This window comes from Hyla sarda, chromosome 7 (genome assembly GCF_029499605.1).
Source record: "Hyla sarda isolate aHylSar1 chromosome 7, aHylSar1.hap1, whole genome shotgun sequence".
Classification (NCBI taxonomy): Eukaryota; Metazoa; Chordata; class Amphibia; order Anura; family Hylidae; genus Hyla; species Hyla sarda.
This window is the reverse complement of record NC_079195.1, coordinates 53,514,466-53,586,554: the sequence shown is the minus strand read 5'-3', so window position 1 is coordinate 53,586,554 and position 72,089 is coordinate 53,514,466. Positions and strand designations below refer to the sequence as shown.

Here is a 72,089-nt window from a genome sequence, read left to right as displayed (position 1 = left end):
TGTCCCTTGCCAGTGTTTCCAGACCTTCTGCCGTTGCCCCTGACTACGATCCTTGCTGCCTGCCCCGACCTTCTGCTACGTCCGACCTTGCTTCTGCCTACTCCCTTGTACCGCGCCTATCTTCAGCAGCCAGAGAGGTGAGCCGTTGCTAGTGGATACGACCTGGTCACTACCGCCGCAGCAAGACCATCCCGCTTTGCGGCGGGCTCTGGTGAAAACCAGTAGTGGCTTAGAACCGGTCCACTAGCACGGTCCACGCCAATCCCTCTCTGGCACAGAGGGTCCACTACCTGCCAGCCGGCATCGTGACATTGGGTCTGTCACTCTGGATGGAGTGGAGGGGTGCTCTTGCGTCCTTGTGCACATTCTTGGTGACATTACAGACAGAGCATTCACTGCACCATTTCTCAATGTCACTCCGCATTCCAATGCAGTAGAATCTTCGACAGACAGTTGCTTCGGTCTTATGTTGAGGACCATCGTCACGTCTCTTCGGGGAACTAGAATCTGATGAAATTGATCACCAAAAACTGGATTCAGAGAATTTCAGTACAACAGTCCTTTGTGCACAAACAGTCTTTTCCTCTTTTGCCAAAGACGCTTCAACTCATAGTCCCGGTGTAGACAGCTTGGTACCTTTTTCACCAGAAGGTAGTCCAACAGATCCCCCATGACTAGACTTTTGTCTTGTAGAGTCTTCCAAGCAGACAGGTCTTCTTTAACCTTCTCGGACCTGGGTTCACCGTCCACGAGGGTGGTAACAACATTCTGGTTCACAAACCTTTGGTAAAATGGGGGCATTTCCACATCTTCCCATTCGTTTTTTGACTGGTGGCTCTTCGCTGGGGGTCATCCGAGACAGTACATCGGCATTGATGTTTGACTTGCTGCTTCTGTACCTGATAGTGAAGCTGTAATTAGCTAATCTTGAAGCCTATCACTGTTCAAGGGCGCCCAATTTGGTAGTGTTCAAGTGGGCCAAAAGTTTATTATCCGTGTAGGTAGCAAATGGTGCGGCAGCCAAATAATCTATGATTTTTTCTGTCACAGCCCATCCCAGGGCGAGAAGTTCCAATTTGAACGAGCTGTAATTGGCATGGTTCTTCTCCGCCCCTTGCAGATTTCTTGAACTTGGGACAGGACCGCTCCTAGACCTTCAAAACTAGCATCAGTATATAACCAGAATGGCTGACTGTAGTCCGGATACGCCAAGATGGGTGGCTGTGTTAGCAGATGCTTGAGAGCTTGGAATGCAAAAATTACAACTCAAAGCATGCTGGGAGCTGTAGTTTTGCAACAGCTGAGCCCCCCTGATTGGGAAACACTATAGTAGGGCATAGAAGCACAAAAGTAAATAATTTAGATTAGACAATGAAGATGAGGATAACATTTTGGATTCAATGGGGGATATTTATCAAAGCTGTCTATGTCCTGCATCAATATAGACCAAACTACAGAGGGTTTTGCTGGTCTATTGTGCGCCTAATTTATCAAAAGGCGCAGGGCTCTTAATAAATTCTGTGCACAGACTTCGAGTTCAATGCTTTAGACTGTATTTAAACCAGCTCCAACATGGTCTGACATTTCGGCGTACTTTCAGCCGATGCGACTAGTCGCTGAAAAGTCGCTTTTGATAAATTCAGCACCAATGCATTTTCCAATGCATTTCTGTCTAAAATAGACTAGCATGCATCATGTTCTAAAAATCCTCTAGAGGAAAAGTCGCACATATTTAGACTGCGACTTTCTGTGCGACAAATTTAGACAGGAAAAACCAGTCTAAATCCTTTGATAAATATCCCCCAATAAATCTTTTTTTTCTGCCTCCATCCACTATTGCTGAGATTATTAAATCCCAATGCCAACTTGTTTTCCAAATGTTGTCTAGTGGAATTAAAACAGAGAGCTTTACAATACAACAGAATTATTTATGCACAAAAAGATGCATGAAATATTTTGTAGACCTACAAAGAAACTACTGGCTGTGACCACTTTTTAAATCATTTAAACTTTTATTTTCCCACATTTTATGGTTAGTTGCGCTCACTAGGTCTGTAGTGATGTGTAACGATTAGTCACACGACTAATGTTTACACACAGCAGCTGCAACAGTGCCATCTGCAGGTTTGAAAAGGGGTAGATGTTTCCGTCAAATATACTTCATTATATAGATGTTTGTAAAATTTTGTCTCACATAGGTTTGGGTGGAAATCCGGTTATTGGTGTCAGTGATATATCAGCCTACAAACGCTTACAATGCCATTTTAAGCCTCTTTAGAAGTTTAAAACCACAGTGAGAACCACATCAAGTATGCGGCATAATCTTACTCAGCAAGTCATGAAATATCTCAGCAAAACAACGACAGACCTCCCAGCTATCGGCTTAGAATGATCAGCTAGGAAAACATGGTATTTAATGGAAAATAGCCAGGTTCAAATCCATGCTATTCAAGAATAAAATGAATGCCACAAAAACAACAACAGAATGCTTGCCAAACTGTCTGGAATGTTATTTGACCACAATAGTTTGAATATCCTTTTATGTTTTGCACAAAGCAAATGTAGCTAGAGCATCCTACTAACAGTTTTGTATTTTGGTAGTGATGAAGCGATACTATGAGATTCTGGAAAATTTGAATAAGAGTACAGCTAGATCCTGCATGCCCTTAGTAAAGTTTGCACATCTAGGTCCAAGAAAAGTGAGTCCGATTTAAATGGGCACTTTCAGAATTAAAAACTTTTTATATGTTGTCCATCTTGGCAAAACATTTTCCTTTCTAATATATGTCATAAAAATGTTTTATCTCCCTCTTATGTAAAATTATGGCTTAGAAAAAAAGACCTCTAGGGGTCCTCATACCATCCAGAACATAATCCCGACCTGCTGTGGCATCATCCTTGTTCCAGCTGAAGCACAGGTTGGGACAGAGTGCAGGAAGTGAGGGCATGACTAGAACTCCTCTGTGCTCACTCCTGTCCTGTCAGACTACTGTATGAAAACAGAGAGGAGGGGGTTACAGAGCAGCCTGCAGTGATTGAATGAAGACCCCCAGCACAGCAGAGCAGACTCCAGGAGAAAGTCAGTGCTTGCCTCTGACATGCCCCAACATAAGCAGTGGATTTCAGAATGAGTGAGCAGCATAATAGAGGGATTGTTAAGCTTAATACAGAAGCTGGACACATAAAAAAGAAATCTAAAATATATGCAGGACCTAGTGAGTAACAAACAGAAGCATTTTTTTTCTGTGATATGACAGGTACGCTTTAATGTTAGCCTGTGTTCACACATAGTATGTTGGTCAGTATTTTAAGATTTTTTTTTAGCAAAAAAACAGAAGTGGGTCCTATAGAACAGAAAAGGGTGCCAATCCTTCCATTCACTTCTGATTTTGCTTGAAAATACTGACCAAGTGCGGACCATATACTGAGCCCAATATGATGTTTGGATCCACACTTAGGGTTCAATCTAATGTCAGGTCTTCTTGCTGCAGCTCTGGGCTCACACAAACTCATCCTCAGTTTAACATGCAGAGTGGTCCCTCGACCTACAATGGCCTCAGGTTACAATATTATCAACATACAGTGGTCTTTTCTGGGCCATTGTAACTTGAATCCATACTCTACATACAGTGCCAGAAACAGTCTAGGACTATGACAAGTGTCTAGCAAGATCTAAGCATAGAGTTGACATTTCACTGGGAAAAAAACCTTATCACTGCAGTGCATTGTACCTATTGGCTGTCTGATAGCGCCTCTCTACAGTACAGAAAGGTACTACATGTCCAGTACTGTTCTTGACCTTTGTCAGCACTCACTGCTCCTTTGGACACCTGGTGAGAGTGGCACTATTTTTTTGTTGTTGTGTGTGTTCTATAAGAGACCTTGAAGTTTCTGTTATCTACCTTGAGGGTAGGGTCACACATATTACATCCACAGCGTATTTGATGCTTTTTGCTCTAATGCTTTTCTGCTCATAGCAGCAATCCAATGCTACAAGCAGACACACAGTGATCTGTAAATCGGCATGTGTATATTGGCATATGAAAATGATTTTGCAATAGATACAACTTCACTATTTATCAGTTCTAAGTAGATTTAACTGATTGGTGCACTAAGTATTGTCTTTGAAGGGGAAATATTTGATTTAAAATTACTATTATAAGATCAGATTGTATTGCGATTGTATGTGTGTGGGGTCTGAGCAATCGGATATTGTCCAGTTACATAGTTACATAGTACGGTTGAAAAAAGACATACGTCCATCAAGTTCAACCAGGGAATTGAAGGGTAGGGGTGTGGCGCGATATTGGGGAAGGGATGGGATTTTATATTTCTTCATAAGCATTAATGTTATTTTCTTCCAGGAATCTATCTAACCCTGTTTTAAAGCTGTTAATTTTTCCTGCTGTGACCAGTTCCTGAGGTAGACCGTTCCATAAATTCACAGTCCTCACGGTAAAGAAGGCATGTCGCCCCTTTAGACTAAACCTTTTCTTCTCCAGACGGAGGGAGTGCCCCCTCATCCTTTGGGGGGGTTTGACCTGGAACAGTTTTTCTCCATATTTTTTGTATGGGCCATTAATATACTTATATCCCCCCTTAAACGTCTATCATATCCCCCCTTAAACGTCTCTTCTCAAGACTAAACAATTGTAACTCCTTTAATCGCTCCTCATAGCTAAGATGTTCCATGCCCCATATTAGTTTAGTCGCGCGTCTCTGCACCCTTTCCAGCTCCACAGTGTCCCTTTTATGGACTGGTGCCCAAAACTGAACAGCATATTCCAGGATAGGCCGTACCAATGCTTTATAAAGGGGGAGTATTATGTCCCTGTCCCTTGAGTCCATGCCTCTTTTGATACATGACAATATCCTGCCGGCTTTGGAAGCAGCAGCCTGACATTGCATGCTATTCCGTAGTCTGTGATCCACAAGTACACCCAGATCCTTCTCTACCAGTGACTCTGACAGTTTAATCCCCCCTAAGACATATGATGCATGCAGGTTATTAGTACCCAGATGCATAACTTTACATTTATCCACATTGAACCTCATTTGCCAAGTGGGTGCCCAGACACTTAGTCTATCCAAGTCATCTTGTAACTTATGCACATCCTCTATAGACTGTACCGTGCTACAAAGCTTGGTGTCATCTGCAAAGATAGAAACAGAGCTGTTAATGCCATCCTCTATATCATTGATAAATAAATTAAACAACAGCGGGCCCAGTACTGAACCTTGGGGTACACCACTAATAACCGGGGACCAATCAGAGAACGAATCATTGACCACCACTCTCTGGGTACGATCCATGAGCCAGTGTTCAATCCAGTTACAAACTAAAATTTCCAAACCCAAAGACCTTAACTTACCTGTCAGACGTATATGAGGGACAGTATCAAATGCTTTAGCAAAATCCAGAAACACTATATCCACAGCCATTCCTCTGTCAAGGCTTCTACTCACCTCTTCATAAAAGCAAATTAGATTGGTTTGACAACTTCTATCCTTAGTAAACCCATGCTGGCTATCACTTATAATACAATTATCCCCTATGTATTCCTGTATGTAATCCCTTATAAGTCCTTCAAACAATTTACCCACAATGCATGTTAAACTTACCGGTCTATAGTTTCCAGGGGTGGATCCAGTGTCTAGTCTCGGGAGGGGCACTATTAGAGAATTTCGTTTTGGTGGACAGAAAATAAGGTGTTTCTTAAAGAACTTACAATATTATTAAATGCATCCAGTATAATAATCAAATACACCAATTGCCACAGAATGGGAAAGCGCTAAAGAAGTTTTTACAATTTAAAACTACAGCTCCCAGTATGACCTAAGTAGTGGTAAGGTTATGCTGGGAGTTGTTGTTTCACCCATCATTACTTCAAAACTTACAAGTGACTACAGCTCTGATGGGACAGTCAGGACAATACACAATGATATCAGTGATTTCAGGTGACGTCTTCTCTATAGTCTTTCCTTATCTAATTCAGATTGTACATACCGCCTGGTCCAGCTAAATGTTCTCGCTGAAGAACTTGATGCCCAGACAGCTCTTCACTGTGTCAGCGGATTCTGAACCTCTATATGAAAACAAGTATTATTATAAAACTGCCAAACATCCTATCCTTTGAATATAATTCTGACACACTGTACCCTCCGAATATACTACAACTCACTTTACCCTTTGAATATAATACTGCCACACACTGTACCCAATGAATATAATACTGCCACACATTGTACCCACTGAAAAATACTGCCACACATTGTACCCACTGAATAATACTGCCACACAATGTAGCCACTGAATAATACTGCCACACATTGTACCCACTGAATATATTTCTGCCACACAATGTAGCCACTGAATAATACTGCCACACATTGTACCCACTGAATACAATACTGCCACACACTGTACCCACTAAATATAATACTGCCACACATTGTACCCACTGAATATATTACTGCAACACACTGTACCCACTGAATAATACTGCCACACACTGTACCCTCTGAATATAATACTGCCACACACTGTACCCCTAAATATAATACTGCCACACACTGTACCCCTGAATATACTACCACACACTTTAACTCTGAATATAATACTGCCACACACTGTACCCCTGAATATAATACTGCCACACACTGTAACCTCAGAATATACTACCACACACTGTACGCTCTAAATATCCCTCTGAATACAATACTGTGATGTATTGTGGCTTATGAAAACCGTACTACCCCAGAAATTCCTTATACTCTGTGCCCCTCATATATAGTAATAATGCCCCATCCTGTGCCTGCACATATTACTATGACCTGTCCTGTTCCCCCTCATAATAATAATGCCCTCTGTCCAGTGCCCCTACCATATAATTCCCCCCCTGTGCTGTGCCCCTCACTTTTAATGCCCTGCAATGTTCCCCTCACATATAATGCCCCCGTCCTGCTCCCTCAGGGGGCATTTTAAGTAAGGTGCACATAACAGGGTGCAATATAAGTAAGGGGTACATAACTGGGCATTATAATTCGAAGTACATTATATGTTAGCGGCTCAAGACAGGGGGGCATTATAAGTGAGGGGCCCAAGACAGGGGGGGCATTATAAGTGAGGGCCTGTAACACCCCCCCCTGTCATGTGCCCCTCACATTGAATGCCCTCTGTCATGTGCCCCTCACTTATAATGCCCCCCTGTCATGTGCCCCTCACATTTAATGCCCCCTGTCATGTGCCCCTCACATTTAATGCCCCCCTGTCATGTGCCCCTCACATTTAATGCCCCCCTGTCATGTGCCCCTCACATATAATGCCCCCTGCCCTGCACCCTCAGGGGGCATTTTAAGTAAGGGGCACATAAAAGGGGGCATAAGTGAGGGGCACATGACAGGAGGCATTAAATGTGAGGGGCACATGACAGGGGGGCATTAAATGTGAGGGGCACATGACGGGGGCATTATACGTGAGGATCCCCCCTGTCATGTGCCCCTCACTTATTATGCCCCCCTGTCTTGGGCCGCTAACATATAATGTGCTTCGACTTATAATGCCCCGTTATGCTCCCCTCACATATAATACCCCCTGTCCTGCACCCTCAGGGGGCATTTTAAGTAAGGGGTACATAAAAGGGGGCATTATAAATCAGAGCACATTATTTGTTAGCGGTACAAGACAGGGGGGCATTATAAGTGAGGGGCACATAACGGGGCCTTGTCAGTCTGCCGGAAGTGGCAATTCCAATGTCCCCCGCAGGAAGCCGCGGCCAACACATGGGATACATGGAGGGGGCATGTCGGCCGGCACTCCGTGCAGGGTTCAGCACACCCCCTTACAGCAGACTGCAGGGGCCCTGTTCAGGAGATTGTAGGGGGTCCTAGCGTTCGGATGCCCCACAATCTATAACTTATCCCCTGTCTCAGCGTCTAAATAGGCTGTAAATAAATGAAAAATAGATGCTGGCAGTAGTGGGATAGATAGAAAGATAGATATGAGATAGATAGAAAGATAGATATGAGATAGATAGATAGATATGAGATAGATAGATAGATAGATAGATAGATATGAGATAGATAGATAGATGATAGATAGATAGATAAATAGATAGATAGGAGAGAGATAGATAGATATGAGATAGATCGATATGAGATAGATAGATATGAGATAGAAGATAGATAGATAGATAGATAGATAGATAGATAGATATTAGAGATATGAGATAGATATATAGATAGATGATAGATAGATAGATGAAAGATGATAGATAGATAGAGAGATGAAAGATGATAGATAGATATGAGAGAGAGATAGATGATAGATAGGAGATAGATAGATAGGAGATAGATAGATAGATAGATAGATAGATAGATAGATAGATATGAGAGAGATAGAAGATAGATATGAGAGATAGATAGATAGATAGATATGAGAGAGATAGATGATAGATAGATATGAGATATATAGATAGATATGATATAGATAGATAGATAGATAGATAGATATGAGATAGATATATAGATAGATATGAGATAGATAGATATGATGTAGATAGATATGAGATAGATATGAGATAGATATATAGATAGATAGATATGAGAGATAGATAGGAGATAGATAGACAGATAGATCAGTGTTCCCCAACCAGGGTGCCTCCAGCTGTTGTAAAACTACAACTCCCAGTATGCCCACAAAGCCAAATACAAGCTGGGAGTTGTAGTTTTACTACAGTTAGAGGCCTCTGCTGGTAAACACTGATAAGAGTCCCCCCTTATCTCTCACTGTCTCCTGACCCCCCCCCCCCCCCCCCGTCCTCCTCACCCCAAAGTTACTTACCATGGAGGGCAGCAACAGGGTGGGCAGGGGGGTCTGGAGGCATTGGGTGGGTGTCCGGGCCTGTGGTGGAGTGAGAGGGGGAGGAGCTTATGTCTCTTCCCAGCCCCTGCACAGTGTAATGGCTGCAGGCTGAATGATGCTGAGACCGAAGCATCCTCAGCACTGACAGGCAGCCTGCTGAGGATGGTGTCCCCGCGGTTCACACGCTGCAAATGCTGCAGGTTAGGGGACAGTGGAGCCGGGGCTGACAGCTCCCGCTCATCAATACTATAGTATCGGGAGGGGCAGCAATCTGGGGGGGGGGGGGGGGCAATTGCCCCATTGCCCCCCCCCCCCCTGGATCCACCACTGGTAGTTTCCTGGGGAAGACCTAGAGCCCTTTTTGAAGATCGGCACCACATTCGCCTTGCGCCAGTCCCTTGGCACAATACCAGACACCAGAGAATCTCTAAATATCATGAACAGGGGTACAGATATTACTGAACTTACCTCTCTAAGAACTCTTGGGTGTAGTCCATCCGGCCCTGGAGATTTGCTTACATTTATATTGCTTAACTTACCTTGTACCATCTCTACATTAAGCCAGTTCAGTACATTACATGATGTGTTACCAGCACTGACCGGGCCAATGTCAGCTCCTTTTTCCATAGTATATACAGAACTAAAGAACCCATTCAGTAGCTCCGCCTTCTCTTGATCGCCTGTGACAACCTCCCCATTATCATTATTAAGGGGTCCTACATGCTCTGTCCTTGGTTTTTTTGCATTTATATATCTAAAAAAATATTTAGGATTAGTTTTGCTTTCTTTGGCCACCTGTCTCTCATTTAGCTGTTTTTATTACATTTTTACAGATTTTATTAAGCTCCTTGTACTGTTTAAATGTTATAGCTGACCCATCAGATTTGTATTTTTTTTAAGCAATTTTTTTGTTGTTTATTGCTCTTTTAACATCATTTGTCAGCCATGTAGGATTTAGTTTAAATCGTTTATATTTGTTCCCTTTTGGTATATATTTAGCTGTATAGTTATTTAGAGTTGATTTAACCCCTTAACGATGCAGGACGTATATTTACGTCCTGCGCCGACTCCCGCGATATGAAGCGGGATCGCGCCGCGATCCCGCATCATATCGCGTCGGTCCCGGCGCTCATCAACGGCCGGGACCCGCGGCTAATACCACACATCGCCGATCGCGGCGATGTGCGGTATTAACCCTTTAGAAGCGGCGGTCAAAGCTGACCGCCACTTCTAAAGTGAAAGTGAAAGTGACCCGGCTGCTCAGTCGGGCTGTTCGGGACCGCCGCGGTGAAATCGCGGCGTCCCGAACAGCTGACAGGACACCGGGAGGGCCCCTACCTGCCTCCTCGGTGTCCGATCGGCGAATGACTTCTCCGTGCCTGAGATCCAGGCAGGAGCAGTCAAGCGCCGATAACACCTGTGATCTGTGTAGAAGATCAGTGTGTGCAGTGTTATAGGTCCCTATGGGACCTATAACACTGCAAAAAAAATGTAAAATAAAAGTGTTAATAAAGGTCATTAAACCCCTTCCCTAATAAAAGTTTGAATCACCCCCCTTTTCCCATAAAAAAAAATAAAACAGTGTAAAAAAAAAAATAAATAAACATATGTGGTATCGCCACGTGCGTAAATGTCCAAACTATAAAAATATATCATTAATTAAACTGCACGGTCAATGGTGTACGCGCGAAAAAATTCCAAAGTCCAAAAAAGCTTATTTTGGTCACTTTTTATACCATTAAAAAATGAATAAAAAGTGATCAAAAAGTCCGATCAAAACAAAAATCATACCGATAAAAACTTCAGATAACGGCGCAAAAAATTAGTCCTCATACCACCCTGTACGTGGAAAAATAAAAAGTTATAGGGGTCATAAGATGACATTTTTAAACGTATAAATTTTCCTGCATGTAGTTATGATTTTTTCCAGAAGTGCGACAAAATCAAACCTATATAAGTAGGGTATCATTTTAACCGTATGGACCTACAGAATAATGATAAGGTGTAATTTTTACCGAAATATGCACTGCGTAGAAACGGAAGCCCCCAAAATTTACAAAATGGCGTTTTTTCTTCGATTTTGTCGCACAATGATTTTTTTTTCCATTTCGCCGTGCATTTTTGGGTAAAATGACTAATGTCACTGCAAAGTAGAATTGGCGCTGCAAAAAATAAGCCATAATATGGATTTTTAGGTGGAAAATTGAAAGGGTTATGATTTTTAAAAGGTAAGGAGGAAAAAACGAAAGTGCAAAAACGGAAACGGAGTCCTTAAGGGGTTAAAGATGTCCCATTTACCTTCTGTATCAGTATTTGACAACACCGCCCCCCCAGTCTATGTCCTGTAGTGCAACCCTCAGCCCAGGGAAATTTGCCTTTTTAAAGTTATATGTTTTTGCCTTCCCCGTCTGTCTTTGTTTTCTACATTTTACATCAAAAGTAACTATATTGTGGTCGCTATTACCAAGGTTTTCCCGCACAGTTACATTACCAACCAGCTCTGCGTTGTTGGAAATGATCAGATCCAACAAGGCATCACTTCTTGTTGGGTCCTCCACAAACTGGCCCATAAAATTATCCTGCAATAAATTTTGGAATTTTCTCCCCTTTGTAGTTTTAGCCAACCCCGGACCCCAATCTATATCTGGATAGTTAACATCTCCCATTATTACCACTGTACCTGCCCGGGCGGCCCTCTCTATTTGTTTATACAGCCGACCTTTTATCTCTTCAGTGATATTAGGGGGTCTGTAGATTGCACCAAGTATTATTTTTTCAGTATTTCCCTCCTTTTGTAATTCTACCCACAGTGATTCCACATCCTCAGAATCATTGAATCAAGTTGAGCAAAGATTTACCTGTCTAGTGAACTGATGGTACGGTATAGGGTGTAAAGCTGATTCATCTCCCCATGGTGCACCCAGGGTAACTCTAAATGAACCAGCAAATACTGGCGGTCTGACAAATGAAGCTTCTCCTGAGTCCAGACCAACAGAACACCAACTATAATCTATAGACTGTGTGTGCGTGTGTGTGTGGGGGGGGGGGGGGGGGGGGTATACAGTGGGAGGCTGGAAAATGGATGTGCAATGTGAATGTGAGATATATTTCTATGCTGTCCATACATACATACATACATGCCACAGACATAGTGCTCAGGGCCAGATTAAGAGCATCATGGGCCTGATGCTGAAGATTGTGATGGGCCTTTTTTTTATCAAAGTATATATATGTTCCCCTCACATATAATGCCTCATGTCCTGCCCCCTCAGGGAGCATTATATGTGAGGGGCACAGGACATGGGGAATTATATGTGAGGGACACACAACAGGGGGTATTATATGTGAGGGGCACAGGACAGGGGGTATTATATGTGTTGGGCACAGGACCTGGGGCATTATAATTAAGGGGCAAATGTCAGGGGGGCATTATAGGTGCATTATATGGGCACATGACGGGGGGAGGGGCTGTCATGTGCCCCTCACATATAATGCCCCCTGACATGTGCCCCTCACAAATAATGCCCCCTGTCCTGTGCCCATCACATATAATACCCCCTGTCCTGTGCCCCTCATATATGATACCCCCTGTTCTGTGCCCCTCACATATAATGCCCCATGTCCTGTGCCCCTCATATATAATACCCCCTGTCCTGTGCCCCTCGCATATAATGCCCCATGTCCTGTGCCCCTCATATATAATACCCCCCGTGCCCCTCGCATATAATGCCCCCTGTCCTGTACCCCTCACATATAATGCCCCTCTGTCATGTGCCCCTCATAGATAATACCCCCTGTCCTGTGCCCCTCACATATAATGCCCCCTGTCCTGTGCCCCTCACATATAATGCCCACTGTCCTGTGCCCCTCACATATAATGCCCCCCTGTTATGTGCCCCTCACTTATAATTTGCCCTTTTCTGTGCATGCAAACCGCCCCCCCCCCCCCAAGTTTTAATAATTCCCCTGTACCATACGGCGCCCGAGCACCTCTCTCCAGCTGTCACATTTCTTACACGCTGCTCTGTTCCTGTAGTATGAGAGCTGCGGAGAGGTGATATCTCGGGCACCAGATGCCGTGGATGGTGTCCCCGCGGCTCAAACTGCAAGAATGCAGCAGCGTGTGAGAATGTGAGGGAATGGTGGAGCAGGACAGCTGACAGCTCCCGCTCCACCATGCTATAGTACAGGAAGGGAAACAATCTCAGGGGGCAATTGCCCCATTGCCCCCCCCCCCCCCTCCCCCATGGATCTGCCACTGGAAGCACGGAGGTGATAGAGCAGCAGTCTCAAACTCAAATTATCTGGGGGCCACTGGAGGTAGCAGCTGGGTGAGGCTGGGTCGCATGCGCCCCTTACATATAAAGCCCCCATCATGCGCCCCTTACATATAATGACCCCATCATGCGCCCCTCATCATCCATCAGCAACACCCCCCACCAGAAGTAGCACCACACATTAGGGAGTAGCAGGCTCCCCACATTAGGTAGTAGGAGGCTCCCCACACTAGGTAGTAGCAGGTTCCCCACATTAGGTAGTAGGAGGCTCCCCACACTAGGTAGTAGCAGGTTCCCCACATTAGGTAGTAGCAGGCTCCCCACATTAGGTAGTAGCAGGCTCCCCACATTATGTAGTAGCAGGTTCCCCACATTAGGTAGTAGCAGGTTCCCCACATTGGGCAGTAGCAGGTTCCCCACATTAGGTAGAAGCAGGCTCCCCACATTAGGTAGAAGCAGGCTCCCCACATTAGCTAGTAGCAGGCTCCCCACATTAGGTAGTGGGAGGCTCCCCACATTAGGTAGTAGCAGGCTCCCCACATTAGGTAGTAGCAGGCTCCCCACATTAGGTAGTAGCAGGCTCCCTACATTAGGTAGTAGCAGGTTCCCCACACTAGGTAGTAGCAGGTTCCCCACATTAGGTAGTAGCAGGCTCCCCAAATTAGGTAGTAGCAGGCTCCCCACATTAGGTAGTAGCAGGCTCCCCACATTGGGCAGTAGCAGGTTCCCCACATTAGGTAGTAGCAGGCTCCCCACATTAGGTAGTAGCAGGCTCCCCACATTAGGTAGTAGCAGGCTCCCCACATTAGGTAGTAGGAGGCTATAGTACAGGAGGGGCAACAATCTCAGGGGGCAATTTCCCCATCCCCCCCCCCCCCGTGGATCTGCCACTGGAAGCACGGAGGTGATAGAGCAGGGGTCTCAAACTCAAATTATCTGGGGGCCACTGGAGGTAGCCTCTGGGTCAGGCTGGGTCGCATGCGCCCCTTACATATAAAGCCCCCATCATGCGCCCCTTACATATAATGCCCCCATCATGCGCCCCTCATCATCCACCAGCAACACCCCCCACCAGAAGTAGCACCACCATTAGGTAGTAGCAGGTTCCCCACATTAGGTAGAAGCAGGCTCCCCACATTAGGTAGTAGCAGGCTCCCCACATTAGGTAGTGGGAGGCTCCCCACATTAGGTAGTAGCAGGCTCCCCACATTAGGTAGAAGCAGGCTCCCCACATTAGGTAGTAGCAGGCACCGCACATTATGTAGTAGCAGGTTCCCCACACTAGGTAGTAGCAGGTTCCCCACATTAGGTAGTAGCAGGCTCCCCACATTAGGTAGTAGCAGGCTCCCACATTAGGTAATAGCAGGCTCCCCACATTAGGTAGTAGCAGGTTCCCCACATTAGGTAGTAGCAGGTTCCCCACATTGGGCAGTAGCAGGTTCCCCACATTAGGTAGTAGCAGGCTCCCCACAATAGGTAGCAGCAGGCTCCCCACAATAGGTAGTAGCATGTTCCCCACATTAGGTAGTAGCAGGTTCCCCACATTAGGTAGTAGCAGGTTCCCCACATTAGGTAGTGGCAGGTTCCCCACATTAGGTAGTAGCAGTTTCCCCAAATTAGGTAGTAGCAGGATCCCCACATTAGGTAGTAGCAGGTTCCCCACATTAGGTAGAAGCAGTTTCCCCAAATTAGGTAGTAGCAGGATCCCCACATTAGGTAGTAGCAGGTTCCCCACATCAGCATAAAAAATCGGTGCAAAATGTTCACCTCTAAAACCACAGGTGAAACATATAAAATCAAAACCTTAATGACATGCAAAACTGAATATGTCATATACTTCTGGAATGCACCTGCGGCACCCAATGTGTCGGCAGGACAACGCAAATGTTCAGTATGAGACTCAGCAACCACCGATCTAACGTGAAAAAAGGCTATCAACAACATAACATCTCCCGATTTTTCAGCAGTTCCTATCGAGCATATTCCTGTCACCAGCCATCGGCGCTACATGCAGCTATGTAGAAGGGAGAATTATTGGATATTTAAATTGAAAACTTTAAATCCATTGGGTTCACATGACTATATTGAGCACACGACTTAATCCACCTAAGAGAGAATAAACATCCTCAACCCACAATTCCCTGAAGAATTTCGGCCAGTGATTTAATGCCACTTAAAAGAGCTGTGGTTTAATCGAGCTAAATAGCCTCTGTGGTATTGGTCTTGTACGTCGGTATTTTTTTTCCCATCTATGGATTCCTTTTTTATAGGGTTCAATCGGAATCAATTCCGATTGGTCGTCATATTGCGAGCAGCACAGTGATTGGTTGCCGGACTTACAAAAAAACCAGGCGGGAATCATTACTATATACGACTATGTATTCTCCCATCAAAAAGCGATACAGATACCGGCTTTCCACTGATTGACCACTGGCCTGAACCAATGACGTATACCTAGGATTTGATTGGATGCGTATACATACTAGCTCCTCACAGAAAAGAACCTAAAAATCCGGCATAGATTTAATTGGCTCAACAGCCCTTTTTGGACATTTTTGAATTGCGCACCATTCAGGAGATTATATGCCGGCATTTCCATGACTGCTCACGCTTTTCTCCATTGACATAATAGAAGTGATTCCGATTGGTCGCTTGACCCCGAATTTCATAGTGATTGGTCGTTGTACCTACAAAGAAAATAGCGACAACTACGACGTACATTCGCTCAGCCAGGATCACGTCCTATTGGCTGTTAGCAGTGGTGAAGTCATGAGCGGTATCCCACTGATTGGTCGCTGAAATTTGTGTATGAACTAATGTGTCAGTACAAATTCCGACGTACACATCCGACTCCAAGCCTCGTCTTGGTTAATCCATAGCCCAACCCTGATTCTTGAGCTATTACACTGTAATATATATACGCATAAAAGACTATACAAACCTACACAATTTATACATTATTCTATATGGAATTTTAACCACATTGCTTTTATATGTTTTTTTTTGGGAAATATTTTTAAAGGGATTTTGATATGCAATTCTAACAATTTATGCTATTTTAACTGCAACGCCCCTTTGTGGGCAGAACTGAGCTTGGTTTTAGCGCTCTTTTTCCTGTATAAATGGCGCCTCACTGTATGCACATTATATTGTAATTTCTGCAATTGAAAAGGGGGGAACTTACCCCCGAAATGCGTCTTGCATGTCTACATCTGAGTTTATGTAACAATAAATGGGATTTTATCTATAAGACTAAACTTTCATTCCGATCTCCACAAGGCAGCGCCTCCGCAGACCACCTTTTTTGCACTGCTCTCCAGCTCCTGATGAGGAAGAAGAGGAGGAGGAGGAGGAGGAAGTTGCCTACTGCCCCACCAGGAGGGTAAATATGTGCACACAGCATTATAATTTTATATCCATAGGATGTACAGAAAAAAATGGCCAACGATGAAGGGAAAACCACACAATACAGTAAAATAGTACAATAACACTAGACACTAACTCACTAATCTATATAAAAAAACATTTAATACATAAATAAATCACATTATACTCTACACAAATATCAAAAACTAATCAACTAAATAACATTAAACTATACTGAACTAACACTAACTAACCAACTAAATAAGTCTAGAGATGAACAAAGATTTTAAAAATTCCATTCAGCCGATTCACCGAATATTCCAAAAAAATTCGGTTTGATCCTAATCAGGCTTGAGGTGGCAGCAGCATGAGTAGACCATTTAGCAGCAGAATGACACAGGCTTGATGTGACAGCAGCATGAGGAGACCATATAGTTGTAAAATGACACAGGCTTGAGGTGACAGCAGCATGAGGAGACCATATAGGGGCAGAATGACACAGGCTTGAGGTGACAGCAGCATGAATAGACCATATAGTGGCAGAATGACAGGGGCTTGAGGTGGCAGCAGCATTAGGAGACCATATAGTGGCAGAATGACACATGCTTGAGGTAGCAGCAACATTAGGAGACATATAGTGGCAGAATGACTCAGCCTGGAGGTGACAGGAACATGAGTACACCATATAGTAGCAGAATGACACAGGCTTGAAGTGACAGCAGCATGAGTAGACCATATAGTTGCAGAATGACACATGCTTGAGGTGGCAGCAGCATTAGGAGACCATATAGTGGCAGAATGACACAGACTTGAGGTTACATCAACATGAGTGGACCAAATAGTGGCAGAATGACACAGGCATGATGTGGCAGCAGCATTAGGAGACAATATAGTGGCAGAATGACACAGCCTTGAGGTGGCAGCAGCATGAGGAGACCATATAGTGGCAGAATGACACAGGCTTGAGGTGACTGCAACATGAGTAGACTATATAGTGGCAGAATGACACAGGCTTGAGGTGGCAGTAGCATTAGGAGACTATAGAGTGGCAGAATGACACAGGATTGAGGTGACAGCAGCATGAGTAGACCACATATTGGCAGAATGACACAGTGGCAGAATGACTCAGCCTGGAGGTGACAGCAGCATGAGTAGACCATATAGTGGTATAATGACTCAGCCTGGAGGTGACAGCAGCATGAGTAGACCATATAGTGGCAGAATGACACAGGCTTGAGGTGGCAGCAGCATTAGGAGACCATATAGTGGCAGAATGACACAGGCTTGAGGTGGCAGCAGCATTAGGAGACCATATAGTGGCAGAATGACACAGGCTTGAGGTGACAGCAGCATGAGGAGATCATATAGTGGCAGAATGACACAGAATTGAGGTGACAGCAGCAGGATTAGACTATATAGTGTCAGAATGACACAGGCTTGAGGTGGCAGTAGCATTATGATACTATATAGTGGCAGAATGACACAGGATTGAGGTGACAGCAGCATGAGTAGACCACATATTGGCAGAATGACACAGTACCACATAGTGGCAGAATGACTCAGCCGGGAGGTGACAGCAGCATGAGTAGACCATATAGTGGTATAATGACTCAGCCTGGAGATGACAGCAGCATGAGTAGACCATATAGTGGCAGAATGACACAAGTTTGAGGTGGCAGCAGCATTAGGAGACCATATAGTGGCAGAATGACACAGGCTTGAGGTGGCAGCAGCATTAGGAGACCATATAGTGGCAGAATGACACAGGCTTGAGGGGACAGCAGCATGAGGAGACCATATAGCGGCAGAATGACACAGAATTGAGGTGACAGAAGCATGATTAGACCATATAGTGTCAGAATGACACAGGCTCGAGGTGGCAGCAGCATGAGTAGACCATATAGTGTCAGAATGATACAGGCTTGAGGTGACAGGAGCATTAGGAGACCATATAATGGCAACATGACACAGGCTTGAGGTGGCAGCAGCATTAGGAGACCATATAGTGGCAGAATGACACATGCTTGAGGTGGCTGCAGCATTAGTAGACATATAGTGGCAGAATGACTTAGCCTGGAGGTGACAGCAGCATGAGTACACCATATAGTAGCAGAATGACACAGGCTTGAAGTGACAGCAGCATGAGTAGACCATATAGTTGCAGAATGACACAGGCTTGAGGTGGCAGCAGCATTAGGAGACCATATAGTGGCAGAATGACACAGGCTTGAGGTGGCAGCAGCATTAGGAGACCATATAGTGGCAGAATGACACAGGCTTGAGGTGACAGCAGCATGAGGAGATCATATAGTGGCAGAATGACACAGAATTGAGGTGACAGCAGCAGGATTAGACTATATAGTGTCAGAATGACACAGGCTTGAGGTAGCAGTAGCATTATGAGACTATATAGTGGCAGAATGACACAGGATTGAGGTGACAGCAGCATGAGTAGACCACATATTGGCAGAATGACGCAGTACCATATAGTGGCAGAATGACTCAGCCTGGAGGTGACAGCAGCATGAGTAGACCATATAGTGGCAGAATGACAGGCTTGAGGTGGCAGCAGCATTAGGAGACCATATAGTGGCAGAATGACACAGGCTTCTGGTGGCAGTAGCATTAGGAGACCATATAGTAGCAAAATGACACAAGCTTGAGGTGGCGGCAGCATGAGTAGACCATATAGTGGCAGAACGTCTTAGCCTGAAGGTGGCAGCAGCATTAGGAGACCATATAGTGGCAGAATGACACAGGCTTGAGGTGACAGCAGCATGAGTAGATCAAATAGTGACAGAATCACTCAGGTTTGAGATGATAGCAGCATGAGTAGACCATATAATGGCAGAATGACACAGGCTTTAGGTAAAAGCAGCATGAGTAGACCATATAGTAGCAGAATGACACAGGCGTTAGGTGGCAGCAGCATTAGGAGACCATATAGTGGCTGAATGCCACAGCCTGGAGATATTTATGGCCTTTTACAATAACTGTCCCCTATGAGTTTAACAGGAAAAATGTAAAAGCGCTAAATGCGTATATATTACGCTTAGATTAGATCCAAAATCTCAAGGAACTCACCAGATATACTCGTGCATGATTGTGGTATGATAATAAAATATATAAAAATTGGAGGAGACCGTGCTTCAAATTTTTAACAAGATTTATTTATACTAACAAACTAAAAACTGTAGATACACACTATTACTGCAATTATAATGTATATTATAGGCATAAAATATTTATGCTTCATCAAGGTGGTACTCTGGCACTGGTGGCGGGAGATGGTTAAAAGTCCTTGGCTATCGGCCTAAATGCTTCACAGTCACTGACGCAAGATACATGCCTAAAGAATGGTATATAGAAGTACGCATTGATAATCTCAACAAATACGTTGTTTACTTCCTTTATAAGGTCAGTTCTGACAGTGGGAGGATGTCTGGCACCATCTGCGACGGTCTGTACAATGGATTGTAACAAACCGTCTACACTGCACCACTGCCGCACTCCATTTTGGTTAGTGGAGAATTGACACTTGTTACTCCGATCGGCAAGACCGGAGCTCCAGCGGAGGGGCATCTAACGTTAGGAGAAGGTTCACGTGGGGTGAGATGTTGGGATCAAAGGCTGGCTATTTGATTGAAAGTGCATGAAGGGAATGCTGCTATTCTGTCTGGGCATTATTTATTTTATTATCATACCCAGGGTCAGTTTTAGGCTTAGCATGGCCCTGGGCAAAATCAAAAGTGGGGCCCCAAAAGTAGTAATACTGCACTAACCTGATTTGCGCATTTTTAGTCACTTCAAATACAATAAAAAAATATCTAAAAAGCAATTGAAAAGTCCCATCAAAGCAAAAATGGTACCAATAAAAACTACAAATCACAGCGCCAAAAAACTCATGAATCCCAGTATACAGAAAAATAAAAGAGTTATAGGGATCAGAATAATACAATTTTATATTTTTGTATAGTTCCCCCACATTAGGTTGGCAGCATAGTTCTCCCACATTAGGATGGCAGAATAGTTCCCCCACATTAGTTTGGCTGTATAGTTCCCCCAAATTAGGCTGGCAGTATAGGTCCCCTCACATTAGGTTGTCAGTATAGTTCCCCCCACAATAGGTTGTCAGTATAGTTCCCCCACATTAGGTTGTAGTTCCCCCACACTAGGTTGTAGTTCCCCCACATTAGGCTGGCAGTATAGTTCCCCCACATTAGGTTATAGTTCCCCACATTAGGCTGGCAGTATAAGTCCCCCCACATTAGGTTGGCAGTATAGTTCCCCACATTAGGTTGGCAGTATAGTTCCCCACATTAGGTACAGTATAGTTCCCCCACATTAGGTGCAGTATAGTTCCCCCACATTAGGTGCAGTATTGTTCCCCCACATTAGGTGCAGTATAGTTCCCCCACATTAGGTGAAGTATAGTTCCCCACATTAAGTTGCAGTTCCCCCAATTTAGGTGACGTATAGTTCCCCCCACATTAGGTGCAGTATAGTTCCCCCACATTGGGTGCAGCATAGTTCCCCCACATTAGGTGCAGTATAGTTCCCCCACATTAGGTGCAGTATAGTTCCCCCACATTAGGTGTAGTATAGTTCCCCACATTAGGTACACTATAGTTCTCCCACATTAGGTGCAGTATAGTTCCCCCACATTAGGTGCAGTAAAGTTCCCCCACATTAGGTGCAGTATAGTTCCCTTCACATTAGGTGCAGTATAGTTCCCCACATTAGGTTGCAGTTCCCCCAATTTAGGTGACGTATAGTTCCCCCCACATTAGGTGCAGTATAGTTCCCCCACATTGGGTGCAGCATAGTTCCCCCACATTAGGTGCAGTATAGTTCCCCCACATTGGGTGCAGCATAGTTCGCCATATTAGGTGCAGTATAGTTCCCCCACATTAGGTGTAGTATAGTTCCCCACATTAGGTACACTATAGTTCCCCCACATTAGGTGCAGTAAAGTTCCCCCACATTAGGTGCAGTATAGTTTCCCCACATTAGTTGCCGTATAGTTCCCTTCACATTAGGTGCAGTATAGTTCCCCACATTAGGTGAAGTAGAGCTCCCCCACAGACATACAGCCTTCAGCCATATACAGTGTATGGTTGGAGGCTGTATGCCTGTGTACTGCCTCACTTCAGTGCACCATCCACTGCTCCTCCAGTCAGGGGTCACAATCTACTGCTATAGGCCATAGCAGTAGGTCCCAGGACCGGAGGAGTGGTGGTCGGAGCACTAAAGATGATGTGCGGGTAACTTACCATGCCAGCCAACGCGCGTCCTCCTAGATGCTCTGATGTTCTGCTCCTCCATTCCTATGGGCGCACGCAAGAGACGTCAGTGATGTCCCTGTGTGCGCTACCTCCCGGCGGCCCCTGCGTCTTTGAAGTTACCCCGGGCCGCAGAAAGATCTTTCGGGACACAGGGATGTCCCGAATGTAACGGGGGCCCCCTGCGGGCTGCTCAGTGGTGGATCCCTTCCTCCATCTGTCACTGAGCAGCCCGCAGGGGGCCCCCTGGGGGATGGGGGCCCTGGACAATCGCAGGGATTGCCCCGCCCTAACGCCGGTCCTGGTCATACCACAATCATGTACAGTATCTCTGGTGAGGTCCTGGAGGTTTCGGATTTCGGTTTTATTTATCTAATCTTTTTAATAGCACCTAGGGGTATGGGTGAACATGCAATCTAGCCTCTGAGCTGTGTAGCTTTGAGCTGCACACACTGTTCTTTTGTCTTTACTGCGTATATTACACTTAGGATAGGAAAATACGCCCCATGAACATGTTACATCTGAATTAGGCCATAAAAGCAGGTGAATAGGTCTTTTAATGCTCACACATAACTGGCCCCTATTATCTTCAGAGTAATACACGCCCTGTCTATCTGCCTGCCTGCAATTATGTGGGTTTCAGGTGAATTGATTCACTGCTGTAAAGATCTTTCTCTGGAAATTCCAAACAAATTCTGATTTGTGTGTTTGCTGGGAGTTGTATCCCCTGTTAGGTGTGTGTGTGTGTGTGTGTGTGTATGCTTGGAGTTGTAGTTCCTGTTAGGTGTGTGTGTATGCTGGGAGTTGTAGTCCCTGTTAGGTGTGTGTGTGTGAATGCTGGGAGTTGTAGTCCATGTTAGGTGTGTATGCTGGGATTTGTGGTCCCTGTTAGGTGTGTGTGTGTGTGTGTGTATGCCGGCAGTTTAGTCCCTGTTAGGTGTGTGTGCGTGTATGTGTGTATGCTGGGAGTTGTAGTCCCTGTAAGGTATGTGTGTGTATGCTGGGAGTTGTAGTCCCTGTTAGGTGTGTGTATGCCAGTGGTTCCCAACCAGGGAATGCTGGGAGTTGTAGTCCCTGTTAGGTGTGTGTATGCTGGGAGTTGTAGTCCCTGTTAGGGTTGTGTGTGTATGCTGGGAGTTGTAGTCCCTGTTAGGTGTGTGTGTGTATGCTGGGAGTTATAGTCCCTGTTAGGTGTGTGTTTGTATGCTGGGAGTTGTAGTCTCTGTTAGGTGTGTGTGTGTGTGTGTATGCCAGTGGTTCCCAACCAGGGAATGCTTGGAGTTGTAGTCCCTGTTAGGTGTGTGTATGCCTGTGTTTTCCAACCAAGTAATGCTGGGAGTTGTAGATTTGCAACACCTGGAGGCACCCTGGTTGGGAAACACTGGTGTATGCCCTGTAGAGGTGTGGTGAACTACAACTCCCAGGAGACTACAGAGGCAGCATGCTGGTGTTATACCACAGACTGAAGACTCCTGAATGACACATGCTGGGAGTTGTAGTCCCTTTTTTGTGTGTATACCAGTGTATCCCAACCAGGGCTGAGTTATGTTAGTGTGCTGTGTATAACGCAGGTTTCCTCGGTATGCAAGGGGGGGGGGGGGACTGCACTGGCTGGCTTCTGCTATTTCATTGGGTGTTCATTAGCCCTATAAAGAGGACATGGAAATGAATGGGGTTTGTACAGGAGATGAACATCACTGTATGAACCCTGAGCATTTATATTTCAGAGTTCATACAGGGAAGCAGAGATGCACGGGGTTCACACAGGAAAGCAGAGATGCAGGGGGTTCACACAGGGAAGCAGAGATGCACAGGGTTCACACAGGGAAACAGAGATGCACGGGGTTCACACAGGGAAGCAGAGATGTACGGGGTTCATACAGGGAAGCAGAGATGCACGGGGTTCATACAGAGAAGCAGAGATGCACGGATTTCATACAGGGAAGCAGAGATGAACGGGGTTCATAGAGGGAAGCAGAGATGCATGGGGTTCGTACAGGGAAGCAGAGATGCACGGATTTCATACAGGGAAGCAGAGATGCAAGGGGTTCATAGAGGGAAGCAGAGATGCACGGGGTTCGTACAGGGAAGCAGAGATGCACGGATTTCATACAGGGAAGCAGAGATGCACGGGGTTCATAGAGGGAAGCAGAAATGCACGGGGTTCATACAGGAAGCAGAAATGCACGGGGTCCATCCATGAACCCTGGGCATCTCTGCTTCCCTGTACAAACCCCGTTCATCTCTGCTTCCCTGTATGAATCCCATGCATCTCTGCTTCCCTGTATGAACCCCGTGCATCTCTGCTTCCCTGTATGATCCCCGTGCATCTCTGCTTCCCTGTGTGAACCCCATGCATCTCTGCTTCCCTGTACGAACCCCGTGCATCTCTGCTTCCCTGTATGAACCCTGTGCATCTCTGCTTCCCTGTATGAACCCCGTGCATCTCTGCTTCCCTGTTTGAACCCCGTGCATCTCTGCTTTCCTGTGTGAACCCCGTGCATCTCTGCTTCCCAATATGAACCCCGTGCATCTCTGCTTCCCTGTATGAACCCCGTGCATCTCTGCTTCCCTGCGTGAACCCCATGCAGAAGCCAGCCATGCAGTTCGTCCCCCCCCCCCTTGCATCCCGAGGAAACCTGCGTTATACACAGCACACTAACATAACTCAGCCCTGGTTGGGAAACACTGGTATACACACACAAAAGGGACTACAACTCCCAGCATGTGTCATTCAGGAGTCTTCAGTCTGTGGTATAACACCAGCATGCTGCCTCTGTAGTCTCCTGGGAGTTGTAGTTCACCACACCTCTACAGGGCACCAGTGTTTCCCTGTTGGGAAACAAAGGCATACACACACCTAACAGGGACTACAACTCCCAGCATACACACACACATAACAGGGACTACAACTCCCAGCATACACACACACACACACACACCTGACAGGGACTACAACTCCCAGCATACACACACACACACACCTAACAGGGACTACAACTCCCAGTATACACACACACACCTAACAGGGACTACAACTCCCAGCATTCCCTGGTTGGGAACCACTGATTTCATGCAGGGAAGCAGAGATGAACGGGGTTCATAGAGGGAAGCAGAGATGCACGGGGTTCGTACAGGGAAGCAGAGATGCACGGATTTCATACAGGGAAGCAGAGATGCAAGGGGTTCATAGAGGGAAGCAGAGATGCACGGGGTTCGTACAGGGAAGCAGAGATGCACGGGGTTCGTACAGGGAAGCAGAGATGCACGGATTTCATACAGGGAAGCAGAGATGCACGGGGTTCATAGAGGGAAGCAGAAATGCACGGGGTTCATACAGGAAGCAGAAATGCACGGGGTCCATCCATGAACCCTGGGCATCTCTGCTTCCCTGTACAAACCCCGTTCATCTCTGCTTCCCTGTATGAATCCCATGCATCTCTGCTTCCCTGTATGAACCCCGTGCATCTCTGCTTCCCTGTATGATCCCCATGCATCTCTGCTTCCCTGTGTGAACCCCATGCATCTCTGCTTCCCTGTACGAACCCCGTGCATCTCTGCTTCCCTGTATGAACCCTGTGCATCTCTGCTTCCCTGTATGAACCCCGTGCATCTCTGCTTCCCTGTTTGAACCCCGTGCATCTCTGCTTTCCTGTGTGAACCCCGTGCATCTCTGCTTCCCAATATGAACCCCGTGCATCTCTGCTTCCCTGTATGAACCCCGTGCATCTCTGCTTCCCTGTGTGAACCCCGTGCATCTCTGCTTCCATGTATGAACTCCGTGCATCTCTGCTTCCCTGCGTGAACCCCATGCAGAAGCCAGCCATGCAGTTCGTCCCCCCCCCCCCCCTTGCATCCCGAGGAAACCTGCGTTATACACAGCACACTAACATAACTCAGCCCTGGTTGGGAAACACTGGTATACACACACAAAAGGGACTACAACTCCCAGCATGTGTCATTAAGGAGTCTTCAGTCTGTGGTATAACACCAGCATGCTGCCTCTGTAGTCTCCTGGGAGTTGTAGTTCACCACACCTCTACAGGGCACCAGTGTTTCCCTGTTGGGAAACAAAGGCATGCACACACCTAACAGGGACTACAACTCCCAGCATACACACACACATAACAGGGACTACAACTCCCAGCATACACACACACACACCTGACAGGGACTACAACTCCCAGCATACACACACACACACACCTAACAGGGACTACAACTCCCAGCATACACACACACACCTAACAGGGACTACAACTCCCAGCATTCCCTGGTTGGGAACCACTGGCATACACACACCTAACAGAGACTACAACTCCCAGCATATACACACACCTAACTGGGACTACAACTCTCAGCATACACACACCTTACAGGGACTACAACTCCCAGGATACACACACACACACACCTTACAGGGACTACAACTCCCAGGATACACACACACATACACACCTTACAGGGACTACAACTCCCAGCATACACACACACACACACACACACCTTACAGGGACTACAACTCCCAGCACCTAACAGGGACTACAACTCCCAGCATACACACACCTAACAGGGACTACAACTCCCAGCATACGCACACCTAACAGGGACTACAACTCCCAGCATGCACACACACAAACACCTAAAAGGACTACATCTGCCAGCATACACACACACACACACCTAACAGGGACTACAACTCTCAGCATACACACACACCTAACAGGGACTACAACTCCCAGCATACACAAACACACATACCTAACAAGGACTAAAACTCCCATCATACACACACATACCTAACAGGGACTACAACTCCCAGCATTCCCTGGTTGGGAACCACTGGCATACACACACCTAACAGGGACTACATCTCCCAGCATACACACACCTTACAGGGACTACAACTCCCTGGATAAACACACACACCTTACAGGGACTACAACTCCCAGCATACACACACACCTATCAGGGACTACAAATCCCAGCATACACACCTAACAGGGACTACAACTCCAGCATACACACACCTTACAGGGCTACAACTCCCAGGATACACACACACACACACCTTACATGGACTACAACTCCCAGCATACACACACACACACACACACACCTTACAGGGACTAAAACTCCCAGCATACACACACACACACCTATCAGGGACTACAAATCCCAGCATACACACCTAACAGGGACTACAACTCCCAGCACACACACACACAAACCTAACAGGGACTACAACTCCCAGCATACACACACCTAACAGGGACTACAACTCCCAGCATTCCCTGGTTGGGAACCACTGGCATACACACACCTAACAGGGACTACAACTTCCAGCATACACACACACACCTTACAGGGACTACAACTCCCAGCATACACACACACACGCACACACACCTAACAGGGACTAAACTGCCAGCATACACACACACACACACACAACTAACAGGGACCACAAATCCCAGCATACACACCTAACAGGGACTACAACTCCCAGCATACACACACCTAACAGGGACTTCAACTCCCAGCATACACACACATAACAGGGACTACAACTCCCAGCATACATACACACATAACAGGGACTACAATTCCCTCCTCACATAGAAATCATCCCCAGTCAGAGATTTATTCCCAGTCCCTGCAGTACATCCCCAGTCCTTGTACAGTAAAAACAGACAGAGCTCAAGCAGGGGAGATGAGGGAGGGGAGATCTACGTCCTCAGCTCTGGGAGATAAGAGAGGGGGCGTGTACTTCTCCCCGTGGAGATCTACGTCCATCCTGAGCTCAGGGAGGGGAGAGGAGGAAGGGGGCGTGTACTTCTCTCTCCCCTTGCTCTGCCCTCCCCCAGCTCTAGCTTCGGAAATCTTCAGAGAGCTGGGGGAGGAAGCGACGCAAGGATTCACAGGGTGCAAAAAACCACCTCACACCGGACCGTCGGCATCAGCATCATCGGAGCAGCGGCAGGAGGAGTGCGGACGGAAAGTGCAGTGGTGGAGGAGGCTGCAGTGTTAAATCACTGATGGCCTTCTAAAAGTTGCAAAACTACAATTCCCAGCATGTAAGGTCTGTCAGTCCATTCTGGGAGTTGTAGTTTTGCAACAGCTGAAGGTTTGGGGCGCCCCCCCATGTGAATGTACAGGGTACATTCACATGGGGCGGGGGTTTACAGTGAGTTTCCTTCTGCAAGTTTGAGCTGTGGCAAATTTTCCGCCGCAGCTCAAACTCCCAGCGGAAAACTCACTGTGAACCAGCACCAATGCGAATGTACCATAAAAACACTACACTACACTACCACATAATAAAAAGTAAAACACTACATATACATATACACACCCTTACACGTCCCCCCCAATAAAAATGAAAAACGTCTCATACGGCAGTGTTTCCTAAACGGAGCCTCCAGTTATTGCAAAACAACAACTCCCAGTATTGCCGGACAGCCATTCACTGTCCTGGCCGGCTGGGAGTATTGCAACAGCTGGAGGCACCCTGTTTGAGAAAAACTGCTGTAGGGTTTTGGTGGAGACAAGCCCCATCCTTATATCCGGGTCTGCCCCTATTGCAAATTCCTCATTAAGGCCTCAAATGCGCATAGTGCTCTCACTTCAGAGCCCTGTTGTATTTCAAGGCAACAGTTTAGGGCCACATATGGGGTATTTTCCGAAATTGTGTTACAAATTTTAGGGGGGAAAATTTATGCCTGACAGATTTTGACAGATTTTGACAGATTTTTTGAACAGTCGTCCGTAAAAATGAAAAATTTAATTTTTCATTTGCACAGCCTACTGTTCCAAAGATCTGTCAAATGCCATTGGGGTGTAAATGCTCACTGCACCCCATATTAAATTATGTGAGGGGTGTAGTTTCCAAAATGGGGTCACATGTGGGGGGGTCCACTGTTCTGGTAGCACGGGGGCTTTGTAAACGCACATGGCCCCCGACTTCCACTCCAACCAAATTCTCTCTCCAAAAGCCCAATGGCGCTCCTTCTCTTCTGAGCATTGTAGTTCGCCCACAGGGCACTTTACATCCACATATGGGGTATTTCCATACTCAGAAGAAATGGGGGTACAAATTTTTGGGGGCTTTTTATCAAATTACCCCTTGTGAAAATGAAAAATTTGGGATAAAACCAGCATTTTATTGAAAAAAATAATTGTTTTTATTTTTATGTCCCGATTTAACAAAAGTTCGTCAATCACCTGTGGGGTATTAAGGCTCACTGTACCCCTTGTTACGTTCCTTGAGGGGTGTAGTTTCCAAAATAGTATGCCATGTGTTTTTTTCTTTTTTTTTTTACTTTTCTGGCATCATGGGGGCTTCCTAAATGCGACATGCCCCCCAAAAACCCTTTCAGCAAAATTTGCTCTCCAAAAGCTCAATGTCGTTCCTTCCCTTCTGAGCCCTCTAGTGCACCCACAGAGCACTTTACATCCACCTTTTGAGGTATTTCCTTACTCAAGAGAAATGGGGTTACACATTTTGGGGGGCATTTTCTCCTATTACTCCTTGTGAAAATGAAAAGTTTGGGGTAACACCAGCATTTTAGTGTTAAAAATCTAATTTTTCATTTTCACGTTCCACTTTAACAAAAGTTTGTCAATCACCTGTGAGGTGTTAAGGCTCACTATACCACTTGTTACGTTCCTTGAGGGGTGTAGTTTCCAAAATTGTATGCCATGTGTTTTTTATACAGTTATGGCATCATGGGGGTTTCCTAAATGGGACATGCCCCCCAAAAACCATTTCAGCTAAATTTGCTCTCCAAAATGCCATTGTCGCTCCTTTCCTTCTGAGCCCTCTAGTGCACCCACAGAGCACTTTACATCCACATATGAGGTATTTCCTTACTCAAGAGAAAATTAATTGCAAGCTTTGGGGGGCCTTTTCAACTTTTACCCCTTGTAAAAATGAAAAAAATGGGGGAAAAAATGGAAAAAAAAGTTTTTTTTCTCCTCCATTGTGCTGCTATTCCTATGAAACACCTAAAGGGTTAACAAACTTTTTGAATGTCATTTTGAATACTTTGAGGGGTGCAGTTTTCATAATGGGGTCCATTATAGGGGATTTCCAACATAAAGACCCTCAAATTAACTTCTAAACTTAACTGGTCCCTGAAAAATTCAGATTTTGAATTTTTTGGGAAAATTGCTGCTATAATTTACCCTAAACTAAAACCTATCTGCTAAGCTAACCTACTCTGTCTAACACTATCAATTCACTGGATAATTTGCTTTGCTTTGAAAAAAGAACTTGAAAGCACAGACAGTATTCAATCTCCTCTCACAACCACATGAAACTGCAAAAAAACGCTGCTGGGAGGAATCTTATATAATGAAGGGGTGGGAAACTTTAACATTGGTTGGTAGGGATGTTGGTAACCTCTGACAACTGTATTTACATCATTTTCATTGGCCCACAAACTAAAAGAAGGGAGGGATCAGTGTCCTCTGGAAGTGATGATATTCATATATGCAAAATATTCGCGCTCCACAGTTTCACACAGTAAATCGTTTTGGAGCCTTCTTTAGACCACACGCTGAAAGCAGGGAGGAATGATCACTGTGATGTGTACTGTGATGTATACTGTGAAAAAAAACGTATATTCGCAATTGTGAATATATAGCGCTACATTGCTTCTCGGCCTTTTGGCTAAGATTAAGTGTAGTATCTGTTCTTATCAGTGGTTTAGTCTCTGCCATTGATGTAGGATGGATGCCGAATGGTGTACCGGGGCATTCCAGGGCTGGTGCCACGTAACCAGCTCAATGGCTGTCTTGATGTGACCTGTTTCCTCCGGGTCTCGCCATGAGGTAGGGGGGTGTAGAGCCGAGGTACTTCTGTGCCTCCGGGAGTGGTGACCCTGAGGTGCCGAAACTCACTGGGTGTTAACTCACTGAGTGAACGCACTGCACCATACTCTTCACCTTTGGCACTCACCCTTTGTATCCCGGCCTTCTGGCTAGAATCAGGGCAATTTTTTATAGAGCCGGCCAGATGACCGGGCAATATATCTGCACTCGTCCACTTATTTATATATATTTTTTTATGTTTGTCACTGTGCCACGTTTGTGTCTTTATTTGTACACAGGATTGTCAGGATGCGGTAGCCCATCTGGGTGTCCCTCCTGGCGGTCTAGGGGAGGTGTGTGTGGCCATTAGGTTCCTCACCTCCCTGCAATCCCTGGGCATCTTGGCTTTGGTCAAGATGCCATCAGTATATGGCTCCTTGGCTGATACCTTGGCTAACGTCTAGGTTGAAGCCAGGAGCAGCTTCGGCGAAAAGAGGCATCGAACCTGGATCCTTGCAGGTGCCTTTTGGCCCGGAGGTGAAGGGTAGGTTTGTTGGGGGGCCTCTCTCCTGTCGGAGAAGGGCTTAGCGATAGACCGCATCCTTTGTGCACTTTTTTTTAGTGTGACACGTTTGCACTTTTTCTTGCACTTTGGCTGATAGAGAGGATTTGCCTCGGCTCTTTAAAAAAAAAATAATAATAATATAGCGCTATATTCGTAATATTCGTGAAATCGCAAAGTTGCAATATTCGCAAAAAAACATTTGCATTATGAATATTCGTGTGCAACACTAGTAAGGACTTGTCTTATCTGGATAAGTTATTTGCTTATTTTATTTTATTTTAAAATCTTCCCTATTTTTGGATGACACTTTGGGCCTTTAAAATCAATTACTGGTTTCCCATAGAGTTATGGTCTCAACATACAATTGCCATCCTGGAACCAATTGATATTGTAACTTGAGGGTCCACTGTACATATAACATTAAAAGGTTCAAAATAATTCATGTAGTCAATGTTTATATATATATATATATATATATATATATATATATATATATATTAGTGTTTGCATTTGTCTTGCAGCCATGGCGGCATGCACCTTTGTATTTATCTCTTTTTATTTGGAGGTGCTGTTCAATTTTGTTTTTGGATACTGGGAGAATAGCTAATATTTCAGTGATGTTTATGTGAATCATAAAAGAGCCATTGATCTTAACAATACTAGTGTGTGGATTGTTCTAAACAAAGCATGGCACCCAAGTAAGATATTTTAGCAGGACTTGAAACCAGGTCTTAAAGCAATAAACAAAAACAAAAAAGTGTCTAAATAGATAAATAAAAGGACTTCTATAAGGACTTTAAGGGGATATACCTAAACATCAAATAGATGCTATGGAAAATAAGTTTTAATTAGTTATTTGCCTTATTCTGCCAAAAGGAGCTTTCAATTAGGTAACATTTAGCCATTCATTGTAACATCCAGATAATAATATTTTGATCTCTTTGTTCTGTTTTCCCTTTCTTTCCTCTTCTATCTTAACGGGAATGAGTCATCAGAAAATTACCTATTGTTTGAATCAAGTTTTTATGTTTAACGTATTTTTAAAGACTTTAACCCCTTAAGGACGCAGGACGTACTCAAACGGCCCCTTTTCCGAGTCCTTAAGGACTCAGGACGTTTGAGTACGTCCTGTCAAATCCCGGCCCCCCACCGCTAGCTGGAGGGGAGCCGGTGCCCGATGCCTGCTGAAATCGTTCAGCAGGCATCGGGGCATATCGCCCAGGGGGGTCATGATGACCCCCCATGTCGGCGATGGCCGCAGATCGCTGGACAATTCAGTCCAGCGATCTGCGGCAGATTCCGGGTCAATCGGGTCTCCAGTGACGGCCCCGTCTCTGACGGCCCCGAACAGCCACAGCCAGCAGGGGTGAGGTGGCACTGGTGCCACCTCACGATCGCCCTGATTTGTCGGCCGGTTTCCCGGCCGACCAATCAGGACGCCTGCTGCGGGTTTCACTCCCGCAACCCGCTCCGCCCCTCTTCCGGAGGACGTGAGCAGGTGCGGGTCGGGCACCCTGGGAGCTGGGGACCCCGATCCCCGCCGTCAATGTTGAGATCGGGGCCCCAGGAGCGGCGGCGGCGACGACGAGGGACTGACCTGGTGCATCGTGGATCGTTGGAGGTGAGTCACAGCCTCCTGCTGTTGCTTAGCAACAGCTCCCAGCATGCAAAAAGGGCATGCTGGGAGCTGTAGTTATGAAACAGCAGGAGGCAGACCACCACAACTCCCAGCATGCCCTTATGGGCATGCTGGGACTTATAGTTTTGCAACAGCTGGAGGCACATTTTTTCTATGGAAAAGTGCACCTTCAGCTGTTGTGTAACTACAACTCCCAGCTTGCACAAACAGCTAAAGTGCATGCTGGGAGTTGTAGTGGTGCATCTGCTGGTTGCATAACTACAACTCCCAGCATGCCCGTTGGCTGTCGGTGACTGCTGAGAGTTGTAGTTTTGCAACAGCTGAAGGCACACTGAGTTAAGTAGCAAACCAGTGTGTCTCCAGCTGTTGCATAACTACAATCCCCAGCATCCCCAGCCAAAGTAGTATGCCTCCAGCTGTTGCATAACTACAAGGCCCTTTCGCTGTCCGTACATGCTGGAGGTTGTAGCTTTTGCAACAGCTGAAGGCACACTGGTTGCAAAACACTGAGTTTGTTACCAAACTCGGTGTTTCACAACCAGTGTGCCTCCAGCTGTTGCAAAACTACAACTCCCAGCATGCACTGATAGACCGTACATGCTGGGAGTTGTAGTTTTGCAACAGTTGGAGGTATTTCCCCCCCTCCCCAATGTGAACGTACAGGATACTCTCACATGGGCGGAGGTTTACAGTAAGTATCCGGCTGCAAGTTTGAGCTGTGACAAATTTTCTGCCGCAGCTCAAACTGCCAGCGAGAAACTACTGTGAACCCCCGCCCGTGTGACTGTACCCTAAAATCACTACACTAACAAAAAATAAAATAAAAAGTAAAAAACACTACATATACACATACCCCTACACAGCCCCCCTCCCCTCCCCAATAAAAATGAAAAATGTCTGGTACGCCACGGTTTCCAAAACGAAGCCTCCAGCTGTTGCAAAACAACTACTCCCAGTATTACCAGATAGCCACTGACTGTCCAGGCATGCTGGGAGTTTTACAACAGCTGGAGGCCCCCTGTTTGGGAATCACTGGCGCAGAATACCCCTATGTCCACCCCTATGCAATTCCTAATTTAGGCCTCAAATGCGCATGGCGCTCTCACTTTGGAGCCCTGTCGTATTTCAAGGCAACAGTTTAGGGTCATATATGGGGTATCGCCGTACTCGGGAGAAATTGTGTTACAAATTTTGGGGGGTATTTTCTGCTTTTACCCTTTTTAAAAATTAAAAATTTTTGGGAAAAGAAGCATTTTAGGTAAAAAAATAAAACATTTTTTACATATGCAAAAGTCGTGAAACACCTGTGGGGTATTAAGGTTCACTTAACCCCTTGTTACGTTCCCCGAGGGGTCTAGTTTCTAAAATAGTATGCCATGTGTTTTTTTTTTTTTGCTGTTCTGGCACCATAGGGGCTTCCTAAATGCGGCATGCCCCCAGAGCAAAATTTCCTTCAAAAAAGACAAATGTGACTCCTTCTCTTCTGAGACCTGTAGTGCGCCAGCAGAGCACTTTTCACCCCCATATGGGGTGTTTTATGAATCAGGAGAAATTGGGCTTCAAATTTTGGGGGGTATTTTCTGCTATTACCCTTTTTAAAAATGTAAAACTTTTGGGAAACCAAGCATTTTAGGGAAATTTTTTATTTTTTTACATATGCAAAAGTCGTGAATCACCTGTGGGGTATTAAGGTTTACTTTACCCCTTGTTATGTTCCCCGAGGGGTCTAGTTTCCAAAATAATATGCCATGTGTTTTTTTTTGCTGTTCTGGCACCATAGGGGCTTCCTAAAGGTGACGTGCCCCCCAAAAACCATTTGTCGCTCCTTCCCTTCTGAGCCCTCTACTGCGCCCGCTGAACAATTAACATAGACATATGAGGTATGTGCTTACTCGAGAGAACTTGGGTTTCAAATACAAGTAAAAATTTTCTCCTTTTTACCCCTTGCAAAAATTAAAAAATTGGGTCTACAAGAACATGCGAGTGTAAAAAATGAAGATTGTGAATTTTCTCCTTCACTTTGCTGCTATTCCTGTGAAACATCTAAAGGGTTAAAACGCTGACTGAATGTCATTTTGAATACTTTGGGGGGTGCATTTTTTCATAATGGGGTAATTTTTGGGGTATTTCTAATATGAAGACCCTTCAAATCCACTTCAAACCTGGACTGGTCCCTGAAAAAGAGCGAGTTTCAAAATTTTGTGAAAAATTTGAAAATTGCTGCTGAACTTTGAAGCCCTCTGAAGTCTTCCAAAAGTAAAAAAAACTTCAATTTTATGATGCAAACATAAAGTAGACATATTGTATATGTGAATAAAAAAAAATTATTTGGAATATCCATTTTCCTTACAAGCAGAGAGCTTCAAAGTTAGAAAAATGCAAAATTTTCAAATTTTTCATCAAATTTGGGGATTTTTCACCAAGAAAGGTTGCAAGTATCGACAAAATTTTACCACTATGTTAAAGTAGAATATGTCACGAAAAAACAGTCTCGGAATCAGAATGATAACTAAAAGCATTCCAGAGTTATTAAAGTTTAAAGTGACAGTGGTCAGAATTTCAAAAAATGGCCGAGTCCTTAAGGTGAAAAAGGGCTCAGTCCTTAAGGGGTTAAAGTGTTTTTTTTCCCAAATTTTCCATTTAATAATTTTTTGTAATAGTCCTAAAATCTTGCAGTTTCCATTCTGACCTATTGGCCTCAAACTAGGCTGAGACTTCCTGTCTTGTATAGATCACATTAACTGTCTTCTCCTTATCATCACAGACAGGATTACAGTGAAAGGTGACACCAATGTATAGATAAGAGGGGTTTACAGCTCAACATTTCCCTCCTTCTAGAATGACCCTTGCAAAGGTCACCGAGCATGCCCAGACAGCTTTCAATTCAATGGGGCTTGGTGTAATGCTGTTAAAAACATGCTCAGGCAAGATTGCAGCCTCCATAATAATGTATTAACATGTAATAAAACAATTAGAAATTGGAAAATAGAAGCAGATAGGAAAAAACTGTTTACATCATGACAATTGTCCTTCTCCCCTTAACAGTAGTCGCCTAATTGATTAAGTGAATCCATGTGATGGGCGGGGCTTTAGTATCATATGAGCTGTGTTCAGGGATATGCACATATATAATGAAGGGGCGTGACATTGCACAATATGTGTGTAAGTGGGTAAGAACCAGGCTCAGTGATAAATAACAGAGGGTGTTATTAATGGTAGTTATTGGGTGACTGTTACTAGTGGGGTAGCAAAGGAGTCAGGTTTGGGTCCTATTATTTTTATATATATTTATTAATAATCTTGTAGAAGGATTGGATAGTAAAGTGTCAACCTTTGCAGATGATACTAAGCTCTGCAAAGTGGTTAACACAATGGAGAACAGTGCACTGTGTATAGTAGATAACAAAATATAGGACAGTGCACTGTGTATACTAGATAACACAATAGAGGACAGTGCACAGTGTATAGTAGACAACACAACAGTGTACTGTTACAAATAATCTGGATAGGTTAAAAGCTTGGGCTGGGAAATGGCAGATAAGGTTAAACGCTGATAAATGTTAGGTTCTGCACGTTGGTAGAAAAATTCCAGGCTGGGAATATGTATTAAATTGGAAAACACTGGTGACAACTGACATGGAAAACAACTAAGGAGTTTGAGTTGATTACACTTCATGGTAAAATCTGCTTCCTCTGCCCTGAAGGCCAGAGGAAGCAGGTTTTCCCATGAAACAGTCGGTCGCCTCTCTACCTACAGCGGCTGCCGGGGTCATCTTTGTTTCCCTACCTGTTCATGAGCAATTTTGTAACAGAAGAATAAAAGTAATGTTTTACGGATGAGTGCCCATATTCTTAGGCTCCTTTCACACTATATTATTGTTCCGTTTAGGAACTTCCGTCAGAAGTTCCGTCACTATATCGGGGAAAACCGGCCATTACAAAACCCCTGACGGCCGTGACTAAATCGCATTGCAGCCTATGGGGTTTTGTAACTGCCCGTTTGCACCCGTATATGCCCGTAATTCATTACAGACGTTATACAGTGACGGGACATCGTGGCGGAAAAATAACTGCATGCAGTAATTTTTCCGCCACAATGTCCCGTCACTATATAACGTCTGTAAGGAATTACGGGCATATACGGGTGCAAACGGGCAGTTACAAAACTCCATAGGCTGCAATGCGATTTAGTCACGGCTGTCAGGGGTTTTATAAAGACCGGTTTTCCCCGATATAGTGACGGAACTTCTGACGGAAGTTCCTAAACGGAACAATAATATAGTGTGAAAGGAGCCTTACTATTTGTATTATAGCTGCTTTGTATTTACCTGGACTGTGTTCACATGTGAGCTCCACTCTATACAGGTGTTTTGTTTTTCTCTGCACTTTATTATTAAGGGTTATCTTCTCAGTTTTGTAATGTGCAGTGGTGCCATCCACAGTTTCTTCTGTGCCTAATATTTAGTTATTACAGTGAAGGGATCATGGATTTGTAATTAGTATTTCAGATATGTCTCTGCAATTTCTTACTTCTTAGAAACAAAGACTCGTTTTATCCAGTATCGTAATGACATTTCTCATGTACACATTTGAAAAGAATAATTTTAAGTTCCAGTATGGTTCCAATTGTCTGTGAATGGCATTCGTATAATTACAAAGCCACATATTCAGACCCAGAAGCTTAATTTTTATAATGTCAATTGTAACAGCTTTTGATTTCTTATGTGACTTTACCACACATGATAAAATTATTACAATTAGAGGGATTGTTGAGTTAGTTTGACCCCTGGTAATCCAAACCACTGGAGACACGAGTACCATAAAATGCCAATCTGTCCTCCTTGTAAATTCACACAGTGAATAAATGAACATAGAAAAGCTACAGATGGAATTTGTCAAAGCTTTATTGTTTCTAGTTTGTAAAAGACTGGGGCTGCCAAGTCTATAAATGAAAATAACCATCTATTTTTAGTTAAAAGAAACTGCAGTGGAAAACACAACTTATGCTTTGAGACCAACTCTATAAAAGGAATATTTTTATCTTTAAAATATTTTCTTTTTTGTTATGTTTTTTATTCTTAGAATGCATTGAATTGACCACATAAGCAGAAAACTTTTTCGCTAAGTTGGAATTTAAAGCAATAGAAAAAATGAACATTATAAGTATACAACTAGATATATACTAGATCTAGTATTAGCATCTAGTATGTAGTAATGTGTCGTATTTTAGTAAATTACTAGTAAAGAGAAGTCCTTTCTCTTCAGAGGCCACAAGGGAAATTGATCCATATGCAGTATGCAGCAATCCAAAACTTGATGGATAAAAATGTATCCTTATACATCAAGACACAGTGGGCACCATATGTAAAGGTACCGTAGATAAATATGACATTGAATTTGTTATATTTCTACACAGTGGAGGATTAAAGGGAATGGGCACTGTCAGAATCCAAAACTTTTTATATGTTGTACATCTTTGCAAAACATTAACGTTTCTTATACTTAATCATTTTTTTTTAATCTCCTTTAAAAAAAAAAAAGGCTTATAAAAAAGACCATTAGGGGTTTCCAAAACATAACCCTGTCCAGCTGCAGTATCATCAATGTCCCAGCTGAAGTACAGGCCGGGGCAATGTCCAGGAAGTTAGGGACTAGCATTTCTTTGTGCTCAATCTTGTCATGTCTATCAAACTCCTGTCTAAAAACAGAGAGGTTGGGGTTGCAGAGCAGCCTGCAGTGATTGGATGAGGATACCCAACACAGGACAGCAAACTGAGGGAGGACGTAAATGCATGGGGAATGAGGACGGGCTCAGTGCTTGCCTCAGACTAGCCTCTTTCTGAACAGTGGATTCCAGAATGAGTGAGCAGCAGAACAGAGGGATTTGAGGGCCAAATACAGAGGCTAGACACATAAAAAGACATGTAAAGAATCTGCATGGCCTAGTGAGTAACACAATGTGTTTCTGTAATATGGCAGGTACACTTTAAATAGGGAGAAGCTTCTCCATGAAGTCCAGTAGGGTGGGGGAAGGCCAGTCTAGGCCTCCAGATGATTGGTCACCCTGTTCCCAGATAGTGTGAGAGTTAACCAAAGTTGTCTGTGAAGCGGGAACATGATCCTGTTTCGTGCTGCCGGTGGTTCTCCACTAGCAACCTGCCATACTGTGTCTATAGACAATGCCAACTTTCTAGACAGGCCAATAAATAAAAATAGACCCCAGAGCAGGCCCATAAATAAATTCAGACATCAAACCAGAACCCTAACTTAGTCAGACCCCAGACCAGACCCCCAAAATAAAATCAAACTCAGATCACACTCCTAAAATTAAAGTGTACCTGCCGCCAACAAAAATGTTTGATATAATGTAGATAATACCATTATATGTATATTTGTAGTATACATGATTTAAAAAATTTGCATATTTTTGGGTGAAAAAATGCTGTCCTGCAGCTATTGCCTGTGTGTTTCTATGAGGAGTCCAAATACAGGAAGTGAGGGCAGGAGAAGCGGGGATCTGTGCAGGGATATGTGTAGGCTCCTGGCTTGTCAATCATCCTGCTGTGTGAGCCGGGGACATGTTATAGAGCCTCAGTGTACAGAGCCCTGCTTATCCTAAGTACACAGAGCCCTGCTTGTCCACCATCACTTCCTGTATTTGGACTCCTCATAGAGACACAAAAACAATAGCTGTAGGGACAAAAATATACAAATTTCTTAACCAATGTATATTATAAATATACATTTAATGGTATTATCTACATTATAAAAAAGTTTTTGTTGACGACAGGTACACTTTAAACACATTCAGACCAGGATCAGAATAAGCTGCAGTCAACTTGAAAGCCGAGCTACCTTCAATAATCTTGTTTTTTGGTCGCTTTGTGGGTGAAACGTAAACCCAGACTCATGGTAACCTTTGCTCTCCCCTGGTTCATATTTAAATAATATAGCTTGAAAAAGCTAAATATAAAAAGGAAAGACTTTGCTGGCCAGCTACATAAGTATGTCTTTATCAGTGTAATTATAGATCAAGACAAGCAGTCTCATCTGTGCTTGGAATCTGTCTCCTTGGCTCAGACAAAAGGGAAGAAAATAATAATTGATGTATTTAAAAAAAAGATATTAGATTGTGAAACAAGTAAATTATAGCAGCATTCCTGGCTGTAAAGTTGTTTAATCTTTAAGACTAAGTATTTCTATGTTGTACATAACATTTCTTGAATTGAATTGTCTATTCACTGCTCTGCCTTTCAGATCTTTTCTAGTTCTGGTGCTGCACCTTTGCACACTGGGTCCTGCTGTCAACTAGCATGAAGACAATGGGTGACATTTACTAATGCATGTGTGCCTGTAAACATAGCGCAAAAGGCCAGTGTAGACAGAGAATCTGTGTTTGCCACACTTATTTTACGTCTTTCCTCTGGGGCACATGCTATTTTTGCTGTGTGCGCCAAAGAAGGTGTTTAATGAATAAAATGGACATACCGTATATAGTCGAGTGTTAGCCGTTCCGAATATAAGCCGAAGCCCCTCATTTCACCCCAAAAACCTAGGAAAAGTTATTGACTCGACTATAAGCCTAGGGTGGGAAATACATCATCCCCCCATGTCATCATTCCCCCCTGTCATCATCCAGACCCCAGTCATTAACACCCCCGTCATCATCACTCTGTCATCATCACCCTGTCATCATCACCCTGTCCTTATCACCCCCGTCATCATCACCCTGTCATTATCACCCCCATCATCATCACCCTGTCATTATCACCCTGTCATTATCACCCTGTCATTATCACCCAGTCATTATCACCCAGTCATCATCACCCTGTCATTATCACCCTCGTCATCATCACCCTGTTCTTATCACCCCCGTCATCATCATCCTGTCATTATCACCCTAATCATCATCACCCTGTCATTATCACCCCGTCATTATCACCCTGTCATTATCACCCCCATCATCATCACCCCGTCATCATCACCCTGTCCTTATCACCCCCGTCATCATCATCCTGTCATTATCACCCCCATCATCATCACCCTGTCATCATCAGCCTGTCATTATCACCCCCATCATCATCATCCTGTCATTATCACCCCCATCATCATCACCCTGTCATCATCACCCTGTCATTATCACCCCCATCATCATCACCCTGTCATTATCACCCCGTCATTATCACCCTGTCATTATCACCCTGTCATTATCACCCAGTCATCATCACCCTGTCATTATCACCCTCGTCATCATCCCCCCTTCATCATCACCGCCTGTCAATCCCAGTGGTCTTCAACCTTCGGACCTCCAGATGTTGCAAAACTACAACTCCCAGCATGCCCAGACAGCCGATGGCTAAGCCAGAAACGTTTTTTTGTTCACTCGAGTATAAGCCAAGGGGGGGCATTTTCAGCACAAAAAAATCATGCTGAAAAACTCGGCTTATACTCGAGTATATACAGCGTATCTTCTGACACTGGATTTATCATTTACAATCTATAAAAAATTGCACTAAATTATGCAAATGCCATGCCAACCCTGACCACCCTGAGTGCTCAATATTTACTTAAAATTAAACAAATCTTTTAACAAAGAGAATTTGTGACTTTTAGTTTAAATTGCAACCTTATCTATCACTGACTATTGCATATGTCAGCGACTCTAGGTTTAATTTGCAAGTTTACCATTCATGGAATGGTCCTTTTGTCAAAGACAATACTAAAACCCGTTCAGGACATTGGCCATAAATGTGCACCCTTGCTGTCCGGGCCTAAAAGGGGTTATCCACCATAAGGTGATTTTTAGTACGTACCTGGCAGGCAGTAATGGACATGTTTAGGAAGGATCTGCGCTTGTCTTGGGTCTAAATGTTGTGAGATTACCATAACACTGTGGCTAGCTTTTTGTGAACTGGTATTTCCTGTTTGACTTTTCTTTTTTTGACTACAAATCCCACAATTCCATTTACATTCTTCCCACACATCAGCCACCCCACCCATTGAAACATAAATGAGCTGCATCTATTCAAAAGACCTGTGGTTTTCAATCAGGGTGCCTACAGCATTAGTTGCATATTGAGCTCTCTCTTTCACCAAGCGATCGCTCCACCCATTGAAGCAGACAGGCTCCCTGTCATCAGGTGACTAGTGTGAGTCAGGTCTCGGCCGCATTGCAACCTGGGAAAAATCTGAGACAGTCATTTTGTATGCTGGTAAAAATAAATATTGGAGGGAAAATCACATAAGAATTGTGAGAAAACCGTCACACACAGGTACAGACACTATATTATGAACTACACTAACTTTAGAGCCCCTGTAGCATAGTCAAATAAAAAAAATTCCTGGAATACCCCTTTAATGCATCAGGGCATAAAAGTACACCCTGGAGCATTAAGTGACTATGAAGGAAGCGCAGAAGATGCAGTCACTTTTACAGTGGTGAGTGATGGCTACTATCTGTTGCCAGACACTCACTGTTAATGATAGGGAGTGCGATCCCACCGCTTTCCCTGATTAACCCTTTAGACGCCATGATTAATGTATATCACAGCATCTAAAGCATAAAATCACATGTGTTGGTAGCTCAGTGGGCTTTTCAGAAGACGTGATTCAGAAGACGGGAATCACGATTACGTGATGGCGGGGGTCCACTTACCTGCTGCCAGATTGCCAATCCAAAGATGCAGCCTGGCTATCTATCTACCTGGCAACCTAGCTACATAACTACCTGGATCTCTAGCTACCTAAATACCTGGTTATACAGCTACCTACATACCTAACTCTCTTGCTACCTGCCTACCTGGCTGTCTTACTACCCAAATAACTACCTACCTTCCAAGCTATCTGGCTAGCAGTATCCCTAGCTACTTAACTACCTGGCTACAAACCTAGCTACCTAGTTAGCTATCACAATATGATGGGAACCTTTAAAAAAATTACCATTTGGCAGAGGGGGGCCCAGGACAATTTTTTGTACCTGGCCTTTTAGTCTATGGTCCTGTAGTTTCCAGCTAGGCCCCTGTCAGGGACAATGTAATCGTGAGAACGGGGCCCTGAGTCTTCTATGGAGCTGGAGATAGCCTGCACTCTGTTATTTTCTGGGGGCTAAATAAAGAATGAATGGAGTCCTGACCCTCTGCTCCATTCAACAGGGAGCAACAGGACACAGTTTCTGAGTCAGGGCCAATTATCTAGGTTGAACCCCCCCCCAAAATGAGACACTTAAACTCAATCCACCGGATAATTATTTGTTTCTAGAATACCATTGTTGTGCACATTGTAAGTGCTGTTGGTAAGAAGTGTATACCCCAGTACGTGTTTTGTATAAATGTTTTTTTTGAGTGTCTATAATAAAAAACACTACAAATATTTTTGTAAAAAAAAATAAACTCTATTTAAAAAATTAAATTGTGTAAAAAAATATAATATATATACAGTATATATATATATATATATATATATATATATATATGTATGTATAAAAATATAAATTCCTAAAAAAATATGAAAATAAATATAAAAATATACATAATGAAGTACCTTATATACTCGAGTATTAGCAGTTTCCAATATAAGTCGAGGCCCCTAATTTCACCCCAAAAACCTCGGAAAAAGTTATTGACTCGACTATAAGCCTAGGGTGGGAAATACATCATCCCCCCATGTCATCATCCCCCCTGTCATCATCCAGGCCCCCGTCATTAACACCCCCGTCATTATTACCCTCATCATCATCACCCTGTCATTATCACCCTGTCATTATTACCCCATCATAATGACAGGGTGATGACGACGGGGTGATAATGACAGGGTGATGATCCCCCCGTCATCATCCCCCTCCTCATCATCCCCCCCTTCATCATCACAGCCTGTCAATGCCTTCATCATCATCCAGACCCACCTTTTGTTTTCTACTCACCTCCCCAGTTGTGGAAGGGGGAGCTGGTCTGGGCCGTCCATCTTCGGCCATCTATGCTACAGGGACCGTCCGGTGGGGAGGGTTAGTCGTTCCGAGCTGTCCATCTTCACCGGGAGGCCCTCTTCTCCGCTCTGGGCCAGCCTCGGACTAGTGATAATGCGTTGACGATGCACAGGGACGTCCATGCGTAGCAGACATCCGTGATGTCCCTGCACATGAACGTCCCTGCGCGGTGGTATCAATGCAGCATCACTAGTTCGGGGCCGGGCCAGAGCGGAGAAGAGGGCCTCCCGGGGAAGATGGACAGCCCGGAATGACTAACCCTCCCCACCGGACGGTCCCTGCAGCATAGATGGCTGAAGATGGACGGCCTGGCCCATCCCCTCACAGCTAAGCCAAAATTGTTCACTCGAGTATAAGCCGAGGGGGGCGTTTTCAGCACGAAAAATCGTGCTGAAAAAACTCGGCTTATACTCGAGTATATACGGTATATGAAAATAAATAAAAATATCTATAAAATATAAAATTTATACAAAATAAAAATATAAATAAATGAAATAAGAATATAAAAAAATTCATGTATAAAACATAAAAAATATAAACTTTAGAAAAAAAATATAAAAAGTAAAATATCTATAAAAATAAATATGTATATAAAAATTGTAAAACATAAATATATAACATTTTTAAAATATGAAATCAATAAAAAATATCTAAAAATATAAAATAGATAAAAAAATATATATCAAGAAATCTAAAAGATGTAATATAGGTAAAAATGTGTGTGTGTGTGTGTGTGTGTATATATATATATATATATATATATATATATATATATATATATAGTGTAAGAAATAAACAAAAATATGTCTAAGAATAAATATATAAATAAAAAATGAAAATATGAATATAAATAGTTAATAAAAATATAAATATCTAAAAGTAAATGTAAATATATTCCTAATTAAAAAGTAAATAAAATATAATGTGAAATATCTAAAAAAAATTACATAAATATCTAAAAATAATTATTAATGAATTAATAAATAATATTAATAAATAAAGATATCAGCATATAAAGAAAAAAAATACATTTTTAAATATTACAATTATAAAAAAAATATGAAAATATAAAAAATGAAATAAAAAACTATTTATTGAAAGTTGATCCCAGCGCCTGATCTCATAACTGTTCAGGAGAGCAGAATTATCTTTTGCTTAACTTTCTAAACTGTTAAATTGTCGTTGACAATGGTGGCCTGCAGTCCAAGCATAGTTTTGGAGCTTGTCTAATCTACTTTCCACTTCTTTTAGTTTCTCAGGTGTTATGTAAAGGTGGAAGATTCTGTAATACTTCTTGCTTTGCTTCCTTTACTTTGTGTTCTTTTAGATGCTTTATTTTAGTAGTTTTGTCTCCAGTTACCTAAACCAAAATGAAAAAAGTAAAAAGTTGCAATAAATCACTATAATACCGTAACCTACCTGCAAATTTCTGTAGATAAAAAGTAAGATACGTCTGACAATGTTCTGGTAAATTTTATGTGTTGTTCTGGATGCTTTAAAGGGGTACTCTGCCGCTAGACATGTTATCCCCTATCCAAAGCATAGGGGATAAGATGTCTGATCCGGGGGGTCCTGCCGCTGGGATCCCTGCGATCTCCGCACCAAACCAGGCCTTCTGAATGAACGCTGGGTTCCGGCAGCAGTGTTCGTGTGCGGCGTGAGTTTGTGCTTTAGGGTGCACACCCTAATATAATAGGCTGCGCACGCCTTTATAAGGGGATGCCAAGTGTGTGATGTTTAGTGAAGCAAAAATTACCTTCATATATATATTCTATCATTTGTTTTCCTTTCAGTTAAATATTTATAGACTTCTATTTGGCAGAGCATTGTGGCTTCTGTTATAAACTGAAGACACATTGCAGATGTGAACAGAGCCTTTATTCCAGATTTAGGAGGAGAACCATGCTAACAATGACTGGGGAGTATCATTTTCACTACATTTTTTACAAACCTCCATTGCATTTCTTCCCAACAAGTGTGCCCCCAGCTGTAGCAAAACTACAGCTACCAGCATGCCCGGACAGACGTTGGCTGTCCGGGCATGCTGGTAGTTGTAGTTTTGCTGCAGCTGAGGGCACACTGGTTGGGAACCACTGCTTTACTAAATAACTAGGCTTGTTAAAGGGGTACTCCAGTGAAAAACTATTTTTTAAAATCAACTGGTGCCAGATTGTTAAACAGATTTGTAAATTACTTCTATTTAAAAATCATAATCCTTCTAGTACTTATCAGCTGCTGTGTGCTCCACAGGAAGTTGTTTTCTTTTTAAATTTCTTTTCTGTCTAACCACAGTGCTCTCTGCTGACACCTCGGTCCATGTCAGGAACTGTCCAGAGCAGGAGCAAATCCCCAAAGCAAACCTCTCCTGCACTGGACAGTTCCTGATATGGACAGAGGTGTCAGCAGAGAGCACTGTGGTCAGACAGAAAATAAATGTAAAAAGAAAAGAACTTCCTGTGGAGCATATAGCAGCTGAAAAGTACTGGAGGGATTAAGATTTTTAAATAGAAGCAATTTACAAATCTGTTTAACGTTCTGGCACCAGTTGCTTTAAAAAAATGTTTTTTTACCAGAGTACCCCTTTAATGCGGCATGCTCCGCCAGTCCTTCGGAAGTATGAGAGTTGAGCGGAGAAAAAAAATACTGCATGTCCTATTTTTTTCTTTGCTTAGCTCCTGTAAAATAACGGACACCCAATGGACCCCATTTAAGTCAATAGGATCCGTCAGGACCCAACGTGTCAGTTGTCTTTCGACTCATTCAGGGCCGTTCGGGAAAAAAAAAAAGAGCCGAACAGACCCAGAATGGGTTGGATCACAACAGCCGTGTGAACTTAGGCAAAAGACAAAATATATCAAAAGTAAGATGTTTTCATTTCAGTCAAACCAGCAATTTATTTAAGAGGTTTTACGGCTGGAGGTGAGGGGTTTAGAGAAATGCCTATTATTATATTAAAAAATAAATGATTACTTACTTTCAGAGTGTCCAAGTTGTGGTGAGGGTGTTGATGAAGGGCAGATGTTATAACCCTTAGGGCAGATGATATTAACCCTTGGTATTTGTGACGACAGGGCGTGGTTATCCTCTACACCACCCGAGGTATGGATGCTAGTTCCTGGGCCATGCGTGGGGCAAATAATCACTCCGATGCAAGGTAACTGAACAACTGCAGCTTTACTGAGGCAGACAGATGTTAAAGTCTTTACAGCTCAGTTTTAGGCCCAAGGAGGTGACCAGTGACTTTAGGAGACTTGTGGGCTCACTGGGACTTGTAGTGGACTCAACTATGCAGTCCCACACTGACTTTAGACTTGACTATGCTGACTAGACTTCTCCCCTGTATTTAGGCTTACCAGGCTTTCACCTTTAGGGGGTTCCACAGAAAGTGGCTGCGTGGTTAGGCCTTGGTCTCCCTCAGGAACACCAGACACTCTCAGGTCTTCACTTGACTGTACCTCAGCTAAGATTCAACTCGACTGAACTAGCTAGCTCCTCCCTGCAATATATGGGAGCAATTTGGAGGGGTCCCATAGGTCACCAACAAGTCACCTGGTCACTGGCACCTTCCTTGGTTACACAGGCTTAACAACAATACTTAAAGTCACATTCACATGAACATAATAAATTAACTCTTTACATGACAGACTGGGTGATGAGAGTCATGAGGAGTGTGGAGGCCAGGGGACTGGGTCTGAGTCCACCTGATAGGACCACTAGCGTACAGAACGGCCACTTCTGTACTGGGCTACCACAATGTCATCTGAAAAAACTTTTGATTGGTTGGGGTCTGGGGTTCAGAAATGCTTGGTTGTGAGATTCACTCCCTGGCTAGCTATTCCCCCTGTCTTGTTGCAGGAGACAGATTTTAATAAGTCTATGGAGCCCGTCTAATGAAATAAGATGGGAAGAATAGCGATACCGGGAGAAAAGGGCTTGTCCCAGCTCGGTCTAGTGATCAGTGGGGGCCTGAACATTCAAACACCAACCAATCAAGACTCTTGACATGTCTCTTTGACACTACAATGACAGGAATACTCTAATATATGAGCTTCTGTTCTGTAACCTGAAACCAGATGCTTCTTTAAGCACTTATATACCTCGTAAATATTTACACGGGGGGGGGGGGGGGGGTGATCATCAAAACCTGTGCACAGGAAAAGTTAACCAGTTGTCCATAGCAACCAGATCGCTTCTTTCATTTTGAAAAGGCCTCTGAAAAATAAAGAGTGGGATGAATTTACGGAAAATTGTTCAAGGGGACTTGTTACTCGTCTCCTGGACAAAAGAAATACATTAGTCCTCTATTATCGGGACAAAGCCAGGTCCATTAAAAACACTCTGGCAACCTTTTCGGGTTGCTCTGAATATCACAAACTTGAGGGACTGTTATCCAATAGATTACAAAAACTTGAGATAGAAACCATAAATAAAAAAGTACATAAGTTTAATCGTGACAAACAGGATTATATGTGTGGCCAAATACATAAATGGCCAAGATATAATCCTCAGAAACAAATGTCTAATAATACTTTATCCTCTAAAAAACAGGAAAACCCAATTAATTCCATTTTGAAAACATCGTCTATCACTCCCTTGGGGACTGATAGAAGATTTGAACATAGCAGAACCATAGTAAATTCAGCTCGTGGTAATTCCCAACATTCTAACTCAAAAAATTCTAATAGTAAGAAAAATCAAATTACTTCTGAAACCAAATCATCAGCTAATAAATCTTCTATGTCTGCTACTAATGCCAATGAAAGTTGTAGCCAAAAAGTCACCACTATTACACGGATCTCCCCTGTTAATTCTAATGTTAATGTTCGTAACAACACCACCACTAATACTCTCCTATCATTAGACAGACCAGCACCTAACATGGTCTGTCCTTTGCTTCCTCCACTTACTTTTTCGGATCCCTGTCATGGGTTGGACCTGGGTTCCGGGGCAGTGGGGGGTCTCTATGCTGGGCAGCCCTGTAAGCCTCTCGACTGCTCCATCGATTCCTCCCTCCTCACGGTACACGAGGTTTCATTGTCTGACATGAGTTCCACACTTATTGATAGTTCACAATATGACACGTTTGACACCCCAGGGAGTTCTACTCCTGCTTCCACTTCTTCATCTTCTTTTTACAATTGCCCTCCCACTACAGATGCCACTCTAGCGTGCAATGCCAATTTGGATGTACGCTTACGCACGATCACTCAGTATTACCCCCTCATAAAGACACAAAATCGAACACAATCCTTAAAAAGAAAGGAAAACCGAGAGGTTGCAGAGGAGGTCAAAGAAAACGCCATCGCACCTCTACAACTATCTCAAAGACAGAAAAATGAATAACAAAAAAAGAAAATATAAAATGTTTTAATTTATCTAGCTATATACTTTCCGAAAATGAAACTAATTTACTTACGAAGGGGCTTTCTTTTTGTCCTGCTGCACGTCCGAATGACTTTCAGTTATTTTTAGATCTAAATGACTTTATTCGTAGATTAACATTGAGCCGTCATTTTTTTATCCAGAATAGATCCGATCATCAAACTATTAATACCCCCCAAATTTAGAATTTGGGAGTTTGTAATCCTGGTATTGGTAACACTTCCATTCCCGTTACTGCCTCTTGACAAAGCCGTGTGAACGGTGAAACATGTCGAGGGGGGCTGCTATCTGATTTTAAACACAGAGGTGTCTCTTCCTATCTGTATGGCACACTGCAGGTGCATACAGCAAATTAATAATTGAGCTACATCGTACTCAGTGATAATTCTACATAAGGAGAGAAAGACACCCTGACTTTTTAATCTAGTGTGTGAACTAATAAAGCTATATCTTTTTAATATATGGGAAATTAGGGAATTAGTGGATCACTGCGGTGATCTTTTGGTGAATAATTGGATTAACCCTCCATATATTGGTCTGTTATGGATCATTTTCTCTCTCATTGTTACTACAAAGTGCCAATTGGTGAACAAGGAATGGCTAAGGTTATTTTCATATGTTTATGTTTTTAATTGCTATTATTGAACACAAAGTCAGGTACAGATTAGAAATAAAGGAAACTATAACATCTGGGGTGGGAAACAGGTGTGATGCTAGCCTAAACCCCAATCCCTACCTCTTTTGATGATCCGCCCTATACAGCAGCCCCCAACTGGGTGATGGTCCCTACGCTGGACAAAAGTGCAGGATCGTTAAACAATAAAAGATGTCCTTTTAGCAACTTTATGGACTCTTCTGCAGTATGACTAGGACCGGAGCGCCCATCAGAGGGTCATTTTCTTCTTACTTCCATAAAAGTGCAGGGGCGTCAAGAATAGTCAGTCCTAGGATTGATCAGGGACAGACCAAGAGTCAGAAACCAAAAGAGAAGCTAAAGAACAGAATGTCAGGCAGAGGGATAGGCAGGTCACAGGCAAAAGGTCAGATACACAGACAGGTTAGCAAAATATACAATAGGTATGCGAAAAGGGAGGATTTTAAATAGCCCTCCTCCAGGAGAAGCGTCTGCAGGCACCACAGCTGATTGGCCTGGTGCCAGCACCTTCTTATTGGTAGGGCCGACTGCATCATTTAGCAATGAGCAGGCCCTAAGACACAGGACTACCGTCAGTACACCTAGTGACATGGAGGCCTGAATGAAAGTTGGAAACAGAAGCAGATACGTATGATATATATATCTTCACAAAGAGTATCGAAAAAATTTGAGCACTCACCCAAAATCTTGAACAGGCTTTTATTTCATCATTGATGCAATATGACACGGTAGGAGCAGGGTAGAAGGGTGCGGACAGGAGGCTAAGCGGACATACAGGTGGGGGAGCAACAAATGTTTCACACTGTGTAGCGCTTCCTTGGGCTCCAACCTAGCACTTCCTTGGGCTACACAGCGTGAAACATTTGTTGCTCCCCCACCTGTATGTCCCCTTAGCCTCCTGTCCGCACCCGCAAACCCTGCTCCTACCGTGTCATGTCGCATCAGTGATGAAATAAAAGCCTGTTCAAGATTTTGGGGGAGTGCTCCAACTTTTTCGATACTCTTTGTGAAGATATATACATGTACTTTTAATACCTGTGAGCACCACCCATTCAACACTATACACCACGGGCCACTCCGCTAAATAACCGTTTAAGCACGAACTGTTTTTATCCCAATATCTCCTATACATGTGTAAAAAAAATAGGCTTTGGTGCAAGTGTCTATACTCTACTTCATATATATATATATATATATATATATATATATATTATATATATATATATATATTTATATATATATATATATATATATATATATGTGTATATACCGATGATTTTGCTCTATAGATATATATATATATATATATATATATATATATATTTATTTATTTATTTTTATCCGTTACGGGCTTTGAATTCATTAAGTGTGAACACAGCCTTACAACGTCTAAAATAATGAAAATAATTAAAGAAAAATCTTAAAGCATAAAATATTAGTTCCTGCCAGAACTTTACCTCACTTCATTAACCTGAAGAAATTAAGCTCTGCCCCCAGGTGGTGCTGCAGCATCTATAATTGAAGCAAACACAATTGTATAAGCTGGTCGTGTGACACATATACAGATTTAACAGTAAAATCATAAGAATAATAAAAAAACAAATGCTAGCTAACAAATTATGCTTTACCCTCTTATAATAATTCTTATTTAATATTATATATTAAACCTCATTACTGTTACGCCGAGCGCTCCGGGTCCCCGCTCCTCCCCGGAGCGCTCGCTTCACTCCCTCCGCTGCAGCGCTCCGGTCACGTCCTCTGACCCGGGGCGCTGCGATCCTGCTGCCAGCCGGGATGCGATTCGCGATGCGGGTAGCGCCCGCTCGCGATGCGCACCCCGGCTCCCCTACCTGACTCGCTCCCCGTCTGTTCTGTCCCGGCGCGCGCGGCCCCGCTCCCTAGGGCGCGCGCGCGCCGGGTCTCTGCGATTTAAAGGGCCACTGCGCCGCTGATTGGCGCAGTGGTTCCAATTAGGGTTTTCACCTGTGCACTTCCCTATATTACCTCACTTCCCTTGCACTCCCTTGCCGGATCTTGTTGCCTTAGTGCCAGTGAAAGCGTTCCTTGTGTGTTCCTTGCCTGTGTTTCCAGACCTTCTGCCGTTGCCCCTGACTACGATCCTTGCTGCCTGCCCCGACCTTCTGCTACGTCCGACCTTGCTTCTGCCTACTCCCTTGTACCGCGCCTATCTTCAGCAGCCAGAGAGGTGAGCCGTTGCTAGTGGATACGACCTGGTCACTACCGCCGCAGCAAGACCATCCCGCTTTGCGGCGGGCTCTGGTGAAAACCAGTAGTGGCTTAGAACCGGTCCACTAGCACGGTCCACGCCAATCCCTCTCTGGCACAGAGGGTCCACTACCTGCCAGCCGGCATCGTGACAGTAGATCCGGCCATGGATCCCGCTGAAGTTCCTCTGCCAGTTGTCGCTGACCTCACCACGGTGGTCGCCCAGCAGTCACAACAGATAGCGCAACAAGGCCAACAGCTGTCTCAACTGACCGTTATGCTACAACAGTTGCTACCACAGCTTCAGCAGTCATCTCCTCCGCCAGCTCCTGCACCTCCTCCGCAGCGAGTGGCCGCTCCTGGGATACGCTTATCCTTGCCGGATAAATTTGATGGGGACTCTAAGTTTTGCCGTGGCTTTCTTTCCCAATGTTCCCTGCATCTGGAGATGATGTCGGACCTGTTTCCCACTGAAAGGTCTAAGGTGGCTTTCGTAGTCAGTCTTCTGTCCGGAAAAGCCCTGTCATGGGCCACACCGCTCTGGGACCGCAATGACCCCGTCACTGCCTCTGTACACTCCTTCTTCTCGGAAATCCGAAGTGTCTTTGAGGAACCTGCCCGAGCCTCTTCTGCTGAGACTGCCCTGTTGAACCTGGTCCAGGGTAATTCTTCCGTTGGCGAGTATGCCGTACAATTCCGTACACTTGCTTCAGAATTGTCCTGGAATAATGAGGCCCTCTGCGCGACCTTCAAAAAAGGCCTATCCAGCAACATTAAAGATGTTCTGGCCGCACGAGAAATTCCTGCTAATCTACATGAACTTATTCACCTAGCCACTCGCATTGACATGCGTTTTTCTGAAAGGCGTCAGGAACTCCGCCAAGATATGGACTCTGTTCGCACGAGGCGTTTCGTCTCCTCGGCTCCTCTCTCCTCTGGTCCCCTGCAATCTATTCCTGTGCCTCCCGCCGTGGAGGCTATGCAGGTCGACCGGTCTCGCCTGACACCTCAAGAGAGGACACGACGCCGTATGGAGAACCTCTGCCTGTACTGTGCTAGTACCGAACACTTCCTGAGGGATTGTCCTATCCGTCCTCCCCGCCTGGAAAGACGCACGCTGACTCCGCACAAAGGTGAGACAGTCCTTGATGTCTACTCTGCTTCTCCACGTCTTACTGTGCCTGTGCGGATGTCTGCCTCTGCCTTCTCCTTCTCTACAGTGGCCTTCTTGGACTCTGGATCTGCAGGAAATTTTATTTTGGCCTCTCTCGTCAACAGGTTCAACATCCCAGTGACCAGTCTCGCCAGACCCCTCTACATCAATTGTGTAAATAATGAAAGATTGGACTGTACCATACGTTTCCGCACGGAGCCCCTTCTTATGAGCATCGGATCTCATCATGAGAGGATTGAACTTTTGGTCCTCCCCAATTGCACCTCGGAGATTCTCCTTGGACTTCCCTGGCTTCAACTTCATTCCCCAACCCTGGATTGGTCCACTGGGGAGATCAAGAGTTGGGGGTCCTCTTGTTCCAAGAACTGTCTAAAACCGGTTCCCAGTAACCCTTGCCGTAACTCTGTGGTTCCTCCAGTAACCGGTCTCCCTAAGGCCTATATGGACTTCGCGGATGTTTTCTGCAAAAAACAAGCTGAGACTCTACCTCCTCACAGGCCTTATGATTGCCCTATCGACCTCCTCCCGGGTACTACTCCACCCCGGGGCAGAATTTATCCTCTCTCTGCCCCAGAGACTCTTGCCATGTCCGAATACGTCCAGGAGAATCTAAAAAAGGGCTTTATCCGTAAATCCTCCTCTCCTGCCGGAGCCGGATTTTTCTTTGTGTCCAAAAAAGATGGCTCCCTACGTCCTTGCATTGACTACCGCGGTCTTAATAAAATCACGGTTAAGAACCGCTACCCCTTACCCCTCATCTCTGAACTCTTTGATCGCCTCCAAGGTGCCCACATCTTCACTAAATTGGACTTAAGAGGCGCCTATAACCTCATCCGCATCAGAGAGGGGGACGAGTGGAAAACGGCATTTAACACCAGAGATGGACACTTTGAGTATCTGGTCATGCCCTTTGGACTGTGCAATGCCCCTGCCGTCTTCCAAGACTTTGTCAATGAAATTTTTCGTGATCTGTTATACTCCTGTGTTGTGGTATATCTGGACGATATCCTAATTTTTTCTGCCAATCTAGAAGAACACCGCCAGCATGTCCGTATGGTTCTTCAGAGACTTCGTGACAACCAACTCTATGCCAAAATTGAGAAATGTCTGTTTGAATGCCAATCTCTTCCTTTTCTAGGATATTTGGTCTCTGGCCAGGGACTACAGATGGATCCAGACAAACTCTCTGCCGTCTTAAATTGGCCACGCCCCTCCGGACTCCGTGCTATCCAACGCTTTTTGGGGTTCGCCAATTATTACAGGCAATTTATTCCACATTTTTCTACCATTGTGGCTCCTATCGTGGCTTTAACCAAGAAAAATGCTGATCCCAAGTCCTGGCCTCCTCAAGCAGAAGACTCCTTTAAACGACTCAAGTCTGCCTTTTCTTCGGCTCCCGTGCTCTCCAGACCTGACCCTTCCAAACCCTTCCTATTGGAGGTTGATGCCTCCTCAGTAGGAGCTGGAGCTGTTCTTCTACAAAAAAATCCTTCCGGGCATGCTGTCACTTGTGGTTTTTTCTCTAGGACCTTCTCTCCAGCGGAGAGGAACTACTCCATCGGGGATCGAGAGCTTCTAGCCATTAAATTAGCACTTGAGGAATGGAGGCATCTGCTGGAGGGATCAAGATTTCCTGTTATTATCTACACCGACCACAAGAACCTCTCCTACCTCCAGTCGGCCCAACGGCTGAATCCTCGCCAGGCCCGGTGGTCTCTGTTCTTTGCCCGATTTAATTTTGAGATTCACTTTCGTCCTGCCGATAAGAACATTAGGGCCGATGCTCTCTCTCGTTCCTCGGATGCCTCAGAAGTTGATCTCCCTCCGCAACACATCATTCCACCTGACTGCCTGATCTCCACTTCTCCTGCCTCCATCAGGCAGACTCCTCCAGGAAAGACCTTTGTTTCTCCACGCCAACGCCTCGGAATCCTCAAATGGGGTCACTCCTCCCATCTCGCAGGTCATGCGGGCATCAAGAAATCTGTGCAACTCATCTCCCGCTTCTATTGGTGGCCGACTCTGGAGACGGATGTTGGGGACTTTGTGCGAGCCTGCACTATCTGTGCCCGGGATAAGACTCCTCGCCAGAAGCCCGCTGGTTTTCTTCATCCTCTGCCTGTCCCCGAACAGCCTTGGTCTCTGATTGGTATGGATTTTATTACTGATTTACCCCCTTCCCGTGGCAACACCGTTATTTGGGTGGTCGTTGATCGATTCTCCAAAATGGCACATTTCATCCCTCTTCCTGGTCTTCCTTCTGCGCCTCAGTTGGCTAAACAATTTTTTGTACACATTTTTCGTCTTCACGGGTTGCCTACGCAGATTGTCTCGGATAGAGGGGTCCAATTCGTGTCTAAATTCTGGAGGGCTCTCTGTAAACAACTCAAGATTAAATTAAATTTTTCCTCTGCATATCATCCCCAGTCCAATGGACAAGTAGAAAGAATTAACCAGATCCTGGGTGATTATTTGCGACATTTTGTTTCCTCCCGCCAGGATGACTGGGCAGATCTCCTTCCATGGGCCGAATTTTCGTACAACTTCAGGGTCTCTGAATCTTCCTCCAAATCCCCATTTTTCGTGGTGTACGGCCGTCACCCTCTTCCCCCCCTCCCTACCCCCTTGCCCTCTGGTCTGCCCGCTGTGGATGAAATTTCTCGTGACCTTTCCATTATATGGAGAGAGACCCAAAATTCTCTCTTACAGGCTTCTTCACGCATGAAGAGGTTCGCGGATAAGAAAAGAAGAGCTCCCCCCGTTTTTTCCCCTGGAGACAAGGTATGGCTCTCCGCTAAATATGTCCGCTTCCGTGTCCCTAGCTACAAGTTGGGACCACGCTATCTTGGTCCTTTCAAAATTTTGTGTCAAATTAATCCTGTCTCTTATAAACTTCTTCTTCCTCCTTCTCTTCGTATCCCTAATGCCTTTCACGTCTCTCTTCTCAAACCACTCATCCTCAACCGTTTTTCTCCCAAATCTGTTCCTCCCACTCCTGTTTCCGGCTCCTCGGACGTCTTCTCGGTCAAGGAAATTTTGGCTGCCAAAAAGGTCAGAGGGAAAAATTTTTTTTTAGTAGACTGGGAGGGTTGTGGTCCTGAAGAGAGATCCTGGGAACCTGAGGACAACATCCTTGACAAAAGTCTGCTCCTCAGGTTCTCAGGCTCCAAGAAGAGGGGGAGACCCAAGGGGGGGGGGTACTGTTACGCCGAGCGCTCCGGGTCCCCGCTCCTCCCCGGAGCGCTCGCTTCACTCCCTCCGCTGCAGCGCTCCGGTCACGTCCTCTGACCCGGGGCGCTGCGATCCTGCTGCCAGCCGGGATGCGATTCGCGATGCGGGTAGCGCCCGCTCGCGATGCGCACCCCGGCTCCCCTACCTGACTCGCTCCCCGTCTGTTCTGTCCCGGCGCGCGCGGCCCCGCTCCCTAGGGCGCGCGCGCGCCGGGTCTCTGCGATTTAAAGGGCCACTGCGCCGCTGATTGGCGCAGTGGTTCCAATTAGGGTTTTCACCTGTGCACTTCCCTATATTACCTCACTTCCCTTGCACTCCCTTGCCGGATCTTGTTGCCTTAGTGCCAGTGAAAGCGTTCCTTGTGTGTTCCTTGCCTGTGTTTCCAGACCTTCTGCCGTTGCCCCTGACTACGATCCTTGCTGCCTGCCCCGACCTTCTGCTACGTCCGACCTTGCTTCTGCCTACTCCCTTGTACCGCGCCTATCTTCAGCAGCCAGAGAGGTGAGCCGTTGCTAGTGGATACGACCTGGTCACTACCGCCGCAGCAAGACCATCCCGCTTTGCGGCGGGCTCTGGTGAAAACCAGTAGTGGCTTAGAACCGGTCCACTAGCACGGTCCACGCCAATCCCTCTCTGGCACAGAGGGTCCACTACCTGCCAGCCGGCATCGTGACAATTACATTATGAAAAACTAATTTAAAACAGAGACTATTGCATTAAGATATCAATCTTTATCAGTAAAACACATCACCAATAATGTATACTTTATATATAAGTCCATTAATGCAATAATGGCAAGTGTTATATAACAAGGTTTGCTAGGTGCAGCTCCATAAAGTGAATATCCACCATTGAGGATAATTTTTTAGGTCTAAAATGTGGTGCTAATTTAATTGACACTAGTGATGAGCAGCAGGGGCCATATTCGAATTCGCAATATTTTATGAATATATGGACGAATATTCGTCCTATGTTCACAAAATTCACATATTCGCTATGCTTGTTCCCCTTTTTTTCCATGCAAAAATTAATAATGATCAGTGTCCTCTGAAAGTGACGATATTCATGAATATTTTCATATTCGCATATACGAAATAATCGCGCTCCACACCGACTGACACAGTAAATAATACTGGAGCCTTCTTTGGACCACAAGCAGGAAGCAGGGAGGGATGATCACTTTTTTTTTTTTTCACACAGTAGACATCATTGTTGTGATGTGTTCTGTGAAAAAAAAAGTATTTGTCTTTCCGAATATATATCGCCATATTCTAAATATTCGCAAAATCGCGGAGTGACGATATTTGCGGTAAAAATTTGCATTTCAAATATTGGAGCTCAACACTATTTGACACTACAGGATGTCCAGGTGGACATTCTGTGCATAGCAGTGGCATTGATTCAGTCGCCACTTGGAGTGCTCAAAACATGTGCTGTCACCATTGACGGCAGTGCATGTCAAAGCAGATTCCATTGAAAGAATGAAGCTGTTGGAAATTAATTTCAGCAGTGTGCATGCCACAGCAGAATCCTATTAAAGACAAGGAAGGTGGGGGCTGTCATAAAGAAATATACTTACAGGCTGCTTATCCCCAATGATGCCATTCTCAGCTGCTCAGTGCCTCCTGGTCATCCTAATCAGTACAAAACTCCTAAAAGCCAAAAGGGCCCCAGGGGACTTATTCCCTGGTCATAAGTTAGGAACCCACCTTATTAAAATGTATATACTTTATTATACCCAATTATAAATAATAGAAAAGTGCTCCAGTAAATGTGTGTTAAAAATACAGGATGTCCTAGCTGATTTATCCCCATATGTCTGCTATAACCACAACAAAACTGAGGACCTCCCCGATGTTTCACCAGACAACACCGGCATTGTCAAGGGCTGAGATACAAAGTCCAGTTTGCTCAAATAATCCCACTAAGTTGATATATTTTTATTGTGTTATATTTTGTCTTCTTTTTTCTAAATTGCTTTTATTACTTTAATGTGCAATTAATGACAGTTTAATCACTTTGATAAATTAGGTCTTTGTTTACCAAAATCAAAAGACAATAACAGATCTCCTCCATCAAAGATTTTATGACTGGAGGGCATAATGAAAGCCCTATGAAGTTTAAAACCCTGATAGCACATCCTCTTATTAAAATAGTCCTGGGTACAATCACATTAATAACTTGTTTAATCAGCATTAAATTGCTGCATATCCTAAAGAGAGTTACGGGAAATCTGTTGTAACTAGAGATAGATAGCAATTCCCGGAACTGGTTAACAAATCCCAGTATAATGGTGCCTGGACTAAAGGTGGCTGAAGGGTGGCTGAAAATCTGTTGTGAGGTCACACTGCATCTTTTGGCATTAGGCTAGATGCGTTTCAGGGTACTCAAAGCAGTTAATTTGACCCCTTCCTCCTTAATTCGACCCCAGCTACTGAGGAAGGGGTCGAATTAACTGCTTTGAGTACCCTGAAACACGTCTAGCCTAGTGCCAAAAGATGCAGTGTGACCCCACAACAGATTTTCAGCCACCCTTCAGCCACCTTTAGTCCCAGCACCTTATATTGGGATTTGTTAACCAGTTCCGGGAATTGCTATCTACACCGAAATCCACACATTGCATTTGAATCCACCTGCCGAATCTCCTGCCGCTTCTGGACTTCCTGTAATCGATCCCATTGCAGATTTTGACATCAGACGCCTCTTCCACGAGGAATACCATCAGTCTGCCTGCACAGACCCTCGGAGCAACAGCACGGCAAACACCGGGTCCAGCGCCATCTGGACCAGCCCATCGCAGCGCATGCAAGCGCATACAGAGTAATCCACCCGTACACCAAGCGAGAGGAGATGGCAAAATCTAACTGGTAATATAAATCCATTTTCTCATGCCAGTGGCTTACATATTTGAATTTGGACATCTCCATCTAGCACTTGCAGTATAAAGCTAAAAATCTGCATTTTTTTTCTGAACTATCAGATATCAGCAGTGCCGGAGTATTGGTCAAACTGTCGGACTATTTGGCAGCTAATATTGAATATTTTCATGAATTGCCGTTGAATTTTACCAATATGTTGCTAATGTAGTTATTTCCTCCCACACGGGCCCTGTGAGGGGAAGTTACATGTATTTGATATTTTAATACATTTTTATTTCTTTATAATTGAAGAACGGTCTCAGCAGATTATATAATTATTATAAAATACCATTGTCCTTGAGGTGTGGGCTCCTCTCTTTTTTCTTGCATTTCTAAAAATGTTATACACCTAGGGTATAGGTGTATTGCCCAATCCACCTCGGTCAGTGTGTAATTGTGAGCTGCACCATTTCTTCATCTTTTGTAAAAGTGTTAGTGTTCACAAGTAAGTATTGAGGATATAAACAGAGTAGCGAAATGGAAAACGCACTCACCAGAGTCTTGCTGGGATGAAAGCTTTCTTTATTGCTGCGTGCTGTACAGAAAATCACCAGGTACGAAGGTGCACAGGGAGCTGTGGATGGAAACAGGCAGGGGGCGTGAGTGGGGTGGCAACTAGTTTTGCGCACGTGGGTGCTTCCTCTGGCTTGTACTGACGCATTCGACGTCTGGAGGAAGTTCTTATGGTTTGAGAAAGCCAGGTTACCACGACAACATAAACAGGGTAAGTAAAAACAATAATCATTGTGTACTTAAAATATTCCATAAATAACTGAACCTCTATATAAACAGCCTGTGAGAGAGGTCATTAGGGGAGAAAGGCACCCATTTCCTTTTTTTCATTAAGCCCCAGTGGTCCCACTGCGTTCAGGCGGATTATCCACCGGGCTTCTTTCCTTAATAATATCTGGTGCCTGTCTCCTCCATTAGACGGGACTTTAACTTTTTCCAGTCCTGCAAACATCACACTGGTGGGATCCGCTCTATGACAGGTGCGGATATGGGAAATAAAACCCTAGTGTGAATAGAGCGCAAATGCTCTTTTATGCACATTTGTAGTTTCCTAATAGTTTTGCCTGCATAATAGCCGCACGGGCAGATTAAACAGTAGACAACGTAAGATATTTGACACGTTATCAACTGTTTTACCACTATCTGTGTATTACCCAATCGAAACATTGACTTAGCCAAATTTTGAAGGCAAATACTATAATGATGACATTTATAATTCCCCGTGGATGACAAATTTGTCAACCAATTTGCAGGGTGCTGTTTTTGCTGAGCCTTAGTTTTAAATGTCTTTAGTAAATTACCTAGTATTTTATTCTTTTATGAGTAATGATGGGATTTTGGATTTTCCTGGACCATGATTTTAACATCTAGAAATTCTAACTGTTGACCTCCATACTGATAAGTGAATGCCATGTTTTTATCATTTACTTTATTTAGATGATGAACAAATGCTGTGCATTCAGCTTCATCTCCATCCCATATGATGAAAATATTGTCTAAAAATTGTAGGAAAAGTTTTACTTAACGTATTAAGGGATTTTTGGAGGTGAAGACAAATTCTCTTTCGAACATGGCTAAAAACACATTAGCATAAACGCATGAGTACGGAGTCCCCATAGCGGTCCCCTGTTTTTGTGATAAATACATGGCATTCACTTATCAGTATGGAGGTCAAAAGTTAGAATTTCTAGATGTTAAAATCATGGTCCAGGATAATACACTTGTCACCACCTCATACCGTAAAAACACATCCCGGAATGTACTTCTACATTTTAACAGTTCTCACCCTACACATGTGAAACAAAGCATCTCATACAGTCAGTTCGTTCGCCTGAAGCGAATAAACAATAAATCAGATCTCTTTCAAAAAGAAGCCCAGGATTTGTCAGGGAGATTATTGAAGCGGGGTTACCCCAAAAAACTAGTTCAGAATGCTTTAAAAAAAAGTACAACTTAAAACCAGGGAAGAACTGTTATATTAGAACGAGTTAAAACAATCTACTGATGTTGACAATAATACTAGATTTACTTTCACCTTTAAAAATTCAAGTATGAAAAACACTATCAGTAGTATCATTAGAAAGAATTGGTATATACTGCAAGAAGATGAAGACTTAAAAACAATATCAATCCAAAATCCCATTATTACTCATAAACTAAATAAAACACTAGGTAATTTACTAAAGACATTTAAAACTAAGGCTCAGCAAAAACAGCACCCCGCAAATTGGTTGACGAATTTGTCACCCACGGGGAATTATAAATGTCATCATTGTAGTATTTGCCGTCAAAATTTGGCTGTCAATGTTTCGATTGGGTGATACACAGATAGTGATAAAACAGTTGATAACGTCAACTGGTCAAACATCTTACGTTGTCTACTGTTTAATCTGCCCGTGTGGCTACTATTATGTAGGCAAAACTATTAGGAAACTACAAATGCGCATAAAAGAGCATTTGCGCTCTATTCCCACTGGTGGGGGAGCCACGCGTTTTATTTCTGATATCCGCACCTGTCATAGAGCGGATCCCACCAGTGTGATGTTTGCAGGACTGGAAAAAGTTAACGTCCCGTCTAATGGAGGAGACAGGCACCAGATATTATTTAGAAAAGAAGCCCGTTGGAAAATCAGCCTGAACACAGTGGGACCACTGGGGCTTAATGAAAAAAATGAAATGGGTGCCTTTCTCCCCTAATGACCTCTCTCACAGGCTGTTTATATAGAGGTTCAGTTATTTATGGAATATTTTAAGTACACAATGATTATTGTTTTTACTTACCCTGTTTATGTTGTCATGGTAACCTGGCTTTCTCAATCCATAAGAACTTCCTCCAGATGCAGAATGCGTCAGTGCGAGCCAGAGGAAGCGCCCATGTGCGCGAAAATAGTTGCCGCCCCACACATGCCCCCTGCCTCTTTCCATCCACAGCTCCCTGTGCACCTTCGTACCTGGTGATTTTCTGTACAGCACGCAGCAATAAAGAAAGCTTTCATCCCAGTAAGACTCTGGTGAGTGCATTTTCCATTTCGCTACTCTGTTTATATACATTTGCTATTATCTTCTGGATAACCACACCACCATCTGGGGAATAGCTACACGTACATCCACTAGTACATTTCATGACTGCCTACACCTGGATATTCTACCGTGATCTTCGTTTGCTAGCGGTGCCGGACATACATACCTTGTACACAAGTATTGAGGATATGCATTACATAAAACGTAACTTTTAATAATATTCTTAAATCAAAAAAAGGAAAGGTGTGCAAAAAACACCATTTGCCACCTACACTACCAAGTATTGATGTGATGCAAAGACCTCTATAAGGTGGAAGGGAACAATGTATGGTCCAATGTAACAGGTGGGGGTAAATACTTCCCCTGTAAGGCCCTACTCTCGCACTATTAATTCCCTTCTTGGCAAGTGTTACTCGCCCTAAAAAGGGCTGCCCCACACAGGAACCTCTCCCTATTTCCACCTACAAACACTGCCATTATCCAGGGTTTTTGAGGTGGAAATAGGGAGTTTCCTGTGTGGGGCCACCCTTCTTAAGACGAATAACACATTCTTCAAAAAGGTGGAAGGGAACGACGTATTGTCCATTGCAGCAGGTGGGGGTAAAAAATACCCCTATAAGGCCCTACTCTCACCCTATTAATTCCATTTTTGGCAAGTGTTACTCGCCCTAAAAGGGGAGTCGTTTTTTTTGCACAGATTTCCTTTTGTTTAATATCAAAAAAAAATTGGGTACATATATTTAATCCTAAGAAAAGTTAAGTTTTAGCTAATGCATATCCTCAATATTTACTTGTGCTCTGATGTGGAGGAATGTCTGTAACTGGGGAGCAGCACCTTAAACATGTTTTGCACTATCCATATTTGTAAAGTGTTGGTGTGGCACCATGGTCAATCTACTCTGATGCATCAGGCATTGATGGGTGGAAATCCTGGCTGATCCATGCCTTTTTTATTTTCAGAAAGGTCAATCTCTCCACATTTTTCGTGGACAGACGAGTTCTCCTTGGGGTTACTATGGCCCCTGACACACTAAACACGTGCTCTGATAGCACACTACTGTCCAGGCAGGACAGCTTTTCCAGGGCAGACTCTGCTAGTTGCGGCCCCAAATCAAGTTTGGCTGCCCAGAATTCCAGCGGATATTCAAGGTGTGTTGGTATGGTCATGTCAAGGTATACCACCATCTACTGATTCAGGTCCTGCTCTAGGTCTACCTGCTGCTGATGAATTGCTACACTATGCTGGTATAGTAAGCTACTCATCAGCAACTGTAGAATCAGGCTGCTGCTGATGGATCTGGTACTGCTCCTGCCACCCCACCCCTCCCCAGCAGTCATGGCAGTGGAAGGTAAGCGCAGAGGGCCCCCAGAGTAAGACCTGCGAGAGGATAGACAATGGCGCAGATAGGCATGGGCCAACTGACTACGTAGGATGTCTCTGTAGTAAGTCAGTTACTCCTCCCTCTCAGTGGATGTAAAAAAAGGCCCCCATTTTATGCCGGTAGAGAGGGTCCAATAAATTGGAGAGCCAGAAGTTATCCCGCTGCCAAATTATGACAATTCGGCGGTCACTACGCAAGCAATTGAGCATGCATCGTGCCATTTGTGCAAGTGACTCAGAGGGACTCCCTCCCTTCATCTCCACTGCATACTGCCACAGTGTGTCTGGGTCCTCTGTCTCGCCTTCCTAATAACCCTCTAGCTCCTCTGCCAGCTCCTCCTCTCCTGTCAGATGACTAAAAATACGCCCATTTCGCGAAACCTTAACTGTGCTCCACTGTGCCCCTCCTCCTCCCCACAGGGCTCATGAGGCTGTGAGAAGTAGGCCCAACGTCTCCAGTGCCCTGACCTGCCATCATTTCCAACATGTGTTGTAAGAAATGAAGCAGTGGAATGACATTGTTCATCCCGTAATCCTGGCGACTGACTAATAATGTGGCTTCCTCAAAGGGCCTGTGCAAACAGCAGGTGTCACATATGAGCTGCCACTGGTTGACATTGAAGTTACACAGGGGAGTCCCCCTATCCACTTGGATCATCAAGAAATCGGTGATGGCTTTTCTCTGTTCGTATATTAGGTCCAACAAATGGAGGGTGGAATTCCATGTGGAAATGTTGCAAATCAGACTATGTTGGGGGATACCGTTCTGACGCTGCAGCTCAAGGAGGGTGTGCTTTGCAGTGTATGAGTGGCTGAAGTGCATGCAAAGTTTCCTTCCCATTGTTAGGATGTCTTGCAGATGGGGTGAACACTTCAGGAACCACTTACAACCAGAATGAACATGTGTGCCATGCAGGGTGCATGGCTCAGGCTTCCTTGTCGCAGCATAGACAAGATGTTCTTCCCGTTGTCGGTCACCATGGTTCTTATTTCCAGTTTTATTGGAGTAAGCCATGATTTGATTTCTTCTGACCGTAGTTACAGCTCCACACGTCGGTGCTGCCGTGCACTTTGGTACATACCGACAGGCTCAATGACTGGCCCACCTTCTGTTCCACAAAATTGTGCAGGGCTGGTACTGCCTTTTTATGCAAAGAAATGGGACTCTCCACCTTGGCTCGCCACAAGCCATGAGTTCTCTGAAAGCTGCAGAGTCCCCCACTTGAAAAGGGAGGAACTGCGGCACCAGCAACTTGAACAGGAGCACATTCAGCTTCTTGCGCAGGATACAATGCAACAGGTTCTTTATTACGGATCACATGGAATACACAGATAACACCAATGCGTTTCGGGTCAAGCTAGACCCTTAGTCATGGCATGACTAAGGGTCTAGCTTGATCCGAAACGCGTTGGTGTTATCTGTGTATTCCATGTGATCCGTAATAAAGAACCTGTTGCATTGTATCCTGCGCTGGAAATTCTTTCTTCTGTACTGCTGTGAGGACCGGGAACACTGCCGGTCAATCCAGGCGCAGGTGTGAGCATTCAGCAGTGGAGAGCCATCAGTTCTGTTTTACCACATTCAGCTTCTGCGCCGTTGGATGAGTGGGTGTATTCTGTTGTCTCTTTGACATAGCTTCGCCGATGGATTGCTGGCGGAATGAATGACTCGAAGTAGGAGGAGCAGGAGCATCTGGAGCGACAGAAGAAGGGTATGACACACAGCTCCCTTCGGCTGAGGTAGTGAAGCCTTGGCTGGCTGAAACAGGGAGAGGCGTGCCACTGGGTGATGCAGCAGGCTGGACCACCACATCAGAGCCACGGTTCTCCCAGGCCGCTTTATGGTGACGCTGCATATGTTGATACAGGGCCGTGGTGCCAACATTGGGACCCTGGCCACGCTTCACCTTCTGCCGACACATCTTGCATGTGGCCATGTTAACCTCCTCCAGATGCTTGACGAAAAACATCACCACACCGCCAAGTTGATGATTTTCCCACCAACAATCCTCTCTGATTGACTGCTACTGATGCCAACCCCAGGAACCCCTGTTCCACTACCTCCCGGGAAAGTAGGCTGCCGCAAAGCAGGTGGTCTGCCCCGCGAACGTTTGTCTCCAGACTTTTCACTTCTGCCACCATGCTGACTGCCAACCATGCTACCACCTTGCTGGCTCAGCTGCTGCCTCAAGGGCAACCTCAAGGGCAACCTTCAGGAGCCTGAACGCTCGCAATACCACCTCCCATGCCACTCTACTCATCACTACTTGCCCACCTAGCGAAGGAATCGGTGGATGTATCCTCCATTTCTTGGCTGGGCAGTAGCTGCTGACTGTCCTCACTAAATAGTGTAGCTGAACCCACAGCATAAGATAGTTCTGTGGGGGAGGGAACAGCATATGACTGAGGCAATGGATGACAGGTACTGCTCCTGGGCCATGCCAACTGAGGGTTGTGTCTGAGGAACCTACCGACTGTTGACTGGGGGTGTCAGATATTACTTGTGATGAAGTGGATGACCGTGTTAACCAATCTATGACGGCAGATAGGTTGCTGGTCGAGACACGACTGCTAGCTGATACCGTGAGCTCAGGCCTCTCGCTGGGACTGCTTCTGCCACTCGCCCCTAGTCTGCTACGACCTCTGCCTGTGCCTGATGAATTTAGGCCTCTGCCACTCCTCTGTGCATGTCCTGGCACTTCTCTGCCTGACATACTTAGTGCATATATGAGGGGAGAACAATATGCTCCACTACGCTTAAAACAGTATTTGTCTACAATACCAGCAGGTGTGTACTTTTGGCTGGCCTTTCACAGTAAATAGGACCTTAAGACTTTACCAGGAACAAAATGATACACCACTTAGATGTACATACGTGTTATGCACTTATGAGGGGAGTAACATGTGCTCCGCTATGCTTAAAACAGTATTTGTCTAGAACAGCAGCAGGTGTGTACTTTTGGCTGGCCTTTCACAGTAACTAGGCCCTTAGGACTTTAACAGGAACAAAATGGTACACCACTTAGATGTACGAACATGGCATGCACTTATGAGGGGAGTACAATGTGCTCCACTACGCTTAAAACAGTATTTGTCTACAACACCAGCAGGTGTGTACTTTTGGCTGGCCTTCCACAGTAACTAGGCCCTTAGGACTATAACAGGAACAAAATCGCACACCACTTAGATGTACGTACGTGGTATGCACTTATGAGTGAAGTACAATGTGTTCCACTATGCTTAAAACAGTATTTGTCTACAACACCAGCAGGTGTGTACTTTTGGCTGGCCTTTCACAGTAACTAGGCCCTTAGGACTATAACAGGAACAAAATGGTACACCACTTAGATGTACGAACATGGGATGCACTTATGAGGGGAGTACAATGTGCTCCACTACGCTTAAAACAGTATTTGTCTACAACACCAGCAGGTGTGTACTTTTGGCTGGCCTTTCACAGTAGCTAGGCCCATAGGACTATAACAGGAACAAAATGGTACACCACTTAGAAGTACATGCATGGTATGCACTTATGAGGAGTACAATGTGCTCCTGTACGCTTAAAACAGTATTTGTCTATAACACAAGCAGGTGTGTACTTTTGGCTGGCCTTTCACAGTAACTATTACCTTAAGACTTTGACAGGAACAAAATGGCACACCACCTATGTATGCACAGGTTACACTTAATAGAGGACAATATGCTGCGCTACTCAACCAGTATTAGGAACTAATAGCAGGTGATTGTGGCTTTTACTGCTCTGCTCACCCTAACTGGCTGGCTACTATTAGCTCTTCAGTTGTTTTACACACCAGTGCTGCAGCACACAGACGCTGTGTACTACACCCAAAATTGCACTTTCTCTCTCAATCTCTCTCTCCCTTCCCTATCAGTGCTTCTAGGCTGGATTTGGGCTTGAGGTGAGTAGCTGCTGTAATATACCCACAATTCCACTTTCTCTCTCAATCTCTCTCCCTTCCCTATCAGTCCTTCTAGGCTGGATTTGGGCTTGAGGTGAATCGTTGCTGTAATACACCCGCAATTGTACTTTTTCTGTCAATCTCTCTCCCTTCCCTATCAGTGCTTCTAGGCTGGATTTGGGCTTGAGGTGAATCACTGTTATAAAATGCTTTTCTGTGGAACACACACTGCTCTCTGTCCTTCTCTCTCTGCAATAGATCGCTCATGTGAGCTGCCACAAGATGGCTGCCGATTTTATAGGGCTGTGACATCACAGGGGCGGCTGGCTGCTGATAGGTTGCATGCTGCATGTGATTAAGGGTCATACCGCCTACCCCTGTTCCCGCCTTCCCAGCATTCATTGCCCCATGTCTTGACATGTGGAGATGCCATCTTAGATGCCCTGGAGCCTGGACCGCACTAAATGGAGTTTAATGAAGCAATTCGTGCTATCGAATGGCAGCGATATTTGCATTCGTTGCAAAGCAAACCTTTCCTGAAATTCGTAATGAATTTGGATTCATCAGATTTGATTAGTTCATCCCTAGTTGTGACCACAAGTGTTAAGCAGTTAGATTAAATTTGGCTTCACTAACATTTTTCCCAGCTGGAGACATAGCCCACTTTTCTACAACATGTGTTCATAGTAGCATGAGGATCTTGGTACAGGGCACTTCTGTAAGAACTTGTTGTTCCTTATGTAGTCCCATACTGCTAAATTAATTGTCAGATATAAGGTAATCAATAATATAATTGGTTGGGCTGCCAGTAACAAAACATTGTCCTGTGGATACTATATAATTGTCTGTTCTGCAGCAGCCGTCAGGGAGCCTCGGAGAATAATACTTTATACCGCTTTCTGGAATTAATTGGTTTTTGTGGGGGTCTGGTGGGTGTTATTCACCACAGTTCTGTATTATATGGCTCCAATAGGATGGGCACAGTTGGACACCTCCCCATGTCTTTTTTATGTGCTCACCTAATGTTATCCTGCACTTTATAATTATAACTGGGACTCACAACGGGCTTACTGTACTTGATGTGTCAAATGTATTCTTGGCAGCCTTAAAAAAAGAATTATTTTAATACAACTTTATTCGTTTGAATTGAACAGCTAATATCATGAAAGCTCACAGAAGTCATAGGGCCCCTAGCAAAACTCAAAGCTCTAATAAATGTTCTGCATTAATGTAATGTCTCCTGTATTATTCACACTGGTGCTCACCATGCACCAGGTTCATCAAAAGGGCCCTTGCCATGCTTATGAATGTAGTATTGGGTGAAAACAATGCAGATTGTTGTCTGCTGCTTTTCTAAGTATAGGGATAGCAGAAATGTTTAAATGCTGACTGCCTCATGCCACCACTAGGGGGAGCTCTGCATATGCAACTGCTGAATTTCAAGACTGTTTTACTGAATTCTAATGTGCAGTCAGTATGTATGTTCTCCTTCTTGATCTTCTGTCTGTGCTTCCATACTTCTATTGGCTTCAGTTTCTATGGTGAGAAGTTTTATATTGGCTTTTATAGGTCTATGCTCTCTATCTCTGCAGGAAAAAAAATATATTAAAGGGGTACTCCGGCGCTAAGACATCTTATCCCCTATCCAAAGGATAGGGGATAAGATGCCTGATTGCGGGGTCCTGCCACTGGGGACCCCCGTGATCTTCCACGCCGCACCCCGTTAGAATCAGCCCCCGGAGCGTGCTTGCTCTATGTCTGATTACTGGCGATCATGGGGACGGAGCATAGTGACGTCACGCTCTGCCCCCTCAATGCAAGCCTATGGGAGGGGGCATGACAGCTTTCACGCCCCCTCCCATAGGCTTGCATTGAGGGGGCGGAGCGTGATGTCACACAGGGGCGGAGCCGTGATGTCACCATGCTCCGTCCCCGTGATCACCAGTAATCAGTCCCGGAGCGACGCTCCGGGGCTGATTCTAACGGGGTGCGGCGTGGAAGATCATGGGGGTCCCCAGCGGCGGGACCCCTGCAATCAGGCATCTTATCCCCTATCCTTTGGATAGAGGATAAGATGTCTTAGCGCCGGAGTACCCCTTTAATTTGGAGATTGCCGAAGGCATCCCTCCGGCTCTGCCATAGAGTTGTATTGAGGGGGCGTGTCAGCCACCGCTTCCTGCGGTGGTCAACACGCCCCCTTCCCTTGGGCTGTCGGGGCCCTGTACAGGAGATCTCGGGGGGGGCCCCCAGCGGTCAGACCCCCCGCAATCTGAAATTTGTCCCCTATCCTTAGGATAGGGGATACGTTTTTCACCACTGGACTACTCCTTTATTGACCCAGCCAAGAAATTGAAGCTGTGTAAGGCTGTGTTCACACTGGGCATTTACTTCTGTGGTACCACTGCTAATTATCGCAGCAATTTTACAGCTATTTTCCAAGCTTGCTGTAAAAATAGTGCAAGATTGAGCCATTTACTGAAAAAAATATTTTGGAAAATAGTGGGGTAAAATTGCGGGATAATTAGCAGAGCTTCCAAGAAGAACCGCTCTGAAAAAGTAACACATCAAATGCTTTTTAGAGCTACTTGAGCTATTTAAGCATTTCCTATTGAAGTAAATGAGAGTTATGCATGCTGGGAGTTGTCGTTTTGCAACAGCTAAAGACACACTGATTGGAAAACACTGGTTATAATAAAGCTTGCTGTATATGGGGTTGCTAGTAGAGATGAGCGAACTTACAGTGAATTCGATTCGTCACGAACTTCTCGGCTCGGCAGTTGATGACTTTTCCTGCATAAATTAGTTCAGCTTTCAGGTGCTCCGGTGGGCTGGAAAAGGTGGATACAGTCCTAGGAGACTCTTTCCTAGGAATGTATCCACCTTTTCCAGCCCACCGGAGCACCTGAAGGCTGAACTAATTTACGCAGGATAAACCATCAACTGCCGAGCCGAGAAGTTCATGACGAATCGAATTTACGATAAGTTCGCTCATCTCTAGTTGCTAGATAATGGGGGGATTTATCAAAATCGGTGTAAAGGAAAAGTGGTGCAGTTGCCCATAGCAACCATTCATTGGTTGATATAGGCAACTTATCTACTCTTCCTCTATACAGGTTTTGATAAATCTCCCATTACATCTGCATGATGCCACATATTATGCAATCCAGACACTGCTGCCTATACTACTTACCTCTTTAGGCAATTACCATCACTAAGTGGAAGTTTCTGCATTTTGTTAATAAAATTATCACAGAAATAACACAGCATGCTGTACAATCCATGATGTGACTTTATGGCTTTGCAGGGGATTTGGAGCCTTGCGCATAAAAATAAATTTCCAAGTAATAGAAATATATAAAAAAAATTAAACACAGTTTAATAAAAGGTAATATTCTAACTGTATCCAAATATACCCCAGGGGGTCATGTATCATGGGATGCAACCTTGGGTTTTTACACCAAAGTCATGCACCATGATTCTGGCTGTGCCTCTTGTTACATTGCAACTTATGCTTACACCACAACTTCTGGATCGCCTGCAGCACACAGATTTGTGCTGCAGGCTATCCAAAAACACTTGGCCGGTTGTAAGCATGATAAATGTGTCGGGTGCCTAGTGCAACGCTATTTAGAGTACTGGGACCCAGACACTGAGCTGTCCAGAGTCCCTGCTCTGAGCTGACGGCAGGTCAACTCAGAGCAGTGACTTGGGCACTCACTTGGGCAGGAGATATACATTGGATACCTCCTGCCCAGACAGGAAACAGCATTATGCTGTGCATGACTACATAACTCTTTGGAGACGTACATCACTGGTTTCTGTGCCCCCCTCACTGGGCTAAGTGGGAACGGAGTTAACAAGAGATGCTGAGAAACACTAGCTAACTCCTTGTGGGCTATACAGTGTACAGCAATCTATAGAGATGGCTTAATACTGTATACAGTCAAGAGTCATCCACTTACCTGTACTCTTCTGTAGCCTTTCTCTATGGATAACATGATGGTCCCTAGCAGAAGAACAACAGAAAAGGCATGAGTGAATACAGCCCAACAGCACTTTGTGGGTGCTCTTCCCTGCTGAGGGTAGCATTTTAAAAAATAAATAAATACAAAATTGCGTGGCGTTCCCCCTATTTTTGAAATCAGCCAGATGCCAACCAAGCAGCAGTAGCCAGACATTACCAGAGTGAGCAAAAAACATTGTTTTTGGCCCTCCCTGGCCTAAATGGTGCAAGCCTGTTATCACCCAGGCTCTGGAGCACCATTTTGATGCTCCAAGACAGTTGGTACCTGGCTCTTTCTGGTACCCCTGTGGCACCGGGGTAATAATGGTGGGTTAGTGATAGCTTGAGGAGCTAATGCTGAGCCCCAGCTTATTAATGGATG

General features: G+C 44.5%; 1 long non-coding RNA gene and 1 pseudogene across 1 annotated transcript; one reads left to right on the top strand and one right to left on the bottom strand.

Annotated features, from left to right (window-relative positions):
- Positions 1-30,439: 30,439 nt before the first annotated feature.
- LOC130283568 (U2 spliceosomal RNA) lies at positions 30,440-30,581 on the top strand (annotated as a pseudogene).
- Positions 30,582-44,896: 14,315 nt separating this feature from the next.
- LOC130281952 (uncharacterized) lies at positions 44,897-71,693 on the bottom strand. Its single transcript, XR_008846175.1, has 4 exons — positions 71,667-71,693; positions 51,279-51,333; positions 46,759-46,961; positions 44,897-45,144 (listed from the first exon to the last, which is right to left on the bottom strand). It is a non-coding gene; the product is annotated as an uncharacterized LOC130281952 (long non-coding RNA).
- Positions 71,694-72,089: the final 396 nt, after the last annotated feature.